The 72,089-nt window shown below is 47.0% G+C and overlaps 3 protein-coding genes and 1 pseudogene across 4 annotated transcripts; 2 read left to right on the forward strand and 2 right to left on the reverse strand.

Moving 5' to 3' along the window:
- Positions 1-17,283: 17,283 nt before the first annotated feature.
- LOC123171129 (uncharacterized) lies at positions 17,284-20,846 on the reverse strand (annotated as a pseudogene).
- Positions 20,847-21,135: 289 nt separating this feature from the next.
- On the forward strand, positions 21,136-22,476 carry LOC123166026 (protein TRACHEARY ELEMENT DIFFERENTIATION-RELATED 7A). The gene has a single exon (XM_044583788.1). It carries the CDS (start codon positions 21,278-21,280, stop codon positions 22,280-22,282), a length of 1,005 nt encoding a protein of 334 aa, XP_044439723.1. The 5' UTR covers positions 21,136-21,277; the 3' UTR covers positions 22,283-22,476.
- Positions 22,477-22,629: 153 nt separating this feature from the next.
- On the reverse strand, positions 22,630-27,605 carry LOC123166025 (chromatin assembly factor 1 subunit FAS2 homolog). 2 transcript variants are annotated; one of them, XM_044583787.1, is made up of 13 exons: positions 27,361-27,605; positions 27,086-27,197; positions 26,869-26,895; positions 26,055-26,127; positions 25,860-25,963; positions 25,560-25,774; positions 25,385-25,484; positions 25,223-25,289; positions 24,696-24,784; positions 24,466-24,601; positions 24,250-24,350; positions 23,648-23,809; positions 22,630-23,058 (listed from the first exon to the last, which is right to left on the reverse strand). In XM_044583787.1, the coding sequence occupies exons 1-13, from the start codon at positions 27,472-27,474 to the stop codon at positions 22,862-22,864; spliced, it is 1,497 nt and encodes a 498-aa protein (XP_044439722.1). In that variant the 5' UTR covers positions 27,475-27,605; the 3' UTR covers positions 22,630-22,861. The 2 variants fall into 2 exon arrangements, with proteins under 2 accessions (XP_044439722.1, XP_044439721.1); XM_044583786.1 differs by having other exon boundaries at positions 24,466-24,604.
- A 28,302-nt stretch (positions 27,606-55,907) lies between these two features.
- On the forward strand, positions 55,908-56,952 carry LOC123167021 (pectinesterase inhibitor 28-like). The gene has a single exon (XM_044584860.1). It carries the CDS (start codon positions 56,071-56,073, stop codon positions 56,719-56,721), a length of 651 nt encoding a protein of 216 aa, XP_044440795.1. The 5' UTR covers positions 55,908-56,070; the 3' UTR covers positions 56,722-56,952.
- The last annotated feature ends 15,137 nt before the right edge of the window (positions 56,953-72,089 follow it).

Genomic DNA, 72,089 nt, shown 5'->3' on the forward strand with positions numbered 1-72,089 from the left:
CATGTTTCAGATTGAAATATCTAGCGGCTCCAATTCCAGCCCTGCAAAATCTCCCTTCTCCCCCGGCCCCTTCCGCGCCCAGAGCTCTCAAATCCCTAATTCGCTGCCAACCCAAGCAAAATTCGAATCGCCCTTCGTCTCGTCTCGTTCCCCACCTCTGTGCCAAATGACGATGACGAAGACGACGGTCGCGCTTCACCACTGCACCAAAGCTACCTCATCTACACCCTCGTCCACTGCACAGGGTGGTCCACCCACAACGTCAGCCGCCGAAGCCGACATGCCTCACAGACACCGACTTCCACTGCATCAGGTGCGCTTCACCGGCGCCGTCTCCCACCTGACTGGGGCTACTTCACTGAGAACATCATCGCACCTCCACCCTCCCCCGACGCCGTTGGTGCTTCACCAACGGCCTCGTCCACCGCATCGTAGCACTCCACTGCCGCTTGAGATCTGCATTTGTACGCGGCCAGCCAACGCCAGCGCATCACCCTCAACCGCTCTGAAGTGAACCGCACTCTAGCTAGGCAAGCATGCCCAAAGGCCGGCCCGAACTAGGTATCCACATATCACTCCCATGTGCACTGTTCCGACGATGTTTGGATATCCTTTTACTACTCTCTTAGCTTACACGCCTATGCAACTCTGACTTTAACTATTATTTCTTCTGGAGATATCATCTGAAACAAGCAAAACCATTTTTCAGCAAAGCATGACGGCGCTACGGGATCTGGTACACATCCTGCATGCCAGTATAACCTTGTAAATACATGTCCTCCGGTACAACAGAAGGTCGATTCCTCTCATTTGATCAACCATTCGTCGTGTCAAAAATGCAAAGGGGGATGCAAGGAGCACAAGGCCTGGACATCCAAGCAAGTGGTAACATGGATTTGTACATGGAACATCCCAAGCGCAAGCAGAGCTATAGTGAGCCTGTACAACGAGCTAGCGTAAGTCCCTGCATTTCACTTAATTCGTACTGGCATGCGTGTATGATTTGTTTGTAGTGGCGGATCCACGAATTCAAGTTACCAGGGGCGAAAATTTGACTTAGAAAATACGAAGGCACTTGCACTCCAGAAATCAACATAATTTGAGAAATGTGAAGCTGCATGCACTTTGAAAACCAGCTAATGATCCAAAGTAGTTCCAGATTATCAAACACTAAATGATATAAGCACCAAAAAACACAAAATGCAACATGGTGTACAAGGACTACTAACATGGACTGTACCTGCTTGAATTATTCGTTCTCTGGCCGAAAATATCCAAGTGTAATTGCAACTATAACCAGTGCGCAAACTGCATATCAATATATCTATCTTGCACAAGTATGCCAATAGTTTCAAACAACATATTAGAAAAGTATTTATGCTAGGTTGCCATGATACGGAGACTTTCTGGTAGATGGACTCGACGTTTCCTGAAGCCATGAAAATGTACTATAATTTGCTTGTCATCAATTCCTGCAAATCTCTATCTCTCTCTCAACATAGCAGATCATCATTAGACACTAAATCCTTCAATGGGATCTTGCACTTGTATTAGATCCCTCATTAGACACTATATGTTCATCACCAGGAGCATATAAATTTTTTGCATCAAATGCTTCATTAGCAGTCTGTTCATTAGACACTTCGGGCTTAAGAAGACAACATGAGCTTGTATGTTTGCATCGGAAACTTGATTAGAAACATCAGGTTCAGTCAGTTCAGTATTTATTGGGGGAATTATAAAATAAGCAGAAATTGGTTTCATTTTCTTATAGATTCCCTACAAACAAGCAGTTTTATAACAGCATCAGGTTTAACTATTGGCCAGAAATTGAACAGTTGAATTATATATAATCAGGGATGTGATGTACCTTCTCGTTGCACATGCTGCTCTTGCAAGCTGCGACTGTCTGTTTGCACAAGCTCGATGCCATGCCCGTGCTACCGTCGCTGCCTCCCATGCAGGCTTCACCCAGGGTTGGATCTTCATCTTCTTGTCCTTCCATTCTCTTGAAGCCTGGCGACCGGCATCCAACGAGGGTGCGAGGAAGTGGTCTGTCGGTCTGTCCAGTGGCGGCTAGGTTAGGAGCGAACCAAACTCGAGGTGGAGCGAATGAATTGGGGATTTTTCTTGCTGTCGATCAATATGGGAGGCGCTCGTTTGGGCCGAGAGCCTACTATAGGGCATGCCTTGCACTTACGTTATTGGTCCATCCAAATTGAAACATTTTTTTTCATTTTTTACATTGCCTGGTCGTGCGCTGGGATGAACAAAACTAGCCTGGACCAACCTGGACGACTCAAACTAGGTGCGCACTTTCCATACATCCGAGGCGGCCGCCCATACCAGCCCCTACGGTGCGTCACCCCTTTTTGCGTGTATGATTGGGGTAGTGAAAAATGTAGTGGAGATTTTGATTTACCCACAGAATGGTTGAATTGCTTATTTTTATGAACTGAGTTCACCAATAATGTGAAGGGTGCCAGTCTTTTCATCCTATTGTAGATTGCTTAGATCTCGATATGCCAAATGTAAGCGCATGAAATATACAGTAAAAGTCAGTGTGATGTGTGTTGCTACAACTAGTTTGACAAACTGTCCTCATATAACATATCAAGGACGCACCATCTTATCATATTAACCATTCGACTTACCAATGTAGTGTGGGAAGAAAGAAGTATTGGGACTGCGTATCCAAGCAATTGATGTCATGGACTCCTTCGTACAACCTTGTAAGCGAAAAAGAAGTTACAGTGTGCCTGTACAAAGAGCTAGCGTAAGTTCAGTTACCTGCTTCTTAGAATTTTAGTTAGCCACTGATTGCAAAATTGTTCAATTACGTTGCTTGGCTTAATTTTTTGCTACTGATTACATAATGCCATAGACTGTTAATCCTATTATGGACTGCACCTATCTATGTGTTTGATACTTACTGTTAAGAATTACTTGTTTGCCTGAACTTAAATAGCTACTTAAGCACGTAGATAGCTGGTCATATGTACTTCTAGGGTGCAGCAAAATTCATGTGTAATTTATGTTTTGATACCCTGTTTGTTTAAATGGTTTGCTGTTATCACTTGTAGCACTAGTAATTTTGCATCTTCATAGACAGACAACTGTCAGGTTTATATGAGGGAAACCGTCTTTTTAACTTTACAGATGTCTGTGTTGCTGGTAAACGGTACCGACTTGTTACATTAATACGTTGCCAAGAACTTGTTAGTTTTACTAGTTCATGTGTAGTTAAATATGTTTCCAAAACTGTTTAGTTTTACTAGTTTGATGTTAGTTTCTTATGGCTCTTGCAACACTTTATTTATGATTGCTAACATTCAAGTTTGTAGGATCCAACTGAAACTCCGTTGGCACAACAGGTATGTTTTCAAAAACTTCCTTGTTTACCTGGTTTGCTGTTGTAACTCGTTGATGTAATCATCTTACCAACTTCAACTTTTCAGGATCCAATTGGAAATCCAATTGCACAGCACCAAGCCTGGTGGACGGCTGGACGAATCCATGCCCGCAAATAGTCGGCGGCGGCGGGAGGACGAACCCATACCTGCATGCGGTGATGCGACCTTGCCGGGGCTGCGGGAGATGCTCCCCGGCCATTCCATCGCTTGGCGCAGCCTCCGGCGGCCGGAAAAGCCAAATCTGGCGGCCCGCGATGAAGGGCCGCAGATCCGCAACTTTCCAGCCCGCAGACGCAGGAGGGGGGGAGGCCTCATGCGTGTGGCGGCCTTTCAGCGTGCTCCTGCCGGCTGCTTTCGCCGGAATCTTGGGCGGCGGCCCGGCGGCGGGGCGAGGGGGAGAGGGGAGGTGGTTGGTGGGGAAAGCGCGGGCTGAAATGTCCCCCCACCAACTGCTTCCGCTTATATGCAGGGCACCGCAGCGGCGAGGGGGAAACCAGCGTATTCACGGGTTGAGGCCGAGATTTTGCCGCGCCCCTCAAATTTTTTTGCGGGCCGGCCGCCTTTGCGGGGTCTGTTCGAGCGGGATTTTCCGCACGGACCCGCATTTTGGTGGTTATTTTGCGGGATGAGGCCGGATGCGGGTTCTGCTAGAGTTGCTCTTAGTGACTACTCAACTTTTCAGGATCCAAGAGAAACTCCAATGCCACAATAGGTTCCTTTTGCAAAACTTGTTTGTTTAACTGCTTTGCTACTGCAACCGGTTGCTCTAATCACGTTACTGGCTACTCAACTTTTCAGGATCCAAGAGAAACTCCAATTCCACAATAGGTACATTTTGCAAAACTTGTTTGTTTAACTGCTTTGCTGCTGCAACTGGTTAAAATGATGTTAATAACTACTTTTCAGCATCCAATCGAAACTCTTTAATTCCTTGTTTGTTTAACTGGTTTGCTGTTCTAACTCTCAGTTGAGATGTTTTGCTAACTTCAACTTTTCGGAATCCAATCGGAACTTTAATGGCAAAACAGGTTAGCCCAAGATCAAAGAGCAAGGTCCCCATGGACGTTGTATCATCCTACAACAGTGGCACCGGCCCAATCGTGCATAATGAATTGCCGACTGTTGATGCTCTAGAGGCTAAACTATTGGTAGAAAGAGATTTTGCTTCTGCACTTAGAGATGAAGTTGACATGTTGAGGAAGCAAACAGCACAATCACAAGCAGTACTCAAGACAACCATTAAATATTTGGTGGATTTCAAAACAAAGCAAGCTGAGACTGACCGCATTGTTAAGGTCCTGAAGGAAAAAAGGAAATTAAATTCCCACTTGGTAAATCATAGGTGAAATGTTTTTTCATCGTTAAATAACCTTTGTGTTGTTTGTTCATGTAATCGATCAAACCATTTGTTTTAGAGATCGTGTAATAATTGTTTTTTGGTTTTTGGTTTGTAATTTTTTTAGCACGAGTCTGTATTAATTGATAAGGCTCTGAGACATTTCATTTTGATTGCTATGTCAGACCTACAAATATGCCAATCAGGCTAAATGTGCATTCAATAATAATAGTAGTGTAGATAGTCCTTAAGTGTCACACATCTAAAAGGGCCAAGATGTTGTACTAGCTTTGCTAAAAAATGATGCTCTTCTAGCAAAAAAAGTACAGCAGCCTGGCTTTTGTATGTTAGTTGATATTATTGATCCATATACTCTATAAGTGTTTATATGTCTATTAGTTTTATACATTATTGATTGATTGACTCGGTATTTTGAATCTTGAGACATCGCTTGTGTACATATCTAACTGGGAGTACACTATATGCTGCGTGTGTCATACATGTTACACTTGGGTTGGACATAAAGTGGTTTCAAATATTCGAATTCACCTTAAACTAGATTCTGCCTTATGAATTCGAGTATCGGCATTTGTAAATCATATTCATATATGATAGTGGAATACATCTTTGCTGTGCTTTTGAAGATATATAAAAAACATAGAATGATTTATAAAGATTTGTATAAGAATACAAAATGGATTAGAATTTAGTTGCTAGGGTAAACGTGAATGCTTATTGTCCCAAAATTTGAAAGAAGCGGCAAAATATCCACTCCCATGTCGGCTGCCTAAAGCCAGTGTTTGCGAGATGGAATTTACTATCTACCCCTTACACAGACAATCCATCGGCCCGATTTCCACTGCTCTCAATAGGGGTAGGTTAGTAAGTTCAGTTAGACATGACACGACCGCCTCTGAGCCCATTCAGACATGGTGGGCACCAAACATGGGCGGCAAAACACATTTGATTCAAGATCGTCCAAAAGACCTCTCTCTCTCCCTCCATTTCCCCATTCATACATGGTGGGCGGCAAAACAAACTCGACTCGACCGAAATCGATGTAGGCAGATATTTTTAACCGGGGTAGGTTTGTAACTTCACTCAGACGTGACACAACCGCCCTACATGTTAGCCCCGTTCATACACCATGGGCGCCAACCGTGGGCGCCAAAACACCCTCTCCTCGCCCGAAGTCGCTCCGAGCAAATATTGGGGAGATGCGAGATTACCGTCCTATCCCCAATCGACGAGACGTCCAAATTTTAAACGGGGGCTAAGTTCGTAACTTTGCCATATTTCGGACAAGCGTGTCCCAAAAACATGGTTCCCCATACCTCTCCCTCCATTTTCCCATTCATACACCGTCCCCACACCAGCCTCTTCCGTCCACCACCCCATCCATCGTCGTCGTCCTCCACCATGCCGGAGCGCCTACCAAGACCGCGCCGTCCACTGCTAGAGATGGACGTTTCTCATCCATGGCGACGGACCAGGTGCCTTGCATCGCGTCCTCTCGCTTCATCGGCGCCGTCGTCCTCCTTGCCGGGGCCGCTCCGACGACCTTCTCGTCCACGGCAACAGGACTTATCCCCCGATGCACCCGTCTACCGTCGCAGATCTGCTTCAACACCACCGACAGCCATCGCACCCCCGATGCCTACACTACACCGCGAGAGAGGTGGTACTACTTCATATCTGCTCAACTTTTTGATCTCAACCAGAAAATAGATCATAACTTGGTTACTATACTTTCTTTTCAGCTCTTACAATTTAGTTCTTAGTTCGAAACAAACAATGGTTGCTAAGTAGCATTTATGCGGTTTGCAGCTTCAAATCTGTCATGACACAGTCATAATAGGGTTTAATTGATCATGCTTAGTGTTTCCCCCCTTTTATGATCACTATACGATCAGCCTACGTGCTTCGTCTCATAATAGCACTGCTCCACCCATCAAGCTAAACAAACTTAGTTGTTCAATACGAATTTTATATTATTAAAATAGAGTCCTTTAATTGGTCAGCTAAATGTTCCTAATTTAGTTCCGAAAATGCATGTACGCCGCTGGGGTGTGGATCTACAGGGTGCCCAAGGTGGACCACGGCCCACCCTGGGATTTTGGGTCGGCCCAGACCCTGATTCCCCTCTGTTCTGTTGCACTTCCGATCTCTACTCGCCCCCAGCCGCCTGCCTCGCCGGCAACTTGCCGTCCTCGGACGGCATGACTCTAGGAGGAGACGCCGGACTAACAAGAGGTCAGGAGCCGCTCGCCCAACAGTGTCACCGCTACCCGAGCGCGCCGCCGTGCCTACCTTCCCAGTCCATTCAGGGCTCAGGCGTGCAGCACCCACTAAGCCAGCCTGATTTATCAAGATATACGTCCTGAACACTCAGCAGCCACTCTGCATCACCCATTTTCTAATTGATTCATTACTCATTAGGCAGGACTGTCATCAGGGTTTGTTGTGTACTGAGTGCTACCTACACTTAATTGTTTAGATATTTCAGTAATCTTTACTACCTCTAAAGTTCACAAGGTTTCAAAATTCCGGCCCAAGGAACAGACACTAGTCATGTTGGATTTTTGGTCGTAGTGACATTGACCCAGATTACTACTGCAGGCCAGGTTTGTTGACAATTTTACTTGTCTTTCTTACTCATTCGATATGATATCCAATTATTCACGTCGATTTGTTGCAAACAATAAGTGCTAGACCAACTTCTTGAATCAGATTCTGGACGGTCTCTTACTGCAGTTACAATTCTGCATACTTGTCCTAGTAAGCTCACAAGTAATGATTGATTCACTACCTCTATGCTTGCCTTGTCATATTTATTGTCAATATTCTTTTAGGTGGACCACCCTGTTTCAAAATATTGGAACCACAGACATGAGTGAATAGTATTTCTCTGTGTGATCTCTTCCATCATGCGTAGGCAACGAACACTGCATTGTATAGAAAGAAAGGGTCATATCCACCTTTTACATAGACTACGATATTTTACATGGAATACAATGTACCTACTTGCTTTGTGTCGCACTACCAGCACTCCACCCTTGAAGCTAAACATTATGCCACTCATAATTCCTTAGTTTATTTGTTCAAATATGAATTTGATATGATTCTAATGTTCCTACTTTAGTTTCGAAATGTGTGTCCGCCTATTATAGAGACATAAGAGGTTTGTATTTCTGTGTGTGGTCTGGTCAGCACGGTTGGGGGATGAACTTTGTATACGCAGGGGTTTGTAGGGAGACTCTTCGAGTTAAATCCACAATGCATTCCATAGATAATATGACTACTTTTTATGTTTTCATAAATCTCATATACTGAAGAGCATCATAATGATTATGAGCTTGTGCGCATGAAAAGAATAAACCAGACAATGCCATGACTGTCAAACTTGGCATTGAGGGACTGAAATCAAGTCTGGATGCAATGCAAACGATGTCCACCTACAGATTCGTGCTCAGAATATGATCCTAACAATGATTCTGAGCTAGAGGGAGACCTAAGTCAATATAGCTCCCTAGTGGAGGAGTCAGAGGCAGATGCCCTATCTTAATCACCCATCAAGGTGCTTGCTCTAACTTTCCAAGATTATATTGGTCGCACATATCTTGCAACTGATGCTTTGCATTGCTTCTACTTTGTTGCACTGCCATTAGCTTAGTTTACACATTGTGTATGTGAATACGCCCTGCCTATCCATTTTCAGTACATATTCCATCTGTCATCATACCATATTTATCCGTTCAAATGTTGTTCTTGTGTATTAGATGTTCAAAAGGAAGAGGGCGATTGCTAATGTGGAATAGCATGAACAAAGTATTTGAAAAAGGTAGTGACACCTGATAAATCAAATAGCCCATAAGGTGTAGTTGCAATATCACCAGACCCAGAAAACACGGCCACAACTCTAGCAGACTCTAGCCCTACTACACTGGCCATCTCTGATGCCCCAACTCAGCAGACCCCAACTGCAGCAAACAGTATGATGATGCTAGTGACATAGCACCAGCTCTACGACGCAAAACCCCCATTACAGCAAAGAGTACACCAAATCCAGTTGCCAAATCCCTTTTCGAACGAGAGAGAGCCCCAATTGCAGCAAATAGGACCCCTGTTCCACTTCTTCCCAGTTTAGAAGACGAAGCTTATATTGTTGTCAGGAACTTTGTGCCCATCTTTCCTTCATGGAAAGATTATACCACACACAAAGAACAATTTCCAATCTTCCTCTGCAACTTACGTGTAAGTAATGTATTAATGTTATTCATGGTAATTACTGCATATGTTTCTGCTGATAGAAGACACAAGATTTCATTCTTTTAAATAGGCGAGGACCAAACTGGATAGTCAAGACGAGCAAGGGTTGGTTGCACTTTTCAAGCACTTGTTGATGAAGTATCATTCCTACGTGAAGCAAGCGCACTTCGATGGCAAGCCTCTAAACAAAATTTCTGTAAAGTCTCCAGTGCTACATTTATTAGACAGTGACTAGAATGATCTTGTTACACATTGGTCTCGTCTGCAGCGTAAGGTATTGTCTATGATATCGCATCACAATTTGAACTACATTTCTGCATGTGCCTTACCGTCTCACTTGTGCGAAAAATGTTTGCAGAAGAACATTCATTCTCAAGGGACCACAGAATCTCGCAACTATACTGCACACTGCATTGCTCTTGTGAGTACCTCTTGCCCTGTATGTCCATACTTACTTTCATAGCTGGTTGATTGTGTAGCATCACTGCACATGTTAGTCTTGTTATCCTCCATTTGGTGGACATTATAAGATCTGTATCGACTCTTACATAAATTTAGAATCAACCCAATGCTTTTGAAGAGATTTAGCTCTACAGTCCTCTTGTAAGGACTGAACGTCTTCTATCACTGTACTTACATTAACAGCTACTCCCTCCGTCCCATAATATAAGAGCATTTTGTACAACACACCAGTGTACAAAACACTCTTGTATTATGTGAAGGAGGGATTGGTTCATTGTGTAGCATTCTGCATCTTATCTCCCTGGCCCACCATTTACTAAAAAATATCAGATCTATATTTAATCTTACTAAAAAGTTGAATACACACACAATGTCAGTGCAGAAGTGTAGCCCATTGCTCTTGTCAGTACATTTTGTCATGTAACGCTTGTACTTACAGGGATTGGTAGTTGATTATGTAGCATCAATCTGTATCTTATCTTCATTATCCTCTATCCCTTCCAGTATTATCATATCTATAATTACTCTCTACAAAATGTAGACTACAAGCAATGCTTATGAAGAAGATTGTGTGCTAAAATTCTTCAGTTATCCTTCCCTTGACATGGAGAAGGGCATTATAAAGCCGGTGTTAACTGTTAATGTAAGTCAGTCCTTCTAAAGCCTTTATCCTCAACTGTTGTTTAATTTGCTCATACTCTGTATCGTCAACTGTTGTTTAGTTTTCTGTTTCTATCAAAATGCATGTTTGCAACAACTGTAAGTTCCAAGTTTCAATTGTAAAACCAAATTCCTTATTCATACCATGCACATTACTCAATACTCCCTATATGTACGCTTGTTTTTGTGGATCTATAATCCAGTGTGTGGTGAAGCAGCCCACATTTGCACCTTGTCATCTCTTGTTTTATCTTACTAATGTGGCTAATGATATGAACAATATGCCATGCACATTGACCAAAACAGATACAATGATTGTCTTTGCCCTTCATTTATGCTTATTTATTTGACATGGTAATCCAGTAGTGTGGTGAAGCTCCCCGCAATATGAACAATGCCAAATTATGATATTGATATTTTGAACTGACTCTTTATTTTCTAACTTGAAATTGGATGGAATTGACAGCACTGTTACCATCTTTGTTTATACACGTGCAAAACCGGTCATCTCTCTGCTTGTTTCAGGGTGATATGCCTGATGGCATGCACAAGTCTGCTGAAGGCTGTGAGACAAACCCAACATATATTGCAGCAAAGAAGGCAAAGCATCTTGAAGATAGCGAGACAACCCCAAAGTCATGTCTTGATGCAGTGTTCAAGTTACTTGAGACTAGTAGTCAGACAAGCTCATAGAATTCGCTGCCTGAATCAGTTCGACTTCTTCAGTCTCAAGTTCCAGCAGAAAGGCATTCTGCAACTCAACTTCGACTTGAAGTCCAATCTCTAAGGAAGATCGCGGAGAACACCAATGAGAACCTCATTGCTAAACAGCTACACCGGGAAGCTATGACCGACATGCTAGGTCGATCTCATAGCCTTGCTCGGTAGCTTGCGCCATAGCTCCCGCGCAAGGCTAACCTTTCTTGAATTGTCTTGGAAATGGTCTTGGTTCAGTATTATTTTGTTACGCTGCAATGGCGCCCAGTTTTTGTAATCTGATTCTTCATTGCGCTTTATGATCACTGGTGGCGAACTTCAATGCCCATGGATGTAATATACCCTAAATCCTTTATTGTATAGTGTAGGTTTCTAAGTTACTATGTTGTAATTTCTTTATTGTATAGAGTAGGTTTGTTCTTAATTCCTACTAGTTACCGTATATGCCATCATTTGTTATCTGGAAAAAACCGCGAAAATTTGATGTAGTCGACCGGGCCGAAACATTCGCCTCTAACGGGCCCGCATTTTAGCAGGCCACAATTGGGCCGGCTCGCAACTTTCTTGCGCCTAAAAGGCCATTGGGGCCCTTCACACTTTGCGCCAGGTCCACAACTTACATGGGCCTACATTCGGCCCAAAGATCAGTTTGGCCTTTAGTGGACCCAACGCTTAGTTGGGCCCATGTAGCTCCGGGCCATTAACAAGCTGAATATTCTGCTGACCTGTTACGGCCCAGAAGATACCATGGGCCTTTTGCAGGCCGAAATGCACGTTGGGCCTCAATTTTCAATAGTCGTCCACGGGCCTTTAGCAGCCTGAAATGTAGACCGGGTCATTATTGGCCCAGTTATATGACGGGTCATTACCATGGTGAAACATATCTCGGGCCTTAGTTGGCCCACTGATATCATGGGCCTTTAAGAGGTCGAAAGCTTAGTAGAGGCATCCGCAGGCCGAATTATACGACAGGCCTTTAACAGGCCCAAAGTCACGTTGAGCTGAACTGTTGCCACCTTGATCACGGGCCGTTAGTGGGCCGGATGTCGCGTCGGACCATATATGGCCCATGGGCAGCATGGGCCATTCCCAGGCCGAAAGACAGACCGAGCTGAAATGGGCCCATGTCTACATCGGGCCTCTAACAGGCCGAAATGTCACTGGGCTGTAATTGGGCCCAAATACTCGATGAATAATTAATGGGCTAGATCTGGCTTTGGGCCGTAAATGGGCCATGTTTAAGCAGGCCATTAGTGGGCTGGCCCACTAGTACCTGAGTAAATACTACAGGCCTTTGACTGGGCCGACCTTTTTTACCTATATGGGCCTCTGTTGGGCCCTGCCATGTGTCGACGTATCATAGGCACGTCTCCTCCATTGGATGGACCACATCTGGCCCACCGAGGAGCCGACACGTGTTTCCTTCGGCCAATGATGATTTTACACGTGGAAATCCCCATTGGTCCGGGCTGTTAACGGGTTATCGGATCCAAACCGGAACCCGATAGCTTAACGGCGACCCGTTATGGTGGATGGCACGTGTCGGTTACCCTTGACGAAAGCGCTTCCATGACGCGCCATTTATCATCATGGAAGTGGACACTTCCGTGATGATAATTTTGGTATTGTCATGGAACACTTCTACGACAGCACAGGTATGACAATCTTGATTCTGTCATAAAATCATCATGGATGTACATGCATGACAGAAAACGTGACCTACTGTGACAAACACATATTATCACGGAAGTGATTTTTTGTAGTGATGGTAGACACACCTAAGGACGACGAGGGTAAGGAGGACAAAAAGGATGTCCCTAGACATCGACGAAAACGCAATAAATGCACCGATAGGGGGGACGCCAGTAACAACCATACTGGCAATGGTACCCCAGGTAACAACACTACCCCCGATGGTGCCGAAGACCATGATGCCGGCGATGGTGCCAAAGACCAGGCCAAGGGCGGTGAAGCCATTCCTGACTGGACTAATAGCATTACAGAAAATCATGAGGATCTCGACGATCCCGATGATAGCAACTATATCCCAGAATTAGAAGAGGACATTAGCCTCAACCCGGAGTTCATCATCCCCAAGAACATCCTCGCTTTGAAGGCCTTCCACCGATGGCTCATTGCCCCGCCCGGAGCATCAAGCAAGGGCAGGAGAAGCTTAAAGTCGACCAAGATACACTCAACGACCAATGGGTAGAGGTCCTCGCAACCGAGCAAGATCTCGAACAGCGACGTGCGGACCAAAATAAATCCTAACCATGATGTCGTCTACTTCCAGCACTCGAGGAAGAAATGGACAACATCCTGCTTTGTCAGCAAGATGAAACTGATAAACCGGATCGCCCTCCTCGGGGGCGGGATAGACCACGGAGTGACCTTCGAGAAGTTCCCGAGATCCCCCGCCGTGAGCACAAAAATCCGATCTGATCTACCGCACAATACGATTTGTGATGCATATTGACCGCCCAACTTGTCCCACCACGATCCATATACGAATCAAAGGACCACACGCCTACTAGACAGGCCAGAAATCAGGCATGGATTGACAAGCATGATAGGTCTCGGGACGACCTCCGGGCACGGACAGCGGCAGACGTCCGACAAACTGTTGCTCGGGTCCAAGGAGCGGCACATCTGATGTATCCTACAGATGAGGTCATGCAACATCAGTTCCCGGAGGGGTTTAAACCTGTGAGCGTCGAACAATATGATGGAACGACTGACCTGGCTGTGTGGATCGAAGATTTCCTTCTCCACATTCATATGGTCCGAGGAGATGACCTCCACGCCATCAAATATTTATCGCTGAAACTTAAAGGACCAACAAGGCATTGGCTCAACAGCTTGCCCAAAAACTCTATAGGCAGCTGGGAGGAGCTGGTAGACACCTTCCGAGCCAACTTCCAGGGGACCTATGTTCAGCCCCCGGATGCTGACGACCTGAGTCATATTAAACAACAACCCGGCGAGTCTGCCAGGAAATTTTGGAATCGGTTCTTGACCAAGAAAAATCAAATAGTGGATTGTCCGAATGCATAAGTAATTGCTGCATTCAAATATAGTGTTCATGATGAATGGATGCGACAGCTCGGACAAGATAAACCAAGAACCATGGCGGTTCTCACCGCTCTCATGACACGGTTCTGCGCAAGAGAAGACAGCTGGTTGGCTCACAGCGCTGGTCATAACAGAGACACAGGCACCTCCGAAGCACGCGATGAGAACGGAAAGCCAAAATGCGGTAAGAGCAACAAACGTCGCCATAAAGGCAACAATGATGACGCTGATGAGGCAACTCTGCATGCCAGCTTCCGCAATCAACGCGGCAGCCAGAAGAAGAAGCCCTTCAAAGGCAACAGGGATGGCGCATCTACGTTGGACAAAATCCTCGACGGGCCTTGCCAAATTCATGGCACACCTCATAAACCTGCGAACCACACTAACGGGAACTATTGGGTTATAAAGAAGCCGACAAGATTATAGGCAGAAGTTCAAGCAAAGGCCAACCTCATAGTGAGGATGAGGACAAACCCCCTAGGCCAAGCAATGGAGGCCAAAAACAGTTCCCTCCCGAGGTAAAGGATGTGAACATGATTTACACCACACACACATCCCCAAAAAGGAGAGGAAAAGACCGCTACATGATGTAAACGCCCTAGAGCCCGTAGCGCCAAAGTATAACCATGGTCGGCTTGTCCGATCACTTTTGACAAACGAGACCATCCGACCAGTATTCGTCATGGAGGCACGGCGGACTTGGTTCTCGACCCCATCGTGGATGGTTTTCACCTCACACGAGTCCTTATGGACAGAGGCAGCAGCCTCAACCTGATCTATGCTGACACAGTCACAAAGACGCACATTGATCCATCAAAGATTAAACCCAGCAATACCACTTTCAAGGGTATCATACCAGGCGTCGAGGCGCGGTGCTCCGGGACTATAACTCTGGAAGTGGTCATTGGCTTGCCCGATAACTTCCGAAGCGAAGACTTGATCTTCGACATCGTTCCTTTCCGTAGTGGCTATCACGCACTACTCGGACAAACGGCCTTCGACCGTTTCCACGCCGTTCCACATTACTGATGTATCGTACTATGTGACTTTATTCAGTTTTTTAGAACCTGCCATTGTTGTGTTGTATGACTTCTTAATATCCGCTGGGAGAACGCCCTTGCCCGACCAAATATGCGCATGTTAGCATTGGCCATGTGGACGAGGGCCCCTTGTGAGCTCGGCATGCTGGTTCGTGCCCTATTGCACTGACTTTGGCCGCGAGCTCTGGATCAGTTCTCTGCATACGTTAAGACCTGTCTGAACTCGATCGACTAGATTAGGTCGTAAGCCTGGTGACCTTCTGCCTTTGTTTTTGTTGAGCGGCTGAAGGTCTATGTAGCGTGAATCCAGCCCCCGTACTTGTACTTCGCTGAGCTGCAGGGGGTTCGAAATACGATGCAGCCCCGAGTCACGAATAAGATCTCTCGTACCATCCGCAAAGAGTTTCAAGGGGGGTTTAGTACTTGGCTCGTGTTATATCTTTTGATATGATTTGTATGAGGGTCCCGTGAGCACATTGGCCGTGTACTTTGGTGTGTTGCTTTTTATATATATATAAGCAAGACGAAAGCTTGTTTCGAGAATAGTAGTGTCATAATAAAAAGACAAAAACACAAAAGACATTATTCACATCCAGATTTGTCTCTTTTTTTTGTTTCTATATGTATAGATTGAGTTTGGATTTGAAAATTTTGAGGATCGTATAAACATGTGGTGCGAACATCCACAAACAAAAATGGAACTTTTACAAACTTTGAAATCTGATTTTTGTAGCTCTGGGTACTCTCACTAGGCTTCGATCTCGATCGCTCTCATAAATGTGCCGGCATCTCCATGGATCGACGACATTGCCATGTGTTCGCTTCCGTTCAGAGATTCGGTAGTCAGAAGCCGTTGCAAATTAAGGAAGGAAGGACATGCCGATAAACATAAAAAATAGAGTACATACCTTAACGAGCGCAGAAAGGACAGCATACATAGTCAGACCTTTCCTTCCGTTATTGATTGTGCGGCCTTTTGGTGGCATTTAAATTCGGGAGCTCCAAATCGCGCAGCTCGATTAGGCTAATCAAAAGTAGCAGGGCCTGGCCTGACATCGCCCAAGCAAGCTGAAACAAGGAACGAAAGACGCACCGCACCCAGCGTTACCGAGCTGTACTGAGTTGCTTTGCTGCATAGACAAACCATCATTTCTCCTTTCCAAGCTACTGGAATTGGCAACATCGGCACCCGCCTTTCTTTCTTTCTACATATATCGCTAGGTAAAATCCATGGCTGCCTTTTTAATCGTACTGCATGTTCCATGGACCATATGCATATGGTACTTGTCTTCTTTGGGGCTGTGTTCATTGGAAACCGGCCGAGGACCATCCTTCAATTCTTTCCTTTTTATAGCATTCTTCAGGTTTGTTGGGCTAGAGCATATCTTGCAAGTATAGGCCGAATGTTAACAGCACCTTATTTTTGGTACCAAAACTGGCGCATGTCAAAACAACAATTAGATCATTCCAATACAATGGAGTTTCACTTTGAAAACTCAAGCAAGAAGTTATTGCCACTTGGCGATTACGATCCAACCTAGTAATTCCCTTTGCTGTGCATGGAATAGACAGCACACAAGAAATTCAGATTACAGTTTCTGATGGTTCGATTCATTTAGAGAAGACCGTGGCACTTCAGGAAATTTCAGTAAATTGGACCCCATGGCGCTTCAAAATCGGCGTCTTTCTGTTTACACATCTCCTAAGATGCTTGGGAAATTTGGTCACTACAATTGTTACTGCTATAGATAAACTCACAAATTGGAAATGGTAAATCTATGTATATCTTTTGTTTAACCAATGCAAGTTCTCATTATTGATGTCATGGAATATAAACGTAAAGCCAAGCAAAGATGTAAACATAATGCAAGAAAACAAACACTGAATTAGGACTCTGATTTCCAACTGCACTAGGATGGCTAGTAATACACTCCTGAGGTCGAATGGTCATAGCATCTCAGGATGACGATCCCTCTCCTTCTCAACCGTTTGGATTCTGATCGGCATGCCATCAGCACTGACGAAACAGAATGTCCGGTAATTGATGTATTCGCTGTATGTACATGTCCCTTTTGCAGAAGGGTCAGCTAGCCTACAATATTATTCGTCTTGCTACTTCTTTCTATCCTACACATTCCTTCAAGAGCATGCCTTCAACATTATATAGTTACAACTCATAAGATATGTAAGAAAGATTATCCCAGCTTTGCGCAACCAAAGAAAATGATTGTTTACTAGAAGGGTGACTGCAATACATATGTTACTAACTTGATATTTTCCGATCTTTGCAAACACTCCTAGACCTAGAGTCATACTCCCAAAACTTATCAATGTTTCTCATATATCTTGTCTCGATGTCATTTGTCAAGAATAGAAGTTGTAAATGGCATTCCTCTGGCTGCACTTCTTTCTCATATATTGTCTCAATGTCATTCGTCAATAATAGAAGTTGTCTGAAATCTTTGTCAAAAAAAGAAGTTGTCTGAAATGAAATTTCCCTGGCTGCACTTCTGTTTTTTCATCTGACGACCTAATGCGCATTTTTTCAGTTCTGTTCTACCATATTAATGCCATGTTTTTTTTCACACACGAATCAGAAGATCTCATTGAAGCAACCACTCATTAAACCAGGATAGTCCGAAGACACCCAAATAATTAAAAGAAAATATCATCGACTAAGGATTTCAGCAAATGTCTAGTTCACAACAAGATGTACGAAACTTGTTCACACTTTTTTATTTTTTAGTGATGGCCACCAGTCATGTACAGCACTTTTTAAGATGTTTACATCAAACATCTGACACAAAAGCTGTCCAAATTTTACAAGGTAGTCATTCAGATCTAGTGTGAAATGTGTTCTATGTTAACATCACGAGATTATTTAAGCATAGAACATTTCATATGCCTACGTATAGTAGCCACAAAAATTAGAAAAGTGCCTCTAGCAGCCCATCATACGGAGCAATTAGCTTTGAAAGTTAGTTAGCTTACAAGTGTATAACCAGAAATAAGATGCATTCTAAATCAGGTCTAAACTTGCGTCGAAGACTCTGGAATTACATTCTCATGTTTAAAATCGATTTCAGCAATTGCATTCTCCAACTTACAGCACTTTTGCATATCTTGTAGAGTTCATGGCTTCAAGCAATTACACTAAAGAATTCAGAGTTCTATCTTGTAGAGTTTTCACGGCTTTGGGCACACATCAAGTGATTTGCTCCCAACAGATGATCAAAGTACCAAACGGTAACACCAAAAACATTAATCATAGTCTCATGGAAGCAGGCCTTTGAGGGAAGCATTGCATCAAACACCGCACGCGCAAGCAGTCAAGACAATCAAGACATTTCTTCTCTTATGGGGAAGACGAGACAAGAGCGAGAATCCATAGAGGAAGGAGCTTATCAGAATGAGTGGATGAGGCTGCTGCGCGGTCGGCATCGGACGATGGTGCGATACGACGAGCGGCGGCCTGGGCGCGCGGCGCAGCTCGTCGGCGTGCCTCCGCGCGTCGTGCATCTCCTGGGTCTCAACGGCGACGAGGCGCTTTAACTGGGTGGGAATGCCGAGGAGGCGAGGAGGGGGGCACGGTGAGGTGATCGACGGTGCGGTGGTAACGGCGGAGACGCATGGCCTCCAGCGTGCGGCGGTGTAAGCGGCGCGTGCCGGGGAGGCCGGCGCGCCAGCGTGATGTACAGCCGCGGGCTGCACGCCGCCGGCACGCGCGACTTGAACGCGTCGAACGCGCTACCGCTTATCGTTCTGATCTTCTCGAGTCAAAGTTCGTGCGGTGGCCGGCGGGAAGGAAGACGATGCTGTTAGCTTTTTTTTTCCTAGGGGTACGATGCTGTTTTTTCTTCTTCTTCTTCTTTTTTGAAACTCGGGTACGATGCTGTTAGCTGGGCCAAGCAGGCCGAAGACGTAATTAATGATGTGCCACTGTGATGGGCTTGCCGCTTTTTTTTCCTTTTTTATGAGCTCGGGCTTTTGCTCAAAAAAATGAGCTGGGGCTTGCCGCTTTTTTTCCCTTTTTTGAGCTGGGGCTTGCCTCGTTTTTTAGCAAGCTGTTCGTGATTTTATTTTTTGAGTTGCTGTTCGTGATTTCGTGTCGAGACAAAATAAGTGATCCACCGAAAAAGATAAATAAAGTAAGTGATGAACTCTTGCGTAAAAACATGACGTGAGCCAAACTGTCAAAAAACCATGACGCCAGACGATTCTCAATCTGGATTTTGCATGGCCGTGGATTCAGATCGTTTCGTTTGTCTGATCAATTTTTGCCCCTTATTGTTCGACTACCTACAATTTTTTTCTCTACATCTGCATTGTATTACTGCAAGAGATTATGAAGCAGGCGAACTCATCGTGATATAGTTCAACAACTTTACTGAGGATATGTAGAGTAGAGATGCGGGAGAAAAATGTCAACAACAAAAAAAATCTGAGTACATGCCCTGCCCTGAGATACCATTTCTCAAGTAAACTTCAGCAAAACGTTCAGAAACAATTGTCGTGTCAGTTAGACCATCTTCATCCAAACATCAGCGTCACAGTTTCAGCTCGGCATTCACCTATCAGAAATAGGAGCTCCTTGGGGGTGTAGCAAGGGTGCTCGCTGATCGCTTCCTTTCCGAAATCACACGTTTAGTAACGGATCTGTTTTAGATCAGGGAAGACTTGTCCCGGCCTCAACATGTGAACATACACACCCACGGCCGGAGTCGCTTTGTAACTGATATAGATAGGTGAGGAATCGTGCATGAAATCCTGGAGGGCATAGTGCCACTCGTGGTCTTTCGGAAGATGGCCTTGCAACACACTCAAGTATCTGATGTGCGGTTTTTGCATGCTTACAAGCTATATCTTTCAGTAGCAGGAGATGATGTTAGGCTGATGGGATGTCATCAGCGCACAACGTCTGGACCTGGACGGAAATCAAAGGATCTACGGTGTGGCCACTTGGCCAAAATAATCACAAGAGCTACAATCAAACTATACATACATCTTTCTTTATTTCTTTCTTAGTTCGGAGATTGATTGAAGTTCGACTCTCCGACATGCCGGACTCAACACAATGGAAGTTAACTAAAAATGGGATATTTACGGTGAAATCTTTTTATACGGATCTGATTAATTCTGGCCCTCTCTCACGGTCACTACATATATGGAAGGTTAAGGTTCCTTTGCGGATTAAAATTTTTATGTGGTTTGTCCACAAGCAAGTAATATTCACAAAGGACAACTTACTTAAGAGGCGATGGGTCGGCAATTCGCGGTGTTGTTTTTGTGCTCAGGATGAGACAATACAACATTTATTCCTTGAATGCCCACTTGCCAAGTTACTTTGGAGAACGATTCATATAGCCTTTAATATCAATCCTCCAGTAGATATTGTGTCTTTGTTTGGGACGTGGTTAGCTAGGGTTGAACAGATCACGGCAGCTCGTATTCGGATTGGAATATGTGCGTTATTATGGGCTATATGGAACTGCAGAAATGATATGATTTTTAACAGACAACATAACTTAACTTTTTTGCAGGTTATCTTCAGAGTTACAGCTTGGATCCGTACGTGGTCCTTACTCACTCCTATGGACTCCAGGGAGCCTTTGATTACTGGGTGCAACCAATGGGAGATGGTGGCTCGGGTTATATTCAACCGGTTCGGATGGCGTTCGCATAACAGGATAGGAGTCTAGAGAGCTTATCCTTATTATTACCGTATCGGTTGTCTTTGTCCGCTTGTAATTTTCCGGTTTATGTACTTTGTTTTGCTCCGTTTACGAGCTGTAAGACCTTTACGTTAATACTTTCTGGATTTTTAATAAGAGGGCCGCATGCATCATCATGATGCAGACGCCGGGGATATACCTCCATTTCCAAAAAAAAAACAAGATGATGATGATCTATATGCTACGCTAATTCGGAATAAAGCCATGAATGATACACATATCGGCGTGTAGTGTGGCTGTGTAGGTAGGATTTCATTAGGATCTACCAATGAGGACCAAAGTGGCAAAAAAGAGAGAGCAAGGGCCGCCGGCCAGCTACATGGGCTTTGATGCCAAGGAACGGATTGTTTAGAAGCAACGTACCCCAGCTCAAGCCGTAGCATTGCAGCCAAGTCACTCAAATCTTCAAACCACATCACACTCCTCGTCTCTTTCCCTCCCACAACACACGCACATATATAACCACATGCATGTTCATGCTCACCACCACAACACACTGCACCATCTCCTCTCACTACACCTACAGCAGCAGCAGCATTGTCCCAGAGCGAGCATCATCAACTAGCTCATCCGGCAATGGCTTTCAACCCAAACCCTCCAGGCCTCGGTTTCCCCTTCCCCTTCTTCCCTCCACCCAACACCTACGCTCCTCCAAACCCTTTCGGTCCAAGGCCGCCACCAAGCCCTTTTGGTCCAAGGCCGCCGCCACGCCCTCAAGCGCCACCACCGCCACGACAGCCTGCGCCACCCGTTCAACCCCCGCCGCGCCCTCAAGCCCCACCACCACCACGACAGCCTGCGCCACCCATTCGACCCCCGCCGCCTCCACGCCGTGCTCCCCCGCCATCAACCCAGCCTCCTCCTCCACGTCGTGCTCCACCTCCACCAACTCAGCCACCACCTCCGCCCCGGCGTGCGCCACCATCACCGCCGCCGCGCCGTGCTCCACCTCCACCCTCACCACCGCCACCTCGTCGTGCTCCACCCCCACCATCACCGCCCATTCGCCCACCTCCACCACGCCCACTAGCCCCACCTCCGCCACATATCAGCCCACCAACACCTCCACCTAGCCCTCCACACCACATGGTCATCATCGTGGTGTTCGTCTCCCTAGGCGGGCTCCTCCTGCTTGCATGCCTAGCTGCCTTCTGCTTGCACAAGAAAAAGAAGAGGAAGACAGAAAGGAAGGCAGAGGTACTGAACTTCAGCGACCATGTCCATGTCCACAAATCGGCCATGTCAGGCCCTGGGGGATCCAAGGCCGTCAGGCTGACAGTTGACGAGGACGTCAAGTTCCAAGAGGTGGTTAAGGAATCAGAGGCCGTCGGCAAAGAGTCGGGCACAGCCACAGCAGGAAACCACAACGCTTGGATGTGGAACAAGAAACAGAAGAGCAAAGCAAAGCAGGATTCAGAGGTCATCAACGTCACCGGACACATCCATGCTGATGAGAAGATCGAGTCAGGGCCCCACGGCGAGAAGATTGAGGTCCTTTCAGAAGATGAAGATATCAGGTTTGAAGAGGCAGACAACAAAGAATCGTCTGCAAAATCAAAGGCACGCATTACCAAGTTCTAAGACGATGGCACAATCTGCCCAAGATTGCCTGCACTGATGACACTTCAGCAGCTCGAGGCAATGATCAAATCCATACCCACGCTGATTTCATGCATTTATTATTTTGATAAAGACTGTATCTTCTTTCGTGTGATTGAAATAAGGGCGTCAGAGACCCAATTTGATTGAATCGATATGCAAACTATTGTTGTCAACAGTTACATATGAGCAATTTATGTCTATGAATGGATTTCCTTAACAAAATATCACAGAACAAACAGTGAAAAGACCCTTAGCGAATAAGTATACATATGAGCAATTTATGTCTATGAATGGATTTCCTTAACAAAATATCACACAACAAACAGTGAAAAGACACTTAGCAAATATTACTTCTTAACAAAATGTGCTCGCAAATAGACATGATCTTTCTGCCCATAAAATTGATCCATACGTGCCATGAGCAGAGTGGATTTCTGGGACTACGGCAGAAGGTGAAAACAGCAGCAGGCTACATTTCTTTACACAGTAACCTAATTTGTAGTTTCCAGTACTTGTTGTCAATACAAAGGATATCATGATTCTAACTACTTCTGCTACTTAGTTAATTGCAATAGGAGTAATTCGCTTCTTAGTAGGCTTACTCGATGCACTCTTCTGGGCTGACACTGGTGGCGGTGTCACTTCTACAGACATAGGACTGGCTTCCGTCTTAGCTTTGCTGGCACCAACATCAACGTCCATGTTGTCTGCCTTTGGCTTTGCATGTTCACAGGCCACATTTCCTTCCTTCATTCCTGAAGAGTATAGAAGAATAACCATGAAAGGACGGTCGCCACAGGGAAAGTGCATGCAAGAAGGAAAAAAGATAGCCAATGTATGCAGGATGCAGATTCAGACTGAAACTCTCTATTAGACTATTAAGCAGAGTTACTACCCTGTTTAGAATGATGGTCCTTGATGCATATACAATTTTCATATGAGCGTATATACTGACACTTAACTGAAATAAACACACTGGAAGACTATTTGGTCTATTAAATGTGATTGTTATTGTTGGCATTGTGTATGGCCGACTTATGTGTGTGGTAGGAATTATTTTAACAAAATTACACATGACCAATGTCAGAACAGCTAGCGGTTGCATGTTACTCATAACTAAATGTGTTCAGAAACAAAACCATTCTTCCATGTGGTTCCTCCGTGTGTACCATGATCAGAAGGGAAATTCTGGGGCTAGAGCTGAAGGAGAACATGGGCACAAACAAAATTTCTTACACTTAACGTAAAAGTGATTGTCCAGTACTACACAAGATGTCATAATCTTAACCAATTCAGCCACATAGTTGATTGCAACGCGAGTAAATTGCTTCAAAGTAGGCTTACTCAATGTGATATTTTCGACCAACACTGGTGGAGGTGTCACTGTACCCACGGGGCTGCCTGACTTCTTAATTTTGCAGGTACTGACATCAACTTCCATGCTATCTACTGTTGGTGGCTTGGTATTTCTGCATGTGACATTTCCCTCTGCAACTTCTTTTTTTCCTGTGAGATTTTCAGAAAATTGAACTGTTAGAAGAGCATTTTCAAGTAAATGCATGCCATGATGGACAACTGTCCATCTTACTAGCATCTAGCAGCATAAAATTATGCACATTTGTCTTAAACCATGAATCAAAGGGAGTTGCATCCATGGATTACGAGTCCAAGGACTAGTCAAGACTAGTCTATGAGTCTCAACTCCAGGGTCGACTACACTTCAGTGTCGACTAGTCTATGAGTCGGAACTTCAGTGTCGACTAGTGTCGATTAGTCACGCATAGTCTATGAGTCAGCCTCGGAACGACTCGTCGACTGGTCAACTCGTCAACCTTTGTTGCATCATAAGGTAAGATGCACCAATCATTGGGGTCATGATAAGAAACTGTCTGCAAACCGCCCTCCCAGAATGAGAGAAGACAGAAAAGGGAATATATAGAAAATACCTGAGAGGGCATGTGGCTGCCCTAGTTCCTCATTCTCAAACTCAATAATAGTGCAGTAACCATCTCGCGATGACAATGACAAGTACTTCGCATCAGGAGACCTGGCAGAATAAGGAAAAGATAAATTTCTAGTTCCAGTAGGAATGCCAAATAGACTGAGTTCCTGTTTAACAAATGGAGAAGACTCTAGAAGCAAAAAACTGTTGTTGTACTCACCATGCAATATCCGTAATGGCGGCATAATGTAGACCAGCGTGTATTAGAATTGGAGCAGCACTTTCGGTGTCATAGACATACAGAGAGTTGAAAGTGGCAACGGCAAAAACAGCTCGGTAAGGAAGCTTGAATAAACCTTCTGCAACAGTACAGAAGTAGTTCAATTTCACTGTAACAGATCAGTAACACCATGAGAACCTCCTAGCGGGGTTGCAAGCCAATGAAGCTACCTGATTGAGAACCACGTAGGGTGAAAACAATAGGGCAAAAACGAACTGCTACTATAGCTTTACTTGCACCAGGGAGTTGTATTGCAGGCCTGCAGGGCCAAACAAATTAGTATCCTAACGAACTACAAAACTATGTATACTGGAATAAGTTATACGCTCAAGAAATAAGATACTAAAAATTTAGCGTGTATCCAGAAACCACACAATTATTTATAGCATTCTAAGACAACTAGGGAATCAAAGAGCTCTCAAAGGTTAGAATGTTAGTTCCATTCTATAACTGACTTTTAGATGAAGCAAGTCGATCTAATTTCCAGAAGCGCCTGTGAAATTATGTACAGCCTTCTTCAACTTTACTTCTGATTGGATGTTCGTGTAATGTGAAGGAACAAATCAGTGATAGAGCTTATTTAATGCTTTATTTTTTACATTATGTTACTGTAGGTACCAGCTGAACTCAAAGGATGGAGTCATTTATTTTAAAGGTGGGATCATAGAGATGTTATTTCAAGTATTAAATGTGCTACCTTGACAAGTCTCTCCTTGACAAAATATAGGCAGTGTTGATCACTTCAGATGAGTATTTGCACAGGCCTGGTTAAGATAAAGAAGAGAGCAAAACTTGTTAATGGGATAGAGAATGTGGTGAAGGTGAGCTAAATTGTGTGCACGTGGTAAAATAATTATACCTGCTGGCAGTACCAGAAAAGACCCATCCGGTGACCATGCCAGCCTCCGGAAGAAAGATGGTAATGTCTCATCATGAAACAAATGAGTTTTAACTGGTGGCTGCAAGATAAAGGATTATCTTACTTGTTCAATGCACATCAAAAGGATGTAGCAGTTAAAGTACATCAGACGAACCTTAGACTCGTCATGATTTTGAAGTTCTGCCTTCACTAGTGTATGCTGGCAAACAAAGTTCATCTTCTCTGTATTCTTGGATTTGCCTTGAGGCTTGTTTGCATAAATTTTACAAGTTCTGTCAGAGCTCAAAGAGGCAATATATTGACCCAGAGGATCCCATGCCACCCCCTGAACATAATGCAAATGGCCTTCCAACATCTGTTGCACCACACCTGAGAATGATGTTGCATATCAAGCATATGATACAGAAGCCAAGATGGTGGAAACATCGAATCACCTGTTTTTGGTAGGAATTACCTTTATTAGCATCCCATATTATGCAACTGTTGTCAACTGAAGCAGAAACAAGGTATGACCCATCACTCGACCACTGCAGGTCAAGAACATCCTTGCGATGGAACCTGCCATACAAACAAGGCCAAAATAATTGAGCATGCATCAAAACAAGAGTGCTGCTTCAAGGAACCATTATTTTCAGATGGTATATCTCACAATAAGGATTTGTGTATTTTCCAAGCCTCGCCATCATCAGTGGAGTGCAATGTCCAAAGGATAATACCACCACCTGTCACACAAAGGCGCAAGAATTATTCTCTCAATATAACTGTTAATCTCTGGTGTGTGAAGCATTTCATGATCTCAATGAAATATTAGAGTGCCTTGAGTTATAAAGGTTGCAAACTAGCACCTTGGTGCATACAGATTGTTGGAAATAACATGTTCAACAATTAAGACCTAACTATTGAGAGATGGGAGCGAAATTACAGACATGCCAGGTTAATTTGGTGATTGGCTGAACAGAGTTCAGCAGCTTTCCAGCTTGGTCTTGGTTTTGTAGAACTTTGTACCCTAACTTGTACAACCAAACATGTAAATATAATTCAAATGCCGCAGTAGAAATTTTCCTACTTTTCTCGGTCAAATTTAAACCATCAGATGCAAATTACCGAAGAAACCAGTTTACATACCTAGGACACACAAAATTCACCCGATCAATTAGCTACAACAACGATAGCTTCAAGTAGGACGAGTTAAGTTGTACTTCTACAACAGATGTAAATGCTCAACCAAGTGGTGCTTGTACACAAGCATGCCTTTGAGTAGAGCTCGTGACAAACATGCTAACTACAGGACCAAGCAGAGTGGTGGATACTTTTCTGGCTGTTTTCTATTGTGTTGGTTATGTTGTAAACTTCAAACCCTCCGTATGGGAATAACCAATAAATTTCTTCCTTCATTGAATTGGGAGAAGTGGTGCCTTCCATAACAGCGAAACAAATAGGTGTCAGTGCAAAATTGAACATACCATCAGCACCGGACGCCAGATTTTCACCTGTATGTAACCAGTGCAAAAGATGGGGTTAATTAAGCGTATTCAAACAAAAAATGCATTGAGTGTTTATTTTATCTTCATTTTTTCCCAGGAAAGAAAACATAAGAAACTTCTCAAACGAAATGAAAATAACAAATAGATGCTGCCTACGCTGACATTGAAGATATTGTGAAATTACGTTACCACCTACCAGAAGGAGAGAAGCGGAGAACATTGACGGCGGAGCTGTGAGACGAGAGGCTGCTGACGTAGGAAGCGGTGGGGAGCTTCTCCTCCGACTCATCCGACGCTATCGCCCAGATCTGCAAGCCAAACGCCATGAAATCGGAGGGGATAAGTCGAGGCGTGAAGTTCACGGACTATCCTTGCAACCCCAGCTAGAAAATCAGCCACAGGCCGGACCGAGGAGGCACGGCACAGTCACGAGATTCGGATCTCCTGTGCAGAGAAAAGAGAATGGCGGACCTTGATGTCGTGGTCTCCGCCGCCGGTGGCGAGGCGGCGGGATACGGGGTGGAAGTCGAGGGTGAGCACCGGCTGCAGGTCGTGCCAGTTGATCTGCACCGTGCCGCCACGCATCCTCTCCGTCGTCTTTTTCTCCGGCGGGATGGATCGAAAATCGCCTCGGAGACTAGGGTTTGGGGAAGGCGGGAAAACGGAGGGGACTGGGCGCGCGACTTCACTTCCGCTCCCTCCAAATGCAGACTCCAGTGGGGAGAAGAAGAGAGAGAAGGGCAGTTGATGCTGGGCCGCTTGTGGAAGCGGCGAGTGGGCTATATTACGGCCCACTACCTCCTTCCGGCTGCCTATTTTCATGGGCTCGGCAGTATTAAGTGTTTAATTTCCTTGATTTCTAGTTTTCTTCCCTGACTCTATAGTACTCCCTCCGTTTCGTAATGTAGTCCATATAGATTTTCTTGAAAATTCAAACTTCATGAAATTTGTGGAGAAAACATTTACATCCGGAATGTCAAACATATTTCATTATAGATTCATCATAAGATGTACTAGTTTCATATTTTATATATTTGGTATTGTAGATATGAATAGTTTTTCTCTATATACTTGGTCAAATTTTGCAAAGTTGACTTCTCAAAAAAAAATACGCACCACAATATGGAACTGAGGGAGTATAGTATAGTACTAGTACTTAAAAAAACTGACAGAAAGTAGTACTACTACTACGGCCATCATCGAACTCCTTTTTTACGAGGGATATTTGTTGATGATTTACATTGATATATACTAAAATTATTGAAGAACAGTGCATAATCCAAGTGACTCTGCGATTTACAAAATTCAAGAAGGTAGGAACGGAGATATGCAGGATTGTATTTCATCATATTGGAAACCATCCTTGCCGGGATTCGGAAATCCCTGTGGAAAAATAAACAAAAGACTCGGAACCACGAGAATAGGGAAAATGATGTATTGCAAAGGCATGCCTCTTCGGTCATAAATCCACTAATACATAGTATAAAATTTATAAGAAAGAAATATGATAGCTCAACTCCTACAGATTCAATGGGAAACAAAATTAAATCAAAGGGGTTGCATACGGCACTCAATTATTTTGTACTTTAACCACGTACATCAGTAGGACTAGTTAGTAGTAATATAAGCAGAAGTTGTTTTCTGGCGAAATGTAATTTGTAGCTTGAGGTGATCAGATCATAAGATATTTAGAGTAGGCAAAAAAAATTGGGTGGGGAGGATAGGCTAAATCTAAATATGCAACACTTGATAGATGTGCTCTTGCGTTAGTGGTGCCTTTTGCTCACAACAAGTGGATTATTGGATAAGGAGGTAGCTGTTTATGGTGGCATAGAATACAGAGACAACAAATGTCATATCTATCAGTAATGGCCACTACTGAATTAAGTTGATGATTATCAACCAAATCTTGGCACACTATATAGGTAATGGTTGCGTAATATGGAACCATAAAATGTACAAAAGGAAGCAAAAAGTGATTAAAGAGTAAAAATTGCCGATAAAAGGAAAATAAGTGGGGAACCTAGCTAGCTAAAATGCACCCAGATTCATAGGCCATCTGGAAAAGAAAAGAGCACTATCAAATCAAATTTTACAAATAGAAATTAAATTAGGTAGTAGGTATGCAGACTTGCGCTATGAATGTGTCAAATTGACAGAATTAGGAGATAAAAAAATAGCAAAAAGTGCTTGACAACATTGGTGGCTTGGTGGAAAAGTCCCACCGCAGACTTGTTACAACTGTTTCGATAGCCGACACCGTTTTATGAATGAAAGATGAAAACACTCCAAAATTAGATTAACAAGGCGCGAACCAATCTGTGGTTAAATGGTTAGGATGACACTTATATCCTCAGCCCATCAGGGTTCAAAGCTTAGACTTGACACTAATGCTCGTATTTTTTTGGCGATGTGTGTTCTACTACGAGTAGACATTCCCGTCAACTACAAAGACATATGTGGCGACTTCGTCAAGATGATGTGTCAGACTGTCTCTCAAAGGTGTTTATAGGGGTAGTGTGTGTGCGTGCATTCATAGGATGTATGTATGTATGTATGTATGTATGTATGTATGTATTGGATTGGCCCACCTCCGCATTAAGCGTTATACGGACTCTACATTTTCTTTGTATTTTGTCTTTTTAATTTTTATTTGTGCGAGAGGATTTTGTTTGGCCGTGTACATTTTAATTATGCAGAAGCCGAATGTAATGCTTAAACCTTTTAAATAATAAAGCACCATTTTTTTTAAAAAGAATGTATGTATGTACGTACGTACGAGCAGTCTGCGTCTAAAAAATGGGATTAACGAGCCACGTTCCAAAACAATCCAAAACAATCACAAACACTTCAGGGCAGTTTTTTAATTGATTAATATATACGTACGGTCCCACACTTGTCACTTACTATATATCCATTTATGATTACACCATACTACCGTTACAATTTAGCCAAGGTTAGGTGTGAGATTCTTCATATCAGCTCAAGGGTTCAATGGTTACCATTGCGGCTCTGGGACAATGGTCTTTAGGGCACGTGCATGAAGACTTATCATCTGTATCCACAAGATCAGACCGGCTCTGGTACGAGAGTGGTGACAGCGACGCGTCGGTGGCTCGTTCTGACGTCATAAGTAACTGTTCGGCGATATAGGGACCTTGATATAGTTTTTATTATGTTTTGTGTGTTTTGTACTTTTGTGGAACCTTTATAATAGATTTGAATCATTTTTGCAAAGAAAACATAATAAAAGTGTACTCATAATTTTGTACTATAGCAATATGTTCAAAAAGACCACAGAAATCAACAAAAATGCCCCAGCAGGTAAGGGGAATTCCATCCCTGTTGAAGCAACGAATATTATCTCCATGAGCCATCTTCAGTTAATATGAGTACTCTCACATCCTCCTATCCTGAGTACGGCCACGACCATCGGGTGGTTGCACAAGCGACACAGAATTGTCCGCTACCACTCCACACCACCAAGAATCGACCTGCAACATCCACAACAACACCGGGGCCGCTGCCCCGATGTGCTCCATGTGAAGTAACTTGCCGAAAAAATTCTCCCATAACCTACACGATCTTGGCGTCCTCGGTGGGAAGCTCGTGCGGGATCTGATCGACTATGACAGTGTAACAGCACAACGGTGCCTCACCATGTCGGTTGTCGGCCTGATGGGCCGGCCAGAGGACCCCAATGTCTGTTCCGCCATGGGCCTCATGGCGGCCCATGGCGCTCTACAAGAGAAGACTCTAGAGTCCTTGTTGTTCATCCCATTTGAATCCGTTTTGGGACATATTGTGGAAGTTAAATGTCCCAAGCAAAGTAAACAAAATGGCTGGCGAACGCTCCACGAATTGTTGCCTCTTAAATCAATCTTGACTAACCGGGATATTAGCACCGACGGACAGTGCCCGATCTGTTGATGGGGTGTTGAGGACGCCAAGCATCTTTGTTTTCAATGTTCACCGACCGTTGAAATATGGAGTGGTATAGGGATCATGGAAGTTATCCAAAATGCAGCGTTGATGGAACGATCGGGATCCGTTGACCTGACGGACTTGCTTCGGTTGCTGCAATGTGACCTGGAAAGTTTTCAAGGGGTTGGGCTTCAGGAAGTTATCCTAGTATCCTGCTGGTATCTGTGGTGGGTGAGAAGACTTTTTTTTTGAAAAGGAGGTCATCCCCCGGGCTCTGCATCGGATAGATGCATGCGGCCACTTTATTAGATCAAGTTCAAGAAAACAAAAAGTCTGGTCTGCAAAGTACAACTCACGAAAAGAGCAAAATAAAAAATAATGAACTCAAAGCCACAACCGGCTGGACGAAAGTACATTAAGGACCTATCCTATTATGCGACCGTCATCCAAACCAGTTGAATATAGCCCGTGCTACCATCTCCCATCGGTTGCACCCAGTAGCCAGCTGCTCCCTGGAGCCCGTAGGAGTGAGTAACGACCACGTACGGATCCATGCCGTAGCCCTGAAGATAACCTACAAGAAGTTAATCATAGAAAGTCTATTAAAAATCATATTATTCCTGCAGTTCCATATAGCCCAAAGAAGTGTGCATATTCCAATCCGAATACTTGACGCAATATGAGTAGTCACTCCATCTAGCCACGTCCCAAACAACGCTTCAATGCTAACTGGAGGGATAATATTAAAGGCTATATGAACACACCGTCAAAGTAACTTCGCGAGAGGGCAATCAAGAAATAAGTGTTGGATTATTTCATCGTGAACACAAAAGCAACATCGTGAACTGCCTACCCATCGCCACTTTAATAAGTTATCTTTGATAAGGATCACTTGCTTGTGTATAAACCACATAAAAAAATTAATTCGCAAGGGAACCTTAACTTTCCAAATGTGAATCGATCTTGGGATTGGGCCAGAATTAATGAGTTCTAAGTACATCGATTTGACCATAAACACTCAATTACCCGTTAGCTTCCAGTGCAATGTATCTCCCTGATCTGAGAGTCGAACGTCCATCAACCTCCTTACTAAGTGTAACAAGGAATTCCATCGTTCCCCTACTAGAGACCTCCTGAACTGGATATTCAAAGGTACCGTCTGCAGAACCGTTGCTATGTAATCCTCCTTACGTTGAACAATGTGATACAGGGAAGGATATTGGAGAGCTAGCGGTGTGTCGCCTAACCATGTATCCTCCCAGAACCTTGTTGTTGTTCCATCCCCAAAGATGATATTCACCCTATGGAAGAAGGTTTCTTTCACTCTCAAGAGTCCCTTCCAAAATGGTGAATCGGTAGGTCTTACGGTTTTTGGGAATCGTAGCATAATTTTAAGATTTTCCTACGCTCACCAAGATGCATCTATGGAGTATACTAGCAACGAGGGGAAAGGAGTGCATCTACATACCCTTGTAGATCGCGAGCGGAAGCGTTCCAATGAACGTGGATGACGGAGTCGTACTCGCCGTGATCCAAATCACCGATGACCGAGTGCCAAACGGACGGCACCTCCGCGTTCAACACACGTACGGTGCAGCGACATCTCCTCCTTCTTGATCCAGCAAGGGGGAAGGAGAGGTTGATGGAGATCCAGCAGCACGACGGCGTGGTGGTGGATGTAGCGGGTCTCCGGCAGGGCTTCGCCAAGCTTCTGCGAGAGAGAGAGAGAGAAGTGTTGCAGGGGAGGAGGGAGGCGCCCAAGGCTGTGGTTTGCTGCCCTCCCTCCCCCCACTATTTATAGGACCCCTGGGGGGGCGCCAGCCCTTGGGAGATCAGATCTCCAAGGGGGGCGGCGGCCAAGTGGGGGGAAGGGGGTGCCTTGCCCCCCAAGGCAAGGGGGAAGCTCCCCCCTAGGGTTCCCAACCCTAGGCGCATGGGGGGAGGCCCAAGGGGGGCGCCCCAGCCCACTAAGGGCTGGTTCTCTTCCACTTTCAGCCCACGGGGCCCTCCGGGACAGGTGGCCCCACCCGGTGGACCCCCGGGACCCTTCCGGTGGTCCCGGTACAATACCGGTAACCCCCGAAACTTTCCCGGTGGCCGAAACTTGACTTCCTATATATAATTCTTCACCTCCGGACCATTCCGGAACCTCTCGTGACGTCCGGGATCTCATTCGGGACCCCGAACAACTTTCTGGTTTCCGCATACATATATCTCTACAACCCTAGCGTCACCGAACCTTAAGTGTGTAGACCCTACGGGTTCGGGAGACATGCAGACATGACCGAGACGCCTCTCCGGTCAATAACCAACAACGGGATCTGGATACCCATGTTGGCTCCCACATGTTCCACGATGATCTCATCGGATGAACCACGGTGTCGAGGATTCAATCAATCCCGTATGCAATTCCCTTTGTCAAACGGTATGTTACTTGCCCGAGATTCGATCGTCGGTATCCCAATACCTTGTTCAATCTCGTTACCGGCAAGTCTCTTTACTCGTAACGCAATGCATGATCCCGTGACTAACGCCTTAGTCACATTGAGCTCATTATGATGATGCATTACCGAGTGGGCCCAGAGATACCTCTCTGTCACACGGAGTGACAAATCCCAGTCTCGATCCGTGCCAACCCAACAGACACTTTCGGAGATACCCGTAGTGCACCTTTATAGTCACCCAGTTACGTTGTGACGTTTGGCACACCCAAAGCACTCCTACGGTATCCGGGAGTTGCACGATCTCATGGTCTAAGGAAAAGATACTTGACATTGGAAAATCTCTAGCAAACGAAACTACACGATCTTTTATGCTATGCTTAGGATTGGGTCTTGTCCATCACATCATTCTCCTAATGATGTGATCCCGTTATCAACGACATCCAATGTCCATGGTCAGGAAACCGTAACCATCTATTGATCAACGAGCTATTCAACTAGAGGCTCACTAGGGACATGGTGTTGTCTATGTATCCACACATGTATCTGAGTTTCCTATCAATACAATTCTAGCATGGATAATAAACGATTATCATGAATAAGGAAATATAATAATAACCAATTTATTATTGCCTCTAGGGCATATTTCCAACAGTCTCCCACTTGCACTAGAGTCAATAATCTAGTTCACATCACCATGTGATTAACACTCACTGGTCACATCACCATGTGACCAACATCTAAAGAGTTTACTAGAGTCAACAATCTAGTTCACATCACTATGTGATTATCACTCAATGTGTTCTGGTTTGGTCATGTTATGCTTGTGAGAGAGGTTATTAGTCAACGGGTCTGAACCTTTCAGAACCGTGTGCTTTACGAATATCTATGTCATCTTGTGGATGCTACCACGCGCTATTTGGAGCCATTTCAAATAATTGCTCTACTATACGAATCCGGTTTACTACTCAGAGTCATCCGGATTAGTGTCAAAGTTCGCATCGACGTAACCCTTTATGACGAACTCCTTTCCACCTCCATAATCGAGAAAATTCCTTAATCCACCAGGTACTAAGGATAAGTTCGACCGCTGTCATGAGATCCTTTCCCGGATCACCATTGTACCCTCTTGACCAACTCATGGCAAGGCACACTACATGTGCGGTAGACAGCATAGCATACTATAGAGCCTACGTCTAAAGCATAGGGGACGACGTTCGTCCTTTCTCTATCTTCTGTTGTGGTCAGGTCTTGAGTCTTACTCAATACTCACACCTTGTAACACAGCCAAGAACTCCTTCTTTGATGATCTATTTTTAAACTCTTTCAAAATCATGTCAAGGTGTGCTGTCTTTTGAAAGTATCATCAGGCGTCTTGATCTATCTCTATGGATCTTGATGCCCAATATGTAAGCAGCTTTATCCAGGTCTTCCTTTGAAAAACTCCTTTCAAACAACCCTTTATGCTTTCCAGAAATTTTACATCATTTCGGATCAACAATATGTCAATCACATATACTTATCAGAAATGTTGTAGCGCTCCCACTCACTTTATTGTAAATACAAGTTTCTAACAAACTTTGTATAAACCCAAAAACTTTGATCACTCCATCAAAGCGTATATTCTGACTCCGAGATGCTTGCTCTAATCCATGGAAGGATCGCTGGAGCTAGCATACCTTTTAGCATCCTTAGGATCGACAAAACCTTTCTGATTGTATCACATACAACCTTTCCTTACGAAAACTGGTAAGGAAACTTGTTTTGACATCCATCTGCCAGATTTCATAAATGCAGCTATGCTAACATGATTCCGACGGACTTAAGCATTGCTACGGATGAGAAAATCTCATCGTAGTCAACTCCTTGAACTTGTGGAAATACTCTTTGCCACAAGTCGAGCTTCATAGACGGTAACATTACCGTCCATGTCCGTCTTCTTCTTAAAGATCCATTTATCTCAATGGCTTGCCGATCATCGGGCAAGTTCACCAAAGTCCATGTTTTGTTCTGATACATGGATTCTATCTCGGATTTCATGGCCTCGAGCCATTCGTCGGAATATGGGCCCACCATCGCTTCTCCATAGCTCATAGGTTCATAGTTGTCTAGCAACATGACTTCCAAGACAGGATCACGCATTACTCTGAAGTAGTGCGCATCCTCGTCGTCCTACGAGGTTTGGTAGTGACTTGATCCGAAGTTTCATGATCACCATCATAAGCTTCCAATTCAATTGGTGTAGGTGCCACAGGAACAACTTCCTGTGCCCTGCTACACACTAGTTGAAGTGACGGTTCAACTATTCCTCGAGAAAGGACTCGTTTCTAGAAGCAATTACTTTTGCTTCCAGATCTGAAATAGGAGGTATACCCAACTGTTTTTGGGTATTCTATGAAGATGCATTTATCCGCTTTGGGTTCGAGCTTATCAGCCATAAGCATCGCAGCCCCAAACTTTTAAGAAACGACAACTTAGGTTTCTATAAACGGTGTCGTCTCAACGGAATTGCGTGGTGCCCCTTTTAAAGTGAATGCGGTTCTCTAATGCCTAACCCATAAATGATAGTGGTAATTTGATAAGAAACATCATGGTATGCACCATATCCAATAGGGTGCAGTTATGATGTTCGAACACACCATCACACTATGGTGTTCCAGGCGGTATTAATTGTGAAACACTTTCCACAATGTCTCAATTGTGTGCCAAACTCGTATCTCAGATACTCATCTCTATGATCATATCACAGACATTTTATCCTCTTGTCACGACGATCTTCAACTTCACTCTGAAATTACTTGAACCTTTCAATAATTCAGACTAGTGTTTCATCAAGTAAATACACCCAGCATCTACTCAAATCATCTGTGAAGGAAGAACATAACGATGTCCACTGCATGCCTCAACACTCATTGGACTGCGTACATCAAAATGTATTACTTCCAATAAGTTGCTCTCTTGTTCCATCTCACTGAAAACGAGGACTTTCAGTCATTTTGCCCATGTGGTATGATTTGCATGTCTCAAGTGATTCATAATCAAGTGAGTCCAAACGATCCATCTGTATGGAGTTTCTTCATGCATATATACCAATAGACATGGTTCGCATGTCTCAATCTTTTCAAAAATGAGTGAGTCCAAAGATCCACCTACATGGAGCTTCTTCATGCGTTCTACACCAATATGACTCAAGTGGCAGTGCCACAAGTATGTGGTACTATCATTACTATCTTATATCTTTTTGGTATGAACACGTGTATCACTACGATCGAGATTCATTTTAGGTGCAAGACCATTGAAGGTATTATTCAAATAAACAGAGTAACCATTATTCTCCTTAAATGAATAACCATTTTGCGGTAAACATGATCCAATCATGTTCAACGCAAACACCAAATCTCGATGGTAGAGGGAGCATGCGATGCTTGATCACATCAACCTTGGAAACACTTCCAACACATATCGTCATCTCACCTTTAGCTAGTCTCCATTTATTCCGCAGCTTTTATTTCGAGTTACTAACACTTAGCAACCGAACCGGTATCTAATACCCTGGTGCTGCTAGGAGTACTAGTAAAGTACATATTCATATAACGTATATCCAATATACTTCTGTCTACCTTGCCTGCCTTCTCATCTACCAAGTATCTAGGGTAGTACTGCTTCAGTGACCGTTCCTCTCATTACAGAAGCACTTAGTCTCGGGTTTGGGTTCAACCTTGGGATTCTTCACTAGAGCAGCAAACGACTTGCTGTTTCATGAAGTATCCCTTTTGCCCTTGCCCTTCTTAAACTAGTGGTTTTACTAACCATCAACAATTGATGCTCCTTCTTGATTTCTACTCTCGCGGTGTCAAACATCGCGAATAGCTCAAGGATCATCATAACTATCCTTGATATGTTATAGTTCATCACGAAGCTCTACTAGCTTGGTGGCAGTGACTATGGATAACTATCACTATCTCATTTGGGAGATTAACTCCCACTCGATTCAAGTGATTGTAGTACTCAGACAATCTGAGCACATGCTCAACGATTGAGCTTTTCTCCCTTAGTTTGCAGGTTTAAGAAACTTGTCAGAGGTCTCATACCTCTTGACGTGGGCACTAGTCTGAAATCCCAATTTCAGTCTTCGGAACATCTCACATGTTCTGCGACGTTTCAAAAACGTCTTGGGTGCCTCAATTCTAAACCGCACTGAACTATCACGTAGTCATCAAAACGTGTATGTCAGATGTTTCGTAACATCTACAGACGACACTGAGGTTCAGCACACCGAGCGGTGCATTAAGGACATAAGCCTTCTGTGCAGCAATGAGGACAATCCTCAGTTTACGGACCCAGTCCGCATTATTGCTACTACCAACTTTCAACTAAATTTTCTCTAGGACCGTATTTTAAACAGTAGAACTAAAGTGTATGACATAATTCGCAAAGACCTTTTGACTATGTTCATGATAATGAAGTTCATCTAATTATGAACTCCCACTCAGATGGACATCCCTCTAGTCATCTAAGTGAAACATGATCCGAGTTTAACTAGGCCGTGTCCGATCATCACGTGAGACGGACTAGTCAAGATCAGTGAACATCTCCATGTTGATCGTATCTTCTATACGACTCATGCTCGACCTTTCGGTCCTCCGTGTTCCGAGGCCATGTCTGTACATGCTAGGCTCGTCAAGTCAACCTAAGTGTATTGCGTGTGTTTCGAGGCCATGTCTGTACATGCTAGGCTCGTCAACACCCGTTGTATTCGAACGTTAGAATCTATCACACCCGATCATCGCGTGGTGCTTCGAAACAACGAACCTTCGCAACGGTGCACAGTTAGGGTGAACACTTTCTTGAAATTATTGTAAGGGATCATCTTACTTACTATCGTCGTTCTAAGCAAATAAGATGCAAAAACATGATAAACATCACATGCAATCAAATAGTGACATGATATGGCCAATATCATCATGCTCCTTTGATCTCCATCTTCGGGGCACCATGATCATCTTCGTCACCGGCATGACACCATGATCTCCATCATCATGATCTCCATCATTGTGTCTTCATGAAGTCGTCACGCCAACGATTACTTCTACTTCTATGGCTAACGCGTTTAGCAACAAAGTAAAGTAATTTACATGGCGTTATTCAATGACACGCAGGTCATGCAAAATAATAAAGACAACTCCTATGGCTCCTGCCGGTTGTCATACTCATCGACATGCAAGTCGTGATTCCTATTACAAGAATATGATCAATATCATACATCACATATATCATTCATCACATCTTCTGGCCATATCACATCACATAGCACTTGCTGCAAAAACAAGTTAGACGTCCTCTAATTGTTGTTGCAAGTTTTTACGTGGTTTGTAGGTTTCTAGCAAAAACGTTTTCTTACCTACGTATGACCACAACGTGATTTGCCAATTTCTATTTACCCTTCATAAGGACCCTTTTCATCGAATCCGTTCCGACTAAAGTAGGAGAGACAGACACCCGCTAGCAACCTTATGCATCTAGTGCATGTCAGTCGGTGGAACCTGTCTCACGTAAGCGTACATGTAAGGTCGGTCCAGGCCGCTTCATCCTACAATGCCGCCGAAACAAGAAACGACTAGTAGCGGCAAGAAGAATTGGCAAACTCAACGCCCACAACTGCTTTGTGTTCTACTCGTGCATAGTAACTACGCATAGACCTGGCTCATGATGCCACTTTTGGGAATCGTAGCATAATTTTAAGATTTTCCTACGCTCACCAAGATGCATCTATGGAGTATACTAGCAACGAGGGAAAAGGAGTGCATCTACATACTCTTGTAGATCGCGAGCGGAAGCGTTCCAATGAACGTGGATGATGAAGTCGTACTCGCCGTGATCCAAATCACCGATGACCGAGTGCCGAACGGACGGCACCTCCGCGTTCAAAACACGTACGGTGCAGCGACGTCTCCTCCTTCTTGATCTAGCAAGGGGGGAGGAGAGGTTGATGGAGATCCAGCAGCACGACGGCGTGGTGGTGGATGTAGCGGGTCTCCGGCAGGGCTTCGCCAAGCTTCTGCGAGAGAGAGAGAGAGGTGTTGCAGGGGAGGAGGGAGGCGCCCAAGGCTGTGGTTTGCTGCCTCCCTCCCCCCACTATTTATAGGACCCCTGGGGGGGAGCCAGCCCTTGGGAGATCAGATCTCCAAGGGGGGCGGCGGCCAAGTGGGGGGAAGGGGGTGCCTTGCCCCCCAAGGCAAGGGAGAAGCTCCCCCCTAGGGTTCCCAACCCTAGGCGCATGGGGGGAGGCCCAAGGGGGGCGCCCCAGCCCACTAAGGGCTGGTTCCCTTCCACTTTCAGCCCACGGGGCCCTCCGGGACAGGTGGCCCCATCCGGTGGACCCCCGGGACCCTTCCGGTGGTCCCGGTACAATACCGGTAACCCCCGAAACTTTCCCGGTGGCCGAAACTTGACTTCCTATATATAATTCTTCACCTACGGACCATTCCGGAACCTCTCGTGACGTCCGGGATCTCATCCGGGACCCCGAACAACTTTCTGGTTTCCGCATACATATATCTCTACAACCCTAGCGTCACCGAACCTTAAGTGTGTAGACCCTACGGGTTCGGGAGACATGCAGACATGACCGAGACGCCTCTCCGGTCAATAACCAACAGCGGGATCTGGATACCCATGTTGGCTCCCACATGTTCCACGATGATCTCATCGGATGAACCACGGTGTCGAGGATTCAATCAATCCCGTATGCAATTCCCTTTGTCAAACGGTATGTTACTTGCCCGAGATTCGATCGTCGGTATCCCAATACCTTGTTCAATCTCGTTACCGGCAAGTCTCTTTACTCGTACCGCAATGCATGATCCCGTGACTAACGCCTTAGTCACATTGAGCTCATTATGATGATGCATTACCGAGTGGGCCCAGAGATACCTCTCCGTCACACGGAGTGACAAATCCCAGTCTCGATCCGTGCCAACCCAACAGACACTTTCAGAGATACCCGTAGTGCACCTTTATAGTCACCCAGTTACGTTGTGACGTTTGGCACACCCAAAGAACTCCTACGGTATCCGGGAGTTGCACAATCTCATGGTCTAAGGAAAAGATACTTGACATTGGAAAAGCTCTAGCAAACGAAACTACACGATCTTTTATGCTATGCTTAGGATTGGGTCTTGTCCATCACATCATTCTCCTAATGATGTGATCCCGTTATCAACGACATCCAATGTCCATGGTCAGGAAACCGTAACCATCTATTGATCAACGAGCTAGTCAACTAGAGGCTCACTAGGGACATGGTGTTGTCTATATATCCACACATGTATCTGAGTTTCCTATCAATACAATTCTAGCATGGATAATAAACGATTATCATGAATAAGGAAATATAATAATAACCAATTTATTATTGCCTCTAGGGCATATTTCCAACAACGGTAACCTGAGCGAGGGTTTTAGAGTGCAAGTATTTATTTCTTAGGATTTGTGCCCACATACCCTCGGATTCCTGTGATAACCTATATAGCCATTTGCTCAACAGGCATTTATTTTTAATCTGGAGGCTCTCGATCCCAAGACCCCCCTGGTCTTTTGGTCGACAAATAATATCCCATCTTGCCAGGCGATACTTTGTCTTAACCTCGTCTGTCTGCCAGAAAAAACGAGGTCGATAGAAGTCTAGTCTCTTGCGTACCCCTTTAGGCACCTCAAAGAAAGAGAGAAGGAACATTGGCATACTCGTGAGTACCGAATTTATCAATACTAGCCGTCCTCCATAAGACATAAGCTTACCGTTCCAGCATCTTAGTTTCTTCTCGAATCGATCCTCGATACATTTCCAGTCCTTATTAGTTAATTTCCTATGATGTGTTGGAATGCCTAGATAGCTGTGACGCCCCCGATTCAATCGTACACTAATCATACACGCAAATGTGTACGATCAAGATCAGGGACTCACGGGAAGATATCACAACACAACTCTAAAAGTAAAATAAGTCATACAAGCATCATAATACAAGCCAGGGGCCTCGAGGGCTCGAATACAAGTGCTCGATCATAGACAAGTCAGCGGAAGCAACAATATCTGAGTACAGACATAAGTTAAACAAGTTTGCCTTAAGAAGGCTAGCACAAAGTGGGATACAGATCGAAAGAGGCGCAGGCCTCCTGCCTGGGATCCTCCTAAACTACTACTGGTCGTCGTCAACGGCCTGCACGTAGTAGTAGGCATCTCCGATGTAGTAGGAGTCGTCGTCGACGGTGGCGTCAAGCTCCTGGGCTCCAGCATCTGGTTGCGACAACCAGGTAGAATGGAAAGGGGGAAAAGAGGGAGAAAAGCAACCGTGAGTACTCATCCAAAGTACTCGCAAGCAAGGATAAACACTACATATGCATGGGTATCTATGTAAAGGGGCAATATCGATGGACTGAACTACAGAATGCCAGAATAAGAGGGGGATAGCTAGTCCTGTCGAAGACGACGCTTCTGGCAGCCTCCATCTTGCAGCATGTAGAAGAGAGTAGATGGTAAGTTCACCAAGTATCATCGCATAGCATAATCCTACACGGCGATCCTCCCCTCGTCGCCCTGTGTGAGAGCGATCACCTGGTTATATCTGGCACTTGGAAGGGTGTGTTTTATTAAGTATCCGGTTCTAGTTGTCATAAGATCAAGGTACAACTCCGGGTCGTCCTTTTACCGAGGGACACGACTATCCGAATAGATAAACTTCCCTGCAGGGGCGTACCACATTACCCAACACGCTCGATCCCATTTGGCCGGACACACTTTCCTGGGTCATGCCCGGCCTCGGAAGATCAACACGTCGCAGCCCCACCTAGGCACAACAGAGCGGTCGGCATGCCGGTCTAAATCCTATGCACGCAGGGGTCTGGGCCCATCGCCCATTGCACACCTACACGTTGCGAACGCGGCCGGTGAGCAGACCTAGCAACCTCCATTACAAAGGAAGTTGCGTTACGCGGTCCAACCCGGCACGCGCCGCTCAGTCGCTGACGTCAAGAAGGCTTCAGCTGATACCACGACGTCGAGTGCCCATAACTGTTCCCGCGTAGTTGGTTAGTGCGTATAGGCCAGTGGCCAGACTCAGATCAAATACCAAGATCTCGTTAAGCGTGTTATTTTGAAGTAACCGCGAACGCCGACAGGGCCAGGCCCACCTCTCACCTAGGTAGTCTCAACCTGCCCCGTCGCTCTGCCACAAAGATCCACCTAGAGGGTCGTCGGGACAAAGGTCCTTTCAGCCCCCAATCCGTGAATCACTCGCGGGTACTCCTCGAGCCAACCCGACTTTAGTCACCACATGTATCATGTATAAAGTATATAGTCTATACCCGTGACCACCTCCCGAGTGATCACGGCCCGATAGTATAGCATGGCAGACGAACAAAAATGTAGGGCCACAGATGGAATACTAGCATCCTATACTAAGCATGTAGGATTGTAGGTAAAGGTAACAACAGTAGTGGCAAAGACAGGCTATGCAGCAGAATAGGATTAACGGAAAGCAGTAACATGCTACACTACTCTAATGCAAGAGTATAGAGAAGAATAGGTGATATATGGTGATCAAGGGGGGGGGCTTGCCTGGTTGCTCTGGCAAGGAGGGGTCGTCAATACCGTAGTCGACCGGGGCAGCAGCGGCGTCGGTCTCGTAGTCTACCGGAGAGAAGAAGGGGAAGAAACAATAAATATAATGCAAACATAAGCATGACGATGCGTGACATGACTACGAGCGGTGCTAGGTGTGCCCTAACGCGGTAGGAAGTGATACCAGCGAAGGGGGGAAACATCCGGGAAAGTATTCCCGGTGTTTCACGTTTTTGGACAAATGAACCGGAGGTGGATTGTTGCAGGTTTGCTATGCTAGGGATGTGTGGCGGAAGAACGGGCTACATATTCGAATTTGTCTCGTCGTTCTGAGCAACTTTCATGTACAAAGTATTTTCATCCGAGTTACAGATTATTTTACATTAATTTTTAAAGATTTAATTCATTTTTAGAATTAACAGAATTAATTTAATTAGAAAATGTAATTATGATGGCAACGTGATGTCAGCATGATGTCATCAGTCAACCGTCTGTTGACTTGTCAACAGACGTGTGGGTCCCGTTCGTCATTGACTAAGACTAATTAATCACGGTTAATTAGTTAACTAAGTGATTAGGTTAACCTAAACAAAATTAATTAAGTTAATTAATTCTTTAATTAATTAATTAATTACTATTTTTATTTTGTTATTATTATTTTTTAAAATTCTTTTTTAATAAACATTCTGGGGGTGGGCCCCCTTGTCATAGGCCCCTATGGCCTATGCGGGTCGGGCGATGGGGCGCTGGAGGTGCCTGACCCGGGCGAGGGCCAGCGGGCATGGAGGGGCGCCGGGCGCCGGAGACGGCACCGGCGAGGCCACGACGGGGCAGCACCGGGGCTGGGCGGAGCGATGCAGGGCGCACGGGGCACAGCCACACGCAGCGGGCGGTGGGGCGGGCCACAGGCGCGGGCGGCGGAGCAGCGCGGCACGGGGCGGTGAGCACGGGCGGCCCCGGGGACGAGCAGCGGCACTTGGGGAAGCGGGACGCGAGCGGGTGGAGGTGGCCGCCGGCGGAGGTAGGCGGACGCGGCGGCGGGGACGTGTGCGCGCGGGCAGGCGGGGAGCGTGGGCGCGGCGGGGCTGCAGAAGCAGCAGCCGCAGGGGCGCGGCGCCGGGCGCGGGCGTGCGCAGCCGAGCGCGGGCGTGTGTGCGCGTGGTGGCGCACTGAGGAAGACAGAGAGGAGGGAGAGGCCGGGCCTCACCGCGCGGAGTAGGGGTCGGGGCAACGGGGCGCGAGGAGGGCGACGGGGACGACGGCGCTGGAGGGGAACCAGGCCGGCGATGAGGAGGAGGCAGGGCGGCGGGGAGGTTCCGGCGACGGGCGGCGGGATCGAGGCAGTCCGGCACGACGAGGTGGAGGTCGTTGGGGAAGAGGACGGGGACGCGAGGCGGCGGATCCAGAGACGAAGCTCGGAGGCGGGGCGCGGGATCCACGGGCGGCAACGGCGACATCGGCGGGGCGCGGTCGGGGTTGCGCCCCGATCCAGATCGGGGGGGCTTGCGGGGCGACGGGGATGATCCCGATCCCGATCTATATCGATGGAGGAAGTGAGGGGGTGGTTGCCCTAGGGTTCGATCGGGGTGGGGGATAAGGGAGGGCAGCCTGGGCCAAGTGGACTGGCCTGACGGGGAGTGGCCAGCTGGGCCAAGGCCCATCAGGGAGGGTTTTCTCCTTTTCTTTTGTTTTTCTTTTTTTTCTTTTTATTTAATTTACTTCTTCTGTTATACTTTTGTTTCCTATTATTTTAGTTTTAGTAAAATATACACGTAGCATCTAAATTAGTATTTCAACTTAGTCCGTAGTCACAAAAAGTCTAGTCCTCAAATAAATTAGTTTGTCATTTTATTATTTACAAAAGGTATTTAAATAATTGTTTTTACTGTTGTTTTATTCATCTTATAGTATTTAAACATTTTATAAAGGTGTGGTTTCTCCACCATAATCTCCTAGGCAATATTTGGTTCACCCTGAACATTTTAGTTTTAATATTTGAAAACTTTTATTGTTTGCTTGATTTTGAATTTGAATTCGAATCGGTTTCGAACTAACGCAAGATTAGCAACAGTAATCAAGGTGACGTGGCATCATTAGCAGAGGGTTACTGTAGCTTAATTATCCGGGCGTCACAATAGTTGAACGGTAATGACCCCAGTTCACAACCGAACAGTTGCTTGTAACTGTCTTGGTCATCTTTGGCTCTACCAAAGCAGAACAATTCACTTTTGTGAAAGTTTATCTTTAGACCAGACAGTTGTTCAAATAGGCATAACACCAGTTTCATATTCCTCGCCTTTGCGAGGTCATGCTCCATGAAGATAATGGTGTCATCCGCATATTGTAGGATAGATACGCCCCCACCCATCAAATGGGGAACAAGTCCACCTACCAAGCCTCTGTCCTTGGCCCGACCTATGAGAATTGTCAACATGTCTGCCACAATGTTAAACAGAATCGGAGACATCGGGTCTCCTTGTCTCAGGCCTTTATGTGTTTGAAAATAATGACCAATGTCATCATTCACCTTTACCCCAACACTACCTTTTTGGACAAAATAATCCACCTGATTCCTCCATGCCCCATTAAAGCCCTTCATGCGCATGGCTTGCTGCAAAAATGGCCATTTAAATTTGTCATATGCCTTCTCAAAATCTACTTTGAATATCACCCCATCGAGTTTCTTCAAATGGATTTCATGTAAAGTTTCGTGCAAGACAACTACCCCTTCTAGGATGTGTCTTCCATGCATAAAGGCAGTCTAACTTGGTTGCACTACCGAATGGGCAATCTATGCCAATCTATTGGTGGACACTTTCGTAAAGATCTTGAAACTCACATTCGAGACATATGAGCCTAAGTTGCTCAATGCGAATTGCTTCCTCTTTTTTTGGCAGAAGTGTGATCGTGCCAAAATTTAGATGGAACAGTTGCAGATGCCCGTTAAAGAAATCATGAAACATAGGCATAAGATCATCTTTCATGATATGCCAACATTTCTTATAGAATTCTGCCGGAAACCCATATGGTCCCGGTGCTTTATTTGGTTTCATTTGAGCGATCGCCTCAAAAACCTCCTTCTCAGTAAAAGGTGCAGACAGAATCTCATTCTCCTTTGACCTCAACTGAGGTATATCCTCAACAACATGCTCATCTAGGGCCACCGCGTTATCCACCAGTGGCCCAAACAATTGCTTATAATAGTTGGATATATATAACTTAAAATTCTCGTGACCCACAAGTGTTCCCTCATCTTGCTCAAGCTGGATAATCTTCTTTCTCCTATGTTTGCCATTAGCAATCATATGAAAAAATTGGGTATTGTCATCCCTTGGACGACTCTAAGAACCTTAGCGCGTAAGGCCCATTTCATTTCCTCTTCTCTAAGCAAAGCACGCAATTTCAACTCGGCCTCAAACTTAACGGCTTGTTCTGACTCGTCCAGCAGATTCGTTTCCGCTCTCAAATCTAGCGTCTGAATCAACTAGATAAGCCGTTCTTTCTCTTGTTTACAGAACCCACTCTCATTTCTGGCCCAACCCCTCAAGAATTGTCTCATGTGTCTAATCTTATTTTGCCAGCACTCCATGCTGGATCTACCTGCAACAGGTCTAGCCCATTCTCTCGCCACCATCTCTATAAAATTTTCTTTTTAAACCAACTTAGTTCGAATGAGAAAATATTTTTATTGCCAATATGTGTTGCTTCACCCGAGTCTACTAACAAGGGCGTGTGGTCGGAAATCGCCCTCTGCATCTCGTGCACCAATACCAGTGGGTATTTCTGTTCCCATTCCACACTCGCAAGCACCCTGTATAGCTTCTCGTAAGTAGGAGTAGGAAGAGTGTTTGCCCAGGTAACATATGACACATGGGGAGAGTGTTCCACCAATAAATCAACGTGTCTTGTCAATTTTAGGAATGGTATCAACTCATACTCGCATAAATAATGGCAGGAAGATGAAACAAGTGGCTAGTCATTTGAAGGGATGGAGTAAACGGAATGTGGGCTTTGTTAAGTTGAATGTAGATGCCGCATTTCATGAAGATGTTTGCATGGGAGAGGTGGGAGAAATCATAAGTGATATAAAGGGATTTTTTGTAGCGGCTTCCAGTGAGTTATTTCCATATGTAAATTATGCTACTACGACAGATGCATTAGCTATGAAACATGGCCTACAACTAACCTCAAGCATTCGATGCAACTCACTTCAGGTGGAGTCGGATAATCTGGAGGTTATTGATGCATGCTCTGGTCGTGACCAATGGAGGGATCCGTCGGCTGTCATTTATGCTCATTGTGCTGATACTACAAGGGAGATAGGAAGGGTGCAGTTTGAACACTTCAATAGGGAAGCTAATGGCGTTGTGCATGCTATAGCAACGGGGGGACCCCACCTGAATTTGATATCATTCAAAGAAAATTGTTCCACTTATAAAGGAAATCAGATCAAAAATCTGAACAAGGTGACTCCGTTTATGATTAAAACCGGGCCAAAAATCGTACAAGTAACACGAGTAAAAGAAGATGAGCAAAAAGAAAATGGATGCTCAGGACAAGTCACGACCTAGCTAGCACACCAAAGAACATCATCATGAGAGACGCAAGTAGATGCATGTGGGATGCCGTCAAGGGATCACAATACCAAGACTTTGCAGCAGCCTAACGCACGTATCGACGTGCGTACCGAACCCCATAGCGCAACACAAGAACATAACAATCAACAAGTGCCACTGTTGAACACAACCTTTTTTGCGGGAAAACTTCCGATCTATTCATCTTCAAACATGGCAGTACAACGAACACCAGAAATAATAAAAATTACATCCAGATTCATAGACAACCTAGCGACGACTAAAAGCACTAAAGCGAGCCGAAGGCGCGCCGCCGACATCACCCTCCCTCGCCGGAGTCGTGCAAAACTTGTTGTCGTTGACAGTCGGGAAGTCATCGTGCTAAGGCCCCATAGGACCAGCGCACGAGAACAACAACCACCATCGATGAAGAGTAACGTAGATCGGAAGGATCTAACCTGAAGACACACCAACGAAGACAAACAACAAACAAATCCGACCAGATCCACCAAAGACAGATCCACTTGAGACACACCTCCACACGCCCACCGATGATGCTAAACGCATCACTGGAACGGGGGCTAGACGTAGAGGATCTTATTCCATCTTCAAGGAGCCACCACCGTCTCGCCTTCCCGAACAGGACACAAACCCTAACAAAACTCAAAGAAACGTCTAAAAACGAAGCCCTCCCGACGGCAAGGGCCGGGATCCACCGTGTCCCCATGGTCCTAAGGCCACCGGAGACGAGGCAGGCCGGCGGGAGGCGGAGGAACCCTAATGTTCGCTTTCTTGGGGAGAGGACTAGGAGCTCCACCAAGGTAATTTAGAACGATTAGCAAATTGGGGAGGCGGTTGATGACCCCCCTGATTTTCTTTTCTCTAGTCTTGTGAACGATATTTCGATGTTAAGTAATCAACAGTGCATGCCATGAAGGCTTTCCCTGAAAAATGTTTTTTTTATTGTCTGCTTTTCTAGGTACAGACAATATGCTTCTTAATTAATGGACATGCAAAGCTTTCGGTTGGTCTGAAAAGTTTAGACAACTTACAACGTTGTTTGGCTAGAATGAGGAAAGGGAATGGGAGTTTACACGTGGGAGTTTAGTAAGGGATTAGATGTGGGAAGTTGAATTTTCGTCCGAATCTCATGTTTAATGTGTGATGGAAATTAGTAAAGGAAATATGAGAGAAAATAACTTCCTACTTAATAAACCGGAGGGGGGGGGGGGGGGTACGTGGAAATTGTCCTTAATTCCCGCCCCATCCCACCTCAATTCCCTTGCCCTCCAATCAAATAATGGATTATCTATTTTTTTGAGGGAACTACGGCGGGCACGGCCAGCCTGAACTCATTTTATTGATTTTGTTTTACATAGTATTTACAGAGAAGGCGAGAGGGGGATAGGAAGAAATAAAAATGCTAGGGACTAAGCTACATCCAGTCGGGACAACATAATCCCCCAGTCAATCAGAGTTTGTTTCCGGGCCTCATTAGCACATCTGCTTGACCAAAAGAAGATTTCTTGAGCTGCATGACGGAGAACAGCTCCCAATGATTCCACCTCATTTTTGAAAATTTTGGCGTTCCTTCTTTTCCAGATACTCCAGAGGATAGCCATGATTACAGTGTTGCGGGTCTTGCATGTAAGCTGTGGATTTCGCAGGTTGTGTATAGTCGCGCAATCAGCAGGAGCAATGTTTAGAGAGTCGACGACCGTCCAGACCTCAAAGGCCGTTGGGCAGTGTAATAGCATGTGAGAAGTTGATTCAGTTTCCGAGCAGAATGGGCAGGAGTCAGAGTCTGACAGACTTCTTTGGGATCGACGCTCGTTGGTGAACAAGCACCCTCGGTGCGCCAAACAACCTGCATCGGTTAGTCGCGTAATTCTTCCCCCAGATGAAGTATGCGAACAGATCCTCTGGCCGAGAGGCAAAAGCCGCTTCATATAATGGATTATATGTCACGCACACCTTAAATTCTTATTCCTTACCTCTAATACCCCCAACCAAAAAGGCTGTTAAGCAAATTAACAAGGGGATCTTCTTGGGCAAAACGCAATGAACTAGTTAAAGCGACTGCCCACATACTCGAGTAGTATAGTAGTACATACGATTCTCGAACAAGCATTACGCCGTCGATTAGGCACGAAAAGATCAAAGAGGTCCAATATAAGCACTACCAGAATGTACTCGAATCTACCAAAGCATGCATGCAGTTAACCAGCTGGCCTAAAGGTTAGAAATGTTCTTAGTTAGTTGCTACCACTACCATGGTAGTACTACACTTGTAAGTTAGCACTCAATCAAGTGCCTAACCTAATACTCCTAGCTAGATACTTGATGCCTACGTTACGGGCCTAATTAGGCTGTCGTGGTAGCAACAGCAACAGCACGCATGGGCGCGTTAACTCGTTCGAGAGAAAATTCGATCGTCCGACGTACATTTCGTCGTGTTTCTTTGACGACGATTTCAATTACTTTGAGGAACCCTGCCGGATTCTGCCAACTGCCAACTCCCCTTTCTATGCAATAGTCAAACGCTTTCTCGGCTAGTGGCCGAGTAGGAGTAGCTGACGGGGCGAAGAAGCAGGCAGGAAACCAGCCCAGCTGGGGTTCCATTCCACCTACAGTCAACACGTCTATACGTGTAGCTGCGAAAGGAGTTCCGAAACCACTAACTCGATCCCCATCCACCTTTCTTCTGGCATGGCATGTCAAGCCAAGTCCTGGTCTCTCAGCAACGCAGGCCATTTTGGGGTTTCAAAAAAGACTCACACATACAACTCTTTTTTTTTTTGAGAATCACTGGGGAAGAGTCCCTCCACGTGAATATATTACTCAAAGTGGCCAATACGTCAGGAGAGTGATCCAGTTTATAAGGGAAACCAAATCGAAAACCTAAAACAAGTTGACCCGTTTATAAGGGAAACCGGGCCGAAAACCGTACAACAAGGTTACAAGGAGAAGAGAAGAACAAGACACCCAACAAGGGCGGGACCTAGCTAGCAGACTAAAAGGACCATCACCACGGCAGACACAAATAGTTATGGGGTGTTGTCGAGGGATCACAATACTGAGACTTTGCGAGGAACCTAACGCATCGCATTGCGTGCATACCGAGCCCCACGGCACAACTGAGGAGCAACCACAACCAACGAGTGCGAAAAGCACGAACCTTGACTGGGTGCCCCGCCACGGAAGATCGGAACGATTAACAATTTCGGGAGGCATCTAGCGCCATCAAAGAGCAAAGATGAACCAAGACATCACCAAAAGCACGACGCTCGCCGCAATACATCGGCCGCCAAGGGAGAGTCTTGAGCATGCATAACGAGACACCTTCACGAGGGGGAAAACAGATGGCCGCCCTGCGGCGCCAAAGGCACCGCCACCAAACCCCAGAGAACACCACCAAACAACCACCGTCGACTCCAAGCCAGTCGCACCACCACCACCACCACCATTGGACCCTCCGACTGTTCCCAACTTGGCCACACCACCATCACCACCAAACGCTGCACCCTCAACCACACGCAGGCACAGAAGCCGCCGTTTGGGTCTCCAAGATGACGCCTCCAGGGAGGTAGTGCCGACAAGGACACAAGACCGTCATCCGATCCGACAAGCCAGATCTTAGGTTTTCACCCGGATACCACAAAACAAAGTACTGCAGGTGCTGGAGCTCCACAACGACACCTCCTACGAGGAAAACGATGTCCACAGACAACATTGCCGCCGACATCGACATAGTCGATGCAAGGTTCTCACCCGGAGTTTGAGCACATACTTACAGCAAGACGACAGTTGACCACCACCACCATCGGGCCCCTCCGAGACGAAGAAGCACATGAATCGTCGCAACCAACCGCTCCCCGCGGAGACCGCGTACGGCCAAATATCAGCACTAGGCACTGGAACCACCAATGGTCGTCCGAACGCAGGGCCACCGGACGCAGCGTGAGCCGCCGAACCTAACCGAGCACCATGCCGGCGAGGAGCAGAGGAGCGCTGCCCGAGGCCAGGAACCACCATGGTCCCGGGATGCATCCAAACATGAGGAGCACGAACACGCCCCACGCGCGCCACCGTGCACCTACCGGAGACCAGATCCGAAACGCCATAGCACTGACCAAAGGCGGGGGAGATCGAAAACCGGCGCAACAGTCCACCAAGCACCACCAACAACACCCACCGCCACCAGCCTCCACCACTCCCGCCTCCACCACCCAGCAACACCACCTCCCCGGCTGACCCCACCTGGCGGCCCAGCCAACACCGGCCGGATCTGGGAAGGTAGCCCCAGATCCGCCCCCGCCCCAGACCAGTCAGCGCTCGAGCAAGCAGCGACGGGTCGCCGCACACAGGGGGGCGGGACTGGCCGGCAGGGACACCGGGACGACGCCGACGAGCGCTGCCTCCGCCCGCCTTCGAGGCCGGGCGCCCGATCCAATCTGACGCAGCTTGTCATCCCTCCTCTGACGAAACGGTGGCCGCGCGGTGGAGGAGAAGCGCCTCGCCGCCGCCATGCCCGGAGCACGCGCGGCCTTTGCCGGCGGCGAGACTGGGTGTGAGGGAGGGAGGGGAGCGGCGGTGCGAACAGGGGCGCCCCCCCCCCCCCCCCCCGTGTCGCCAGAGGAGGGGCGACGCGGGGGGGGGGGGGGATGAGATGATTTTCCATCACAACTTAATTTAACCGTCAGTGTTTTCACTAAACCAATCAATCCAAATGGTTTTTGTGGGTTCGTGGTCAAAGTTGGAGAAATCTAATTAAGTGACACGTATTTTCTAGTTGGCGTACGTACTGCTGGATAATGGATACTGAATGCACGGGAGAAACTACATATATGTGCATCTGTCTGCAGATCAGGCCATCAGGGGGACCGGTCTGCGTACGCTGATGCGGGAGCCGGCCATCCAACCATAGGTTCATACATTTCAAATTGGATTTTAACAAACCGGAAGAAATTCATACAAAAACGACGGAATTCGGCAAAGTTCGGACATAATTATACTCCCTCAGTTATAAAATAAGCGTCTCAACTTTGTACTAACTTTCATACAAAGTTGTTTTAAGCTTGAGACACTTAGGGGGTGTTTGGTTTCAGGGACTTTTTTATGTTGGGAGTAGAAAAAGTCCCTAGCAAACCAAACAGGGTGGAACTTTTTGCTAAAAGTCCTTAGAAGCACCTCCTTGAGAGTCTTTTTCAAAAAGTTCTAGGGACTAGAAAAAGTCCTAGGACTAGAGAACCAAGCACCACCTTATTTTGGGACGGAGAAAGTCAAAAATAGCCCGCAACACTAAAAGTAATTATAGAAGTAGCACAATTCATCCATGTAAATATCTCTGGCACAACGATAGTTCAAATTCAACGAGGTAACCGGATGTTCAACAAGTTTTTTGAAATCATTTACTCCAAATTCAACGATACTAGAGCTTGAAACTGGCATATGTGGTCCCACACAAATTGCCCTTTGAGCTTCATCTATATGTGCGTGAATGGTCTGCCCTCGGTCATGTAGTACGTCATGATAGCGTGTGCAGGCTACATAGCGTGTACATCAACATTGAGTAAATAAATGAATTAACCAACATATAGAGTAATAGAAAGCAACACTTATGATCTCTATGGCTGATGTGCCCAATGGCCACCTTGTCTCCACTTGGTGAAGCACCGCAAAATTTGGTGATGGAGTTGTAGATGGTGTACCATCGATGCATTAGCGACTTCACATTGCCTGCATATTATAGGGCGCCATGTTATTTCGCCCATGAAACGAAGCATGCAAGCTTTACTAAAAGATGGGGCCCTTGTTCATGCCTACAAAGTCCTCAGAAACGGCCAACCACACATCGCACAACAACTTATCCTCGTCCACTAAGTACCCCTCCATCATGCTTCTCTAGAAAACAACAAGAAGTTAAAAAAAAAGCTCAATGACATTTGACCGAACACTTGCCGGGAGCGGTGCCCGCCATGGACTGCGTAGGCAAGTATGCGGAGGGTACCTGCCTGTGAAGGGATTCCTGGGTGGACATCGGTGTAGCCCAAGGCCGACAGTCTTGTGGGTGGGGTATGCAGACATCCGAGGATGCCTGGGCGGCGGCCAGAGAGGTACAACGGCGGAAACGGACGGCGAGGGTGCAGATGAAAGAATGGGGGGAGCAATCGTGGACTAGAAAAAAGGGGACCAGGAGGAGGATTTTAGTGGGCCTAGGGGGCGACTCCCACAAAGCCTTACCCCCCCCCCCCCCCCCCGCGCGGAGTTTGCGTCCAGTTTGCGGTAAAAAAAAGACGCCCGGACCAACCCGCAGACGATACAGGACCGCATTGGATGGAAAAACACGTCCGGACAGCGCGATCCGAACAAATGCGGGCGGATTGAGGGTCTACGTTGGAGATGCCCTTACAAAAGTGCTATTTGTTTCATGGGTGTATATGCACCCGATATGTGAAAATGTTACTGATTAAAAAAAAAATCAGAAGTTCTTTTTAATAAACTTGACTTTCTTTTTGCAGTATGTAGTGTGTTGCGAATAAAAAATCACCGTTGACTTCATGGAAAAAAACAAAATCTATTGCTATATACAAGTCACTGTTGACACTTTTTTGCCTATTATTTTTTTTGCCCTGAAGTCAACGTGGTTTTTCTTTTGTGGAACTTTTTTTATGAGCACAATGGAAGGTCAGGTTTATTTCAACAATATTTTCAAATTTTCTTGATTTTTTTATTTTACTAATTTTCTGGAACCAGACGTCCATATCCTTAGTTACATGGATATTTTTGTAGCACACGGTTAAAATTGAAATGTCCAGCGCCTGACAAAAAAATTCCCCTGAAAAGGGGATTAAGTATATTTGTCGTGGAGTGAGCACTGACATTATCGTTGTTATCAACAAGCTAGGGCTCATACACGCACGAGAAACATGTACAGTCCTACAGCAGCGAAATTAAATATAAGTGGAATACCAACGGCAAGAGTACTTTTTCTTAGTAGCAGTGCACAATGTCATCAGTTGCTACTTGTCGAGACCAATTTAAATAACCCGTTTACTTCCAAAACAAGCCAATATCATCGAGTGGGTTGTTAGTGCACTGCAATATAAGAGGAAACAACATGTGTCCATGTATATTAGTAGTGTACTCATAGTGTCCCACTCCAAGGAATTACTAGCCCCACAACAAGGATTTTCTTTCTACTAGATATATATAGTGGAGCATCCGGTCTAGCTAGATTTTGTCTAAGCTATACCACCCAAGTTATTTGCACACTTCTAAACATTTAGTATTTCTTATTTTTCGCCTTCACATCACAAAAATCTTTAAAGTGTCCATTCCACAATCACATTTTCTAGTTACGTATTAGTAAAACCTCAGTAAACTTGGGAGTTACAGAAGGAGATGAAAAATAAACAAGGGTAGCTATTTGTACGAGTCCAAGGATTTGTTGGGTCCTAGTGACTTCTCTTCCTAGGATCTATAGGATCTAGACCATTGCTGTCATGGAGATTGGACCCGCTCCATATACAGATATAAATTGGGTAGAAGTATCGGCTATTTGGCATCGATGCTTGGTAAGAGGATAAATAGTTTCACTGCCAAGCTACAAAATTTAGAAATAAAAAACTAAATTCGAGAGCAAGTGTTGCGGTAACCATCTAAGTTTTAGGTATTTTACTGTTTATCTTCTCCAAACAGCCTACACCTAGGGGTGGTGTTGACTCCACCCCTGGTGTCGGCCAAAACAAAGACGGGAGCCTGCACTCGTGTAAGTGATCCTTATCCTCGGCACATGCATGTGGACCCATGCACGTGCCGAGGACAATGATCATCTTGGCATTGAAAGACTCAACTCTGCATTTGTTTATATTCTCGTAATTAGGTGGTGTTTCAATTTTATTGTAAGACTACTAATTATATTTGTACATGACACACATTTAGGCCTAGGTCTATTAACAACATCCCTTGCAATTTCATCTTACAAAGTACTGAAAATCATGAGAGTTTATCGCTCAAGCTACGCCAGCCCCCGGCGTAACCCACCACTAGCTCCGCCACTGCTGACGATCATGTGCAATAACAAAAAAGTGACCAAAGCATGCCATCTAATAGTACTACTACCTCCGTCCGGAATTATTTGACGCTGAAATGGATGTATCTAAATGTAGGTCTACATACCTCCATTTCAGCGTAGGACGGGGTATATGTTTTCGACAAGCCAATCTTTCTTTTTTATGAAATGCAGCAGCACTCTGACCCAGCAGGGTCATCTAGGAAAATAAAAATGGAGGTGAGAAAGAGAAGAAGAGAGGAAGCATATGGCATGGTGGACTGCTCCACTTGACCACCAACAAAACATAATTAGGCTGATTGGAAGTCAATTTTGGCAACCATAAGGATGGACATGTAGTAGACTGGCCAGGTAATCCCACCTCCTCCTCCTATAAAACCCCATCATCCCAGTGCCTTCTCTCCCACCAACACAAGCAAACAGCACCTACAGCACACACGCTCCTCACTCTCCAAAGACAGTCATAACAAGAAGCAGCTTCTCCTTTTCCACAGAGCCACGAACATCTCACAGCGAGAAGCTAGCTGCCTTCTTCGTAGCAGTTTCCAGTTAATGGCGCCAACAATGGCCATCACCACCGCCACCCTGGTGCTCCTCGTAGCCACCCTCCTCGCGCCCAGCGCTCTCGGCTCCCGCTCCGGCCCGTCCTCGCACCACGGCCACGGTGGCCACGCCAAGCACTCCCCGCCGCCGTCGCCGCCGCCCGCGCCAGCCGCCCCGGTGGCCGCGGCGCTGGTCCGCACCACCTGCAACTCCACCGCCTACTACGACCTCTGCGTGGCCGCGCTCGCCGCGGACCCCTCCAGCACCACCGCCGACGTGCGCGGCCTCTCGGCCATCGCCGTCTCCGCGGCCGCCTCCAACGCCTCGGCCTCCGCGGCCGCGCTCGGCGCCAACGTGACCGCGCAGGGCGGCGCCGCCGTCGACGGCACCGTGCAGGCGCTGCTCCGGACCTGCTCCGCCAAGTACGGCGAGGCGCGGGACGCGCTGGCCGCCGCGAGGGGCTCCATCGCGCAGCAGGACTACGACTACGCCGCCGTCTACGTCGGCGCCGCCGCGGAGTACCCGCAGGTGTGCAAGGCGCTGTTCCGGCGCCAGAGGCCCGGGGCGTACCCGGCCGACCTCGCCGCCAGGGAGGAGGCGCTCAAACAGCTCTGCTCTGTCTCGCTCGACATCATCTCCCTCCTCAGCGCAACCAGCTGAAGCAAAGCTGCAACGAACCAATATACCCATATACTATGACCCGATGCCTACTGCGCACAAGCTATTTCGTAAATTAATTAAGGATGTAACCACAAGTACGTATAGTTGTAACTAGTGTAGCGTACGTGTAATGACACGTGCTAAGTCTCCTTACGTTTTTGCTACTATATACTAAGTGCAGTGTACTCAGTTAACTACTACTAATAATATTGATGAGACAATTTGATAGCAGCGCCAAGGTTGTGAGCCCGCTCCTTCCCTAGCCCGCTCCTCCCCAAGCTGCGCCGCCGGCCACTCCAGCCCCGGCGCCCAGCCATCCGGCGGAGGCCACTCCGGCCCCGTCGTCCACACACCTCGCTAGGCCCGTCTCCTAGGCCATGGCCTCCTCCCCTCCATCCGGTCGACCTCGCGAGAGACGCTGGCTCGAGGCCAGCCTCTCCCCGTCAAGCTCTTCCGGCCCGCCACCCTCCTACCGCCAGGTGCTCTGTTCCACACCTCCCCGCCCCGCCCGCTCGGCGCGTCCCCCGCTCGGAGATCCACAGGGTCCACCGGGATCCTTTCCCGCCGCCGCCACCACAGGCTTCCTGGGAGGTGGTCCGCGGGCGCAAGCGCCCCCCGCTCTCGCCGTGCTCGCCGGCCTGATGGTGCGCGCCGCCCCCGCCCCCCGGCCTGCCCCTGCGGCGGAGTGTCCGCGCTGTTTCAGCACGGAGCACCCGCGCAACGAGTGCCGCCGCGACATCCGGTGCTCTCGTTGCCGGTTCTACGGTCACCTCCGCCGCAACTGCACCAACCCCCCCTACCGCCCCTCCCCGCCGGCGAAACGTGCTCGTCAGGTTTCCCCCTCCCCCTCCGCTCCCGTCGAGCCCAGCGCGTGCTCTGGCGCCAGCGTCGCGGGGTCCTGCCGGCCCGCGTCCTCCGGGTCGGGCAGTGCCCTCTCCGCGTCGTCCGCCTCCGCGCCTCGCTCCGCATCCCCCGCCTCCCCGGCGAGATCCAGCACCCCCTCCGGCTCCCCGGTGTGGTCCAGCTCCGCCGCCGCCTCCCCGGCGGCCTTGGGCTCGTCCGCGCCTCTGTCCGTTCACCCCTCTCGCCGCCCGGTGACGTCGCTCTGTTTACTGCCACGCTCTGCTGAGCTCGTTGCGGCGGAGCTGGAGCTGTAGCAGCTCTCGCTCGTCGCCACCCTCGCCGGCAACCGTTCTGGGATCTCCTGTTCCGAGCTCGCCGCCGCGCTTCGGGAGCGTTTCCTCCTCCCGCCGGACGCCCTCTCCGTCCATCGCCACCAACCTGAACCGTTCCTCCTCCGGTTCTCTGACCCAGCCGCACGCGCCCGCGTCGCCGCCGGAAACGCGCGCTTCCCGCGGTTCCGGCTCATCCTCCATCCCTGGAGCAGCCTGGCAGGTGCGGAGCCTGTCGACCTTCTCTTCCGCGTGGACATCGAGATGACCGGCATCCCGGACCATGCCTGGCACCGCTCCTCTGCTGAGATGCTGCTTGCTCCATTCTGTGAGATTGAGCACCTGGCTCCGGAAACTCGCGATGGCTCCGACCGGTCCGCGTTCCGGCTGTCGGCTTGGACGAACAACCCCGACGCCATCCCGCGGCAGGCTGAGCTCTTCCTCCAGGAGCCCGACGCGGTGCTCCCTGATGCCAACCCCGCGGTGCCCGAGCGTTTCGCGATGCGCGTCCTCCGCCGCCCGGTGCGTATCTTCGTCACGGAGACCGCTGACTACCGGCGCCCCGCTCCCCCTTCTTCCTAGGCTGGCCATGGCGACGGCGATGCTGCCCCTGGCTTAAAAGTCACTCTTTGAATAGTTTTTCAGACCGTTAAGTTGTCAATCTTGCGGCGACGATTCTCCGCCCTTGCCAGAGCCCTGGCCTAGGCGGCATCAGTTCCCGCACCGTTCGGGGAACTCCGGCGATTCTGGCGCTCGTCATGCGCCGGGCGGCAGCGGCGTGGTGCTGCTCCACCACCTGCACGCGTCTGGGCCGGCGTGCTTGGGCCCCACCCCTCGGATGCCCCTGCACGGCCGTACGGTGGCATGGCCCATCGAATCTCTTTTCCTGCAGCGGATAAAGCGCTTGTGCCCCGTTTGGAGTCTTCTGCCTGCGTTGCGTCGCAGCAACCCATCCTGCCGTTGGCCTCCCGACCAACCGTGGCTTCGCCTGCCCCGTCACGCACGGATCCCGAACCTGATTCCCCTCGGCCCTCCCGATCCTGCGAGACAGCCTGTCCTGCGGAGCGCGCCTTTCCGCCCCGGGACAGTTGTTCCCCCCTGGTAAGTGCGGAGCGTGCTGTAGACCCTTCCGCCGTGGGGGCCACCTGCTCCTCGCACGAGCCTATGGCGCCAGTTGTCCTGATGCTTTGCGCGCCCGACGACCAGTCCAACCTGGGCACGGATCCCCGCGAGCCTGACCCCCCATCCTCCGCGGTCGCTTTTCCGCTTTTAGCGTCGGGTTCTGCGCGTGCTTCTGATTCGCTGCATGCCCCGCCATCCCCCTGCGCCGCGGATTTCTCCACCCCCGCGCCTCCGCTTATGGACAACCACGAGATGGGGGCCACTTCAGGCGCGGATCCCAGCGCCTCCAGCGCCTGCCCATCGGATCTGGTGGGGCTGCTGCATGGGCGCGTCCCATCTGTGCATGCGCCCCCCTTCCCCTGCTGGCCTGGGCGGTTTCCTGATTCCTCTACTGCAAACCCCCAACCCGCTGCTTCCCACCCCTCCGCCGCAGTCGCGACGTAGGCGTAATGTGCTACCGCCTAACTTCACCCCGAGACGCAGTAACAGAATTGCCTTGACTGACCAGGGCCTCAACTCCGAGCTTAGGGCCAAGCGGGTTCTCCTTAAGCGGCTCGGCCTACTCACAGACGATCAGCCGCTCTCGGACAGCATCCTGCAGCAATACGCTCGTCTTTTCGAGCGACCGCTGGCTGCAGAGACCGTCCAGGCCCTGGCGGACTTCTACGGGTGGCAAATTCCAGCTGCTACGGCAGACTGCGGCGTCTCCGGCTCGCGCCTCATCATGGCTTGAGCCCGCTCCCTCCGCCCCTCTCTCCCTAGGAACCTAACCTGTTTTGTTATGTATCAGAACCTTAAGATTTTTTTCTGGAACGTTCGTGGTCTCAACTGCCCGGCCAGACGCTCGGCCGTTCGCTCTGTGGTCGCCTCGGTCTCTCCGAGTGTAGTCTGTATCCAGGAGTCCAAGCTCGCTGCTGTTTCCCCTTACATGGTTGCTGAGACGTGCGGGGCTGCCTATCAGGACTTCTTCGTCCTACCCGCTGATGGGACGCGTGGTGGCATTATTTTGGCTTGGAGACGCGACGAGATCTCGTTGTCCTCCCCTGACGTTGGCCTATACCACGTCACTGCCCTTGCCACGGTGCCTGGGCAGGAGGAGCACTGGTGGTTATCCGGTGTCTACGGGCCTCATCGCCATGAGGACAAGCCGGCCTTTCTCGAGGAACTCCGCGACGCCCGCTCTCTCTGCGCTGGCCCTTGGCTCATTGGCGGCGATTTCAACCTCATTGCCACGGCCTTGGACAAGAGCAACGACCGGTTGCACCGTGGGGCCATGAATAGATTCCGTCGTTTTATCGCTGACGAGGAACTTCGGGACATCTACCTTCACGGACGGCGGTATACTTGGTCGAGTGAGCGTGACTCGCCGACCCTTGAGCGCATTGACAGAGTTATGTGCACCTCTGGCTGGGCCGCAGAGCACCCTTCCTGCTTCCTGCGCTGCCTTTCTTCCGCCACTTCCGATCATGCGCCACTTTTGCTTGATTGCACCCCGCGCGCCCCGGGGCCCCGTAGGTTTCACTTTGAGAGGTTTTGGTCGAAAATGGAAGGCTTCCACCAGATTGTGGCCAATGCCTGGGAGTCTGGCCCGGCTGACGCGGACCCTTTCCGGCGCGTTTATGCTCGTCTCAAGTCCACCACCAAGGCGCTGCAAAGTTGGAGTGCGCGCCACATTGGTCACGTGGCGCTTCAGCTGTCCGTGGCCCGCGAGCTCATTGCGCGGCTGGACATGGCGCAGGACTTCCGGTCGCTGCTCCCCACCGAGGCCTGGCTCCGGCGACGTCTTAAGTCAGCCTACCTAGGGCTGGCGTCCCTCGATCGGTCCATTGCGCGTCAGCGCGTCCGCTGCTCCTGGCTTCAGGCCGGCGAGACCAACACCGCCTTCCTCCGGGTGCGAGCGGCGCACCGGAAGCAACGCTCCAGGATCCTATCGTTGCATGTGAACGGCCAGGAAATATCAGACCATGGAGACATGACCGAGGCAATCTATGACCACTTCTTGGCTGCGCTGGGCACTCCTGACTCCCGCGTGTTCACCCAGGACCTTGATGGCTTAGATCCTCGCACTTACGACTTGGTTGGATTGGATGCCACGTTCTCAGAGGACGAGATCTGGACGGCGATCAAGTCGCTGCCATCCGGCAAGTCGCCCGGGCCTGATGGTTTTTCTGCGGAGTTTCTCTGCGCGTGCTGGGATATCATCAAGCCTGACATTTGTGCCCTGTTCGCCAAGCTCTACTCCCTCAATGGCAGGGGCTTCCAGAAGCTCAATGAGGCTTTCGTCACGTTGCTCCCCAAGCGCCCAGATGCGGCCTGTATTGCGGACTACCACCCCATCAGCCTTATTCACATCATCGCCAAGCTTGTGGCCAAGGTCCTCTCCCTGCGTCTCGCCCCGCGCCTCAGCGACATGATCTCGACGAACCAGAGCGCCTTCATCTCCGGAAGATGCATCCACGATAACTTCCTCCTCGTGCAACAAACAGCGTGCCGCCTCCATAACCTCAAGCTGTCCCGTGTCATGCTCAAGTTGGACATTGCCCGCGCGTTTGATTCGGTCTCTTGGCCCTTCCTCCTCAACATCCTGCAACATCTGGGTTTTGGCCCACGGTGGAGGGAGTGGATCTCCATCCTCCTCGGCACGGCAAGTACACGGGTCCTCCTTAATGGCAGCGCCGGGCCCCCTATTGCGCACCACAAGGGGCTCCGTCAGGGCGACCCTGTTTCCCCCATGCTGTTTGTGCTGGTCATCGACGTCCTGGATCGGCTCCTCCAGCGGGCCGTCGCCGACGGCGTCCTCCGACGCCTTACCCCACGCCACATGGCATCCATCATTTCCCTTTATGCTGATGATGTCGTCGTCTTCTGTCACCCGGACGAGCACGATCTCACCGTGGTCTGCGAGCTCCTTCGGGTATATGGCGCCGTCTCAGGCCTCCACACGACCTTTGCGAAGTGCTCTGCTTCCCCGATCCAATGCTCTCCGGAGGACCGCGCCGCTATCCATCGCGGCCTTGCCTGCCCGATCGTGGATTTACCCACCAAATACCTTGGCCTGCCCCTTTCTATCAGGAAGATCTCCTCCGCCGCGCTCCAACCCTTCATTGACAAGCTCGAACGCAAGTTATCGCCTTGGTGGGCTTCCTTGCTCTCCAAAGGTGAGAGGCTGGCGCTTGCTCGCCACGTCCTCGGGGCCATGCCGCTGCACATCATGATGGTCATGGCTCTCACTCCTCCCATCCTCAAGCAGCTGAACCGATTGGTCCGTTCTTTTCTCTGGCGCGGATGCAAGGAGGCCAATGGAGGCCATTGTCTCGTCAATTGGAGCACGGTCTGCCGCCCTATTTCGCTTGGAGGCCTTGGCATCCCTGACTTCCAGCGCGCCGGGATTGCGCTCCGGACTCGTTGGCTTTGGCTCCAAGCTACAGATCCTTCCCGGCCTTGGCACCACCTGCACATGCCGAGCTGCCTTGAGACCAAGGCCATCTTCCGTGCTTCCACGTCGTGGGCCCTCGGAGACGGCCGCTCCTGCCGCTTCTGGGTTGACCCCTGGCTCGAGGGCAGGTCTGTTGCGGAGCTTGCCCCGCTAATCTTCGACAAGGTGTCGAGACGTCGGCGCAAGATCACTTCGGTCCGCGATGCCCTTGCCGATCGCTCCTGGGTGCGGGACATCTCTGGGTCCTTGGGGCCGGCGGCTCTGGTTCAGTACGTCCACCTTTGGCAGCGGTTGCGTCAGGTTACTCTCTCGGACTCCCCAGACTCGCTCTCGTGGCGATGGACTTCGAATGGCGCATACTCTGCGAGCTCCTACTACAGCGCCATGTTCTTCGGCTCCATCGAGCTCCCCTACTGGCGGCTCATCTGGCACCCTTGGGCTCCTCTTTGGGTGAAGATCTTCTTCTGGCTCGCGCTCTGGGATCGGTGCTGGATGGCGGAGCGCCTTGCCAGGCACGGCCTCCCCCATGGTTCCGTTTGCCCCCTCTGCGACCAGGCTCCGGAAACCATGGCTCACCTCCTCTCGGGCTGTCCATTCTCTAGACAGGTTTGGTACGACTCCCTCGCTTGGTGTCGGTTGCCGGCATCGGCCCCAACCGCGGACACCCCATTCATCGATTGGCTGGCCGCTTCGGCTGCCACCACACCCGCTTGCCTACGGCATGGTTTCACCACCCTGGCCTTGCTCATCGCATGGGAGATTTGGAAGCAATGGAACGCTTGTGTCTTTGACGCCGCCCGGCCTTCCATCTCTAGGACCTTGGCGACGATCAGGGAGGAAGCCCGCGGCTGGGCTCATGCTGGCGCCCGAGGACTCGGCCTCATCCTGCCCGACGAGTAGTTCCTTTTATGCTTTGGGGATGCATACACCCCTTTCTGTTGTATGCATAACCTCCTGACTCACGCCGCGCTGCGTGATCGTGCTCGTCAGAGGCTGTTCCTGTAATTGCTGTTAACACTCTTTTCTACCTATCAATGCAATGATACGCAAGCCTTTTGCGTATTCGCGAAAAAAAGAAGAAAAAAAATATTGATGAGACATTTGTTGAATTCTGGTACTTGATCATATTTATTTGGGGACTAAAATAGTTCAAAAAAGTAAAAATAACAGTATATATGGAGCAGGAACTACCTGTTTATCTATTTTACTTTTCATAATAAGTACTCCCACCGTCTCAAAATAGGTGTCCGGCGGGAGTAGATCTTTGAACTTTTTCTAAAACCTATTCACCTACTTTGTTTCAATTCACAGTATTTATATTATGTGCAATGTTACCAACATGTATCTGTCGTCTCTCAGAAAAAAAACATGTATCTATTGGCTTGGTTCGATGATACTAGTGCAGATGCATGTCTAGATCCGGGTGATACCTCAGCCGATATACTTAGTGTGGTTGCCAATCTCCATCGTACACGACGGTCTACTATTATAGCGATTCAACAAGATTTGTTTCTCTACAAGTTCGACGTTGTACAACTTCAGTTTTGACAAGATTTTTTTTTCAAATGGAGGCAAAAGATTTGCCTCATATATTAAAGAAGAGGAGAGAGAGTTTGTTACAACATTGACAAGATTTTGAGTCATATAGTCGTAGTTATTATGCCCCCTTTGTCTAGGGTCATTTATGTGTGTATGAGTTCAAATACCCTATAACTGGTCATATCCAATGTTCTACTAATTTAATATAAACAAAAATTGAGTTTAAAAAACATGTATCTATTTGCATATTGCCCATGTTTCAAAATACAGCGACCAATATTTTGTCCCATCAAGACAAGTCTTTAACCAATATTTACCCCGTTAATAAGTGGCTTGCATAGTACAAAATCACAGTCATGATAAATATTTCGGAAACAAATCTAGTGACATCAATTGCATGTCACATGAACCACACATTAACAAATCAACTATTGGTCAAAATTTTGTCTTATTGAGACAAAATATTGTTAGGGAACGTAGTAATTTCAAAAAATTTCCTACGCACACGCAAGATCATGGTGATGCATAGCAACGAGAGGGGAGAGTGTTGTCCACGTACCCTGGTAGACCGAAAGCGGAAGCGTTAACACAACGCGGTTGATGTAGTCGTACGTCTTCACGATCCGACCGATCAAGTACCGAACGTACGGCACCTCCGAGTTCAGCACACGTTCAGCTCGATGACGTCCCTCGAACTCCGATCCAGCCGAGTGTTGAGGGAGAGTTTTGTCAGCACGACGGCGTGGTGACAATGATGATGTTCTACCGACGCAGGGCTTCGCCTAAGCACCGCTACGATATTATCGAGGTGTAATATGGTGGAGGGGGGCACCGCACACGGCTAAGAGATCAATGATCAATTGTTGTCTCTATGGGGTGCCCCCCTGCCCCCGTATATAAAGGAACAAGGGGGAGGCCGCCGGCCAAGGAGGAGGGCGCGCCAAGGGGGGAGTCCTACTCCCACCGGGAGTAGGACTCCTCCTTTCCTTGTTGGAATAGGAGAAGGGAAGGGAGAAGGAGAAAGAAGGAAGGGGGCGCCCCCCCTCCCTAGTCCAATTCGGACTAGTCCATGGGGAGGGGTGCGGCCACCCTTTGGGGCCTTTCTCTCCTTTCCCATATGGCCCATTAAGGCCCAATACGAATTCCCGTAACTCTCCGGTACTCCGAAAAATACCCGAATCACTCGGAACCTTTCCGAAGTCCGAATATAGTCGTCCAATATATCGATCTTTACGTCTCGGCCATTTCGAGACTCCTCGTCATGTCCCCGATCTCATCTGGGACTCCGAACTACTTCGGTACATCAAAACACATAAACTCATAATATAACCGTCATCGTAACGTTAAGCGTGCGGACCCTACGGGTTCGAGAACTATGTAGACATGACCGAGACACCTCTACGGTCAATAACCAATAGCGGAACCTGTATGCTCATATTAGCTCCCACATATTCTACAAAGATCTTTATCGGTCAGACCGCATAACAACATACATTGTTCCCTTTGTCATCGGTATGTTACTTGCCCGAGATTCGATCGTCGGTATCTCAATACCTAGTTCAATCTCGTTACCAGCAAGTCTCTTTACTCGTTCCGTAATACATCATCCCACAACTAGCTCATTAGTTGTAATGCTTGCAAGGCTTATAGTGATGTGCATTACCGAATGGGCCTTGAGATACCTCTCCGACAATCGGAGTGACAAATCCTAATCTCGAAATACGCCAACCCAACAAGTACCTTCGGAGACACCTGTAGAGCACCTTTATAATCACCCAGTTACGTTGTGACGTTTGGTAGCACACAAAGTATTCCTCCGGTAAACAGGAGTTGCATAATCTCATAGTCATAGGAACATGTATAAGTCATGAAGAAAGCAATAGCAACATACTAAACGATCGAGTGCTAAGCTAACGGAATGGGTCAAGTCAATCACATCATTCTCCTAATGATGTGATCCCGTTAATCAAATGACAACTCATGTCTATGGCTAGGAAACATAACCATCTTTGATCAACGAGCTAGTCAAGTAGAGGCATACTAGTGACACTCTGTTTGTCTATGTATTCACACATGTATCAAGTTTCCGGTTAATACAATTCTAGCATGAATAATAAACATTTATCATGATATAAGGAAATAAATAATAACTTTATTATTGCCTCTAGGGCATATTTCCTTCAGTCTCCCACTTGCACTAGAGTCAATAATCTAGTTCACATCGCCATGTGATTTAACATCAATAGTTCACATCACCATGTGATTAACACCCATAGTTCACATCGTCATGTGACCAACACCCAAAGGGTTTACTAGAGTCAGTAATCTAGTTCACATCGCTATGTGATTAACACCCAAAGAGTACTAAGATGTGATCATGTTTTGCTTGTGAGATAATTTTAGTCAACGGGTCTGTCACATTCAGATCCGTAAGTATTTTGCAAATTTCTATGTCTACAATGCTCTACACGGAGCTACTCTAGCTAATTGCTCCCACTTTCAATATGTATCTAGACCGAGACTTAGAGTCATCTAGATTAGTGTCAAAACTTGCATCGACGTAACCCTTTACGACGAACCTTTTGTCACTTTCATAATCGAGAAACATATCCTTATTCCATTTAAGGATAATTTTGACCGTTGTCCAGTGATCTACTCCTAGATCACTATTGTACTCCCTTGCCAAAATCAGTGTAGGGTATACAATAGATCTGGTACACAGCATGGCATACTTTATAGAACCTATGGCCGAGGCATAGGGAATGACTTCCATTCTTTTTCTATCTTCTGTCGTGGTCGGGCTTTGAGTCTTACTCAATTTCACACCATGTAACACAGGCAAGAAACTCTTTCTTTGACTGTTCCATTTTGAACCACTTCAAAATCTTGTTAAGGTATGTACTCATTGAAAAAACTTATCAAGCGTCTTGATCTATCTCTATAGATCTTGATGCTCAATATATAAGCAGCTTCACCGAGTTCTTTCTTTGAAAAACTCCTTTCAAACACTCCTTTATGCTTTGCAGAATAATTCTACATTATTTCCGATCAACAATATGTCATTTACATATACTTATCAGAAATGCTGTAGTGCTCCCACTCACTTTCTTGTAAATACAGGCTTCACCGCAAGTCTGTATAAAACTATATCCTTTGATCAACTTATCAAAGCGTATATTCCAACTCCGAGATGCTTGCACCAGTCCATAGATGGATCGCTGGAGCTTGCATATTTTGTTAGCACCTTTAGGATTGACAAAACCTTCTGGTTGCATCATATACAACTCTTCTTTAATAAATCCATTAAGGAATGCAGTTTTGTTTATCCATTTGTCAGATTTCATAAAATGCGGCAATTGCTAACATGATTCGGACAGCCTTAAGCATCGCTACGGGTGAGAAGGTCTCATCGTAGTCAATCCCTTGAACTTGTCGAAAACCTTTCACAACAAGTCGAGCTTTATAGACAGTAACATTACCGTCAGCGTCAGTCTTCTTCTTGAAGATCCATTTATTTTCAATGGCTTGCCGATCATCGGGCAAGTCAACCAAAGTCCATACTTTGTTCTCATACATGGATCCCATCTCGGATTTCATGGCCTCAAGCCATTTTGCGGAATTTGGGCTCACCATTGCTTCTTCATAGTTCGTAGGTTCATCATGGTCTAGTAACATAACCTCCAGAACAGGATTACCGTACCACTCTGGTGCGGATCTTACTCTGGTTGACCTACGAGGTTCAGTAATAACTTGATCTGAAGTTTCATGATCATCATCATTAACTTCCTCACTAATTGGTATAGGCGTCACAGAAACTGGTTTCTGCGATGAACTACTTTCCAATAAGGGAGCAGGTACAATTACCTCATCAAGTTCTACTTTCCTCCCACTCACTTCTTTCGAGAGAAACTCCTTCTCTAGAAAGGATCCATTTTTAGCAACGAATGTCTTGCCTTCGGATCTGTGATAGAAGGTGTACCCAACTGTCTCCTTTGGGTATCCTATGAAGACACATTTTTCCGATTTAGGTTTGAGCTTATCAGGATGAAACTTTTTCACATAAGCATCGCAACCCCAAACTTTAAGAAACGACAACTTTGGTTTCTTGCCAAACCACAGTTCATAAGATGTCGTCTCAACGGATTTAGATGGTACCCTAGTTAACGTGAATGCAGCTGTCTCTAATGCATAACCCCAAAACGATAGTGGTAGATCGGTAAGAGACATCATATATCACACCATATCTAATAAAGTACGGTTACGATGTTCGGACACACCATTACACTTTGGTGTTCCAGGTGGCGTGAATAGTGAAACTATTTCACATTGTTTTAACTGAAGGCCAAACTCGTAACTCAAATACTCTTCTCCACGATCAGATCGTAGAAACTTTATTTTTTTGTTACGATGATTTTCCACTTCACTCTGAAATTATATGAACTTTTCAAATGTTTCAGACTTCTGTTTCATTAAGTAGATATACCCATATCTGCTCAAATCATCTGTGAAGGTCAGAAAATAATGATACCTGCTATGAGCCTCAATATTCATCGGACCACATACATCTGTATGTATGATTTCCAACAAATCTGTTGCTCTCTCCATAGTTCCGGAGAACGGCGTTTTAGTCATCTTGCCCATGAGGCACGGTTCGCAAGCATCAAGTGATTCATAATCAAGTGATTCCAAAATCCCATCAGTATGGAGTTTCCCCATGCGCTTTACACCAATATGACCTAAACGGCAGTGCCACAAATAAGTTGCACTATCATTATTAACTTTGCATCTTTTGGCTTCATTATTATGAATATGTGTATCACTACGATCGAGATCCAACAAACCATTTTATTGGGTGTATGACCATAGAAGGTTTTATTCATGTAAACAGAACAACAATTATTCTCTAATTTAAATGAATAACCGTATTGCAACAAACATGATCAAATCATATTCATGCTCAACGCAAACACCAAATAACACTTATTTAGTTTCAACACTAATCCCGAAAGTATAGGGAGTGTGCGATGATGATCATATCAATCTTGGAACTACTTCCAACACACATCGTCACCTCGCCTTTTACTAGTCTCTGTTTATTCTGCAACTCCCGTTTCGAGTTACTACTCTTAGCAACTGAACCAGTATCAAATACCGAGGGGTTGCTATAAACACTAGTAAAGTACACATCAATAACATGTATATCCAATATACCTTTGTTCACTTTGCCATCCTTCTTATCCACCAAATAGTTGGGGTAGTTCCGCTTCCAGTGACCAGTCCCTTTGCAGTAGAAGCACTTAGTCTCAGGCTTAGGACCAGACTTAGGCTTCTTCACTTGAGCAGCAACTTGCTTGCCGTTCTTCTTGAAGTTCCCCTTCTTCCCTTTGCCCTTTTCTTGAAACTAGTGGTCTCGTCAACCATCAACACTTGATGTTTTTCTTGATTTCTACCTTCGTCGATTTCAGCATCACGAAGAGCTCGGGAATTACTTTCGTCATCCCTTGCATACTATAGTTCATCATGAAGTTCTACTAACTTGGTGATGGTGACTAGAGAATTCTGTCAATCACTATTTTATCTGGAAGATTAACTCCCACTTGATTCAAGCGATTGTAGTACCCAGACAATCTGAGCACATGCTCACTGCTTGAGCTATTCTCCTCCATCTTTTAGCTATAGAACTTGTTGGAGACTTCATATCTCTCAACTCGGGTATTTGCTTGAAATATTAACTTCAACTCCTGGAACATCTCATATGGTCCATGACGTTCAAAACGTCTTTGAAGTCCCGATTCTAAGCCGTTAAGCATGGTGCATTAAACTATCAAGTAGTCATCATATTGAGCTAGCCAAACGTTCATAACGTCTGCATCTGCTCCTGCAATAGGTCTGTCACCTAGCGGTGCATCAAGGACATAATTTTTCTGTGCAGCAATGAGGATAATCCTCAGATCACGGATCCAATCCGCATCTTTGCTACTAACATCTTTCAACATAATTTTTCTCTAGGAACATATCAAAAATAAACACAGGGAAGCAACAACGCGAGCTATTGATCTACAACATAATTTGCAAAATACTATCAGGACTAAGTTCATGATAATTTAAGTTCAATTAATCATATTACTTAAGAACTCCCACTTAGATAGACATCCCTCTAATCCTCTAAGTGATCACGTGATCCATATCAACTAAACCATGTCCGATCATCACGTGAGATGGAGTAGTTTCAATGGTGAACATCACTATGTTGATCATATCTACTATATGATTCACGCTCGACCTTTCGGTCTCCGTGTTCCGAGGCCATATCTGCATATGCTAGGCTCGTCAAGTTTAACCTGAGTATTCCGCGTGTGCAACTGTTTTGCACCCGTTGTATTTGAACGTAGAGCCTATCACACCCGATCATCACGTGGTGTCTCAGCACGAAGAACTTTCGCAACGGTGCATACTCAGGGAGAACACTTTTATCTTGAAATTTTAGTGAGAGATCATCTTATAATGCTACCGTCAATCAAAGCAAGATAAGATGCATAAAAGATAAACATCACATGCAATCAATATAAGTGATATGATATGGCCATCATCATCTTGTGCTTGTGATCTCCATCTCTGAAGCACCGTCATGATCACCATCGTCACCGGCGCGACACCTTGATCTCCATCGTAGCATCGTTGTCGTCTCGCCAACTATTGCTTTTACGACTATCGCTACCGCTTAGTGATAAAGTAAAACAATTACATGGCGATTGCATTGCATACAATAAAGCGACAACCATATGGCTCCTGCCAGTTGCCGATAACTCGGTTACAAAACATGATCATCTCATACAATAAAATATAGCATCATGTCTTGACCATATCACATCACAACATGCCCTGCAAAAACAAGTTAGACGTCCTCTACTTTGTTGTTGCAAGTTTTACGTGGCTGCTACGGGCTTAGCAAGAACCGTTCTTACCTACGCATCAAAACCACAACGATAGTTTGTCAAGTTGGTGCTGTTTTAACCTTCGCAAGGACCGGGCGTAGCCACACTCGGTTCAACTAAAGTGAGAGAGACAGACACCCGCCAGTCACCTTTAAGCAACGAGTGCTCGCAACGGTGAAACCAGTCTCGCGTAAGCGTATGCGTAATGTCGGTCCGGGCCGCTTCATCTCACAATACCGCTGAACCAAAGTATGACATGCTGGTAAGCAGTATGACTTATATCGCCCACAACTCACTTGTGTTCTACTCGTGCATAACATCAACGCATAAAACCTGGCTCGGATGCCACTGTTGGGGAACGTAGTAATTTCAAAAAAATTCCTACGCACACGCAAGATCATGGTGATGCATAGCAACGAGAGGGGAGAGTGTTGTCCACGTACCCTCGTAGACCGAAAGCGGAAGCGTTAACACAACGCGGTTGATGTAGTCGTACGTCTTCACGATCCGACCGATCAAGTACCGAACGTACGGCACCTCCGAGTTCAGCACGCGTTCAGCTCGATGACGTCCCTCGAACTCCGATCCAGCCGAGTGTTGAGGGAGAGTTTCGTCAGCACGACGGCGTGGTGACAATGATGATGTTCTACCGACGCAGGGCTTCGCCTAAGCACCGCTACGATATTATCGAGGTGTAATATGGTGGAGGGGGGCACCGCACACGGCTAAGAGATCAATGATCAATTGTTGTCTTTATGGGGTGCCCCCTGCCCCCGTATATAAAGGAGCAAGGGGGAGGCCGCCGGCCAAGGAGGAGGGCGCGCCAAGGGGGAGTCCTACTCCCACCGGGAGTAGGACTCCTCCTTTCCTTGTTGGAATAGGAGAAGGGAAGGGAGAAGGAGAAAGAAGGAAGGGGGCGCCCCCCTCCCTAGTCCAATTCGGACTAGTCCATGGGGAGGGGTGCGGCCACCCTTTGGGGCCTTTCTCTCCTTTCCCGTATGGCCCATTAAGGCCCAATACGAATTCCCGTAACTCTCCGGTACTCCGAAAAATACCCGAATCACTCGGAACCTTTCCGAAGTCCGAATATAGTCGTCCAATATATCGATCTTTACGTCTCGGCCATTTCGAGACTCCTCGTCATGTCCCCGATCTCATCCGGGA

This window comes from Triticum aestivum, chromosome 7D (genome assembly GCF_018294505.1).
Source record: "Triticum aestivum cultivar Chinese Spring chromosome 7D, IWGSC CS RefSeq v2.1, whole genome shotgun sequence".
NCBI lineage: Eukaryota > Viridiplantae > Streptophyta > Magnoliopsida > Poales > Poaceae > Triticum > Triticum aestivum.

What these genes read in the sequence shown, in the direction of transcription:
- LOC123166026 (XM_044583788.1), top strand. Translation starts at nt 21,278, where the DNA reads ATGGCTTTCAACCCAAACCCTCCAGGCCTCGGTTTCCCCTTCCCCTTC.
- LOC123166025 (XM_044583786.1), bottom strand. Translation starts at nt 27,474, where the DNA reads ATGCGTGGCGGCACGGTGCAGATCAACTGGCACGACCTGCAGCCGGTG. An exon ending in TCTGGCGTCCGGTGCTGATG is followed by an intron (nt 26,128 to 26,868) that starts GTATGTTCAATT and finishes TTTGTGTGACAG; the next exon opens with GTGGTGGTATTATCCTTTGG. An exon ending in GGTCGAAAATATCACATTGA is followed by an intron (nt 23,059 to 23,647) that starts GTAAGCCTACTT and finishes TATACTCTTCAG; the next exon opens with GAATGAAGGAAGGAAATGTG.
- LOC123167021 (XM_044584860.1), top strand. Translation starts at nt 56,071, where the DNA reads ATGGCGCCAACAATGGCCATCACCACCGCCACCCTGGTGCTCCTCGTA.